Raw genomic sequence first — 60,948 nt, forward strand, 5'->3', positions numbered from 1 at the left:
GATAAATACATGGGCGCGGTAGCCCGGTCGATAAGATACTCGCCTAAAGTACCAAAGGATGTTTAGAGGTGTCGCGAGTTCGATACCCAGTTCGTCCTTGTCAGAAAAACTTTCCTGACACAGGGGTACAACAAAAAACGGCGACTTGACCGCAGCAAAAATTGCTACCGCAGGGAGTCCCCCATCGAGGGGTTAGCGCACCAACCTCTCGATGAGTATGAAAAACAAGCCTGCCGTTCGGAATCGGCAATAAATTGTAGGTCCCGGTCTAATTAGCCCTCGTGTGCAGAAAATGACCGTGGTGCGACAAAAATGATCAAAAAATGATAAATACATTTTTTTCCTTCAAAGCAATGAAAATCGCATAGGCTGATTATATGTGGGAAAATACAATACATGTGATATAAATTATTTGCTAATAATAATGTATATAATTTATCTAATCTGATAATTAGCAATTCTGTAGCGAAAGGGGCCGTTCAAGTATTATGTCATCATCTATGGGGGAAGGGGGTTGGATAATGCTTACGTCATCAACCACCCTTTGTGAAAATATGAGTTAGGATTCAGGGGGGGGAGGCAGAGCTGATGACGAAATTTTGCTGACAAGGGGGAGGGTGATCAAAAATGGCTAAAAATTTGCTTACGTAATACTTGAACGCCCCAAATGAAAAACCATCATTATAGATATATCGGGAGTATAGGAAAGAAAAACATAGCCTGAATGAAATAGAATTTCCATTAAAAAGGAGAGGATGGTAACCATATTATTCTGCTTATCGAAAATTGTTGAAAAACGTAAACACAAGAATCCTAACGTTGAGTTTTCTATTTCATTAGAAGATTAATAACCCTACGTCATCCTTCATCCAATCAGCATCGGATCTACACTCGCCAAGCTAATATACGCCAACTGAACAGAGTTTCACTTGATAATGTTTATAGAATACTGAAACGGGTTTCAACTGATCCTCGTTTCAGCACGCTGAAAGGTGAATACGGCCATTAAACCTTTATTATCCAGGCATGTAAATTGACTACTGAAAAAGCTTTGGTTTCATGTTCCTTCCCTATCCAATTTTTTTTTTTTTCTGATTGGCTGTGTAAGATTTTGTGAAGGTGATAATGAAAACAGTTTCTTTAGAACTGCTGGATTTCTTCGACCTTTTACAGAACTCCTCCCCTTATTCTCAGAAGTGAAGTCCCATGTCAAGGTGTTGAAACAGCAGCCCCCATACACACCTATAAGGGATCATTCAAGTATTACCTCAGCATGGATGGAGGGTAATTTTGGGTTTGCTGACTTTTGATGGGGAGGTCATTTGATTGATACACATACATTTTGTTGATTTTTTCTGCAAAATTGATTCTGGGAAGCTTTTTAGGGTTACTACTGTCGATATCGACTGTCAGATGAAGCATGCTGAATGATATAACTTTTTTTTCCTTTATAAATTTTCATTATGACACCACTGTATTCCAGTAGTGATGTTTCATGCAACTGTAGTTTCACATTTATTACGTCAGGTAGTTCGCTTTGATTTTGTCTCACCGTTCTCCTACTAAGCTCGTATTTTTTTTTTTGGCTTTTAGCATTTCAGCCAGCTTCAGTGTAGTGAAAAAAGTTGCCAGTAGTGAAATTTCCGTCCTTGTTCTCAAATGGCTTGATCAGTTGCATCACTACTTGCTCTGAAACAAAAAGTTTCGTTGGACGCTGATCCTTCGCTAGGTTTGGAAATCAAAATGTATTTGGTGTCCATCTCAACTGCAAGCCAGAATTCTATTCCCCACTAGGCAAGGCCATCTGATTGAAATGAAAATAAATTAATTGAAGATAAAGTAAATAATTTAATAATAGATAAACTAAATTAATCTACAATCATTAAATAGGCTACTGTATTTAGGTTTTGACAGCATCTGTATAAAATTCCAACCTAAGTTGTTTTTCTTCAAAAATAATGACATTCATGTTCTTTTCAACTTCCCCAAAAATTTTCAATTAGAGTGTCAATATCTGTCATGTCAGGTTCAGTTTGTACATTATCGTCTATGCTTATGTAATCTGCAGCATCTGGACCGTAACTAAGAATTTTATGAGGGAAAGAGGAACCTGGTTTTGCTGCCCCTATACTAATATAAAATTCAATGTTATTTTGTTTGTTGCAATTTTAGAAAGCAACTGATTTGCAACATTTGGCTTAACTGCAGCAGCATCAAGTACAGAAACAGTTTTTGCTAATCTAAAGAAAGATGATGTAGAACTCACATTTGCAAGCATAGACTACATAAAAAATTTCAATGGAATACTTTCATATTTTGTATGATCCTTTGGCAGGGCCGTCATTCCAACTTTTTCCAGGGGGGGGGGGGGGCAAAGAACATGTACTCAATGTATTTATAATTACACATATATTTATATACATATACCATTTGCAGTGTATTTTCAAAAAGCTGGGGGGGGGGGGACGCCGGCCCCCTTCCCTAACCCCCCCCCCCCCCAAATGATGGGCCTGTCCTTTGGTTGCCAAACACTAACAAAATTTTGCAAAGGATTTTTTTTAAATGCATTATATGCTATTTTGTCTCCCATCATTTTCTTTTATTGTTACTTTTCTTTCTCTCCAGTTCTTTTCCTTCTCCTGGATTACTTATTCAACAGAAAACAAAAAAGGGGAGCTAGAGAATGAAAGTAAAATTTTAGGTATATTCGATGACACCTTTGGTAATTTAACCCCAAGGGGGGTTCAAATGTTATGGGGGGATCATCGTGAGCAATTTTTAGATTACCAAATCTACGAGAATGAAGCAGCAGGTAACGCAGCTAGTTTACTATAGCCTACAAGCACACTATTATTCAGAGGTGAGGGAACACCAGGCAGTGTTGAGTACACGGCTAGCTTGCAACAAGTCTGTTCCAGACCATTTCATTGATAGCAAAAAACAATTCACAACTGTTATGGCTCAAAGTAGTTCTCTTGTAATATGCCCTAAAATACTTTTGCAAATAAATAGGTGCCAATGAAGTTATGTATTAATCCAAGAGCAAATAGATGCCAAGAGATTATCAAAAAGCAATAGTATAGGTGCCAATATAAGTATGTGACAAATATAATGGTGTAACATATATATACATATTTATTGGGACAGGCCATGGTTTGTTATGCTAGGCAATTTCTTCCAACGGAAGGTGGAATATCTGCTGAGGTCTCTTGTAAACAGTTTGAGCCAAAGTTCTTACTGAAGGAGCCTCACACACATACACACTGTAATCATACTACTTCTGATATGTTGGTACTCAGAATTTTTCATTTGTTCAAATTGATTTTGGTTTATTTCTTTAATATAATGAAATATGTAAGGAACTAGCTGATACCCGGTGACATTGCCCGCCCCATAAAAAATTTATATACTTATAGCTTATTATTTCTTAATCAAAAAAAATTTTGCATCAAGTAAGAAAAAATTACTTTTTATTTTTAAATATTTTAATTAAAAACTTGAGGCAATCACTTGTGGATACACAATATTTTTGGGATTACCAACACGCGAACAGGCAACGAAAAGCTATCCGTGAGAAATACAGGGCTCAAGTAGTTTGATACCTGCCACTGCTAACGACTGGCCTTGTGCTTTGTTGATTGTCATGGTAAAAGCTAAACAAATCGGGAACTGTAATCTCTTTAAAGTGAATGGCATTTCTTCAGTGATAATTGGGATACGTGGAATGAAGACGTCTTCTTTGGCACATCCAGTTAGAATCGGTGCTTCGATGATGCAATTTCTTCACGCAGAGTCTCGGTATCTCCAAATTTCTTAAAAGCATTATAGGTGCTCCGACTTTGAGGGTCAAGTTGTATGGTGACATACCCGGAATATCAAGAGAGTTCAGAAATTCTGCAGGATACAGAACTGTCTGCGCTGAGTCTGTGGCAACTGATTTTAAGATGTGGAGTCTCCTGGAATAATTTTTAGGATTTTTTTTGTTGATCTTGTTCACACAGTCATTTTTCGGTGCCAGAATCGCTCTCTCACAAAGCCACTCATGGTTTCGGTGATTTTGTTGAATGTTTGGGAAGACTTTGCCTGCATGTTCTTGAACTGAATTCAACAACTGGCAAAATCCATTTGGGAACGTAATCAGTCCAGTGCTTGGGTCTACGGGAATTCTTCCATTGCCAAGTTTGATCAACTGATGTGAAAATGATAGCAGTGCCGAGTCATTTTGCAGTTGAACTCGCATGTTGGTGGATAATGATTATTTTTTAACTTCATGCCAGAGTTTTGATGATTTGAGGCAAAAGCATTGAGTTCATCAGCTGGCGTTGAACATTTTTATTCCCAGTTTTGTCATCGTAGTTGTTGTTCTCTGTTGTTAGTGACGTCATATGTCCAGCTTGTGCAACGAATATTATTCAAACGCCTTTTAAGCATTTTTTAAATTGAAACTATACCTCTACGATGGGGGGTTGATGATATAAAGGCCGGATTAGAAAACCTTCAAGAATTTTGTTTTGTCCTGTTTGCAATATTTTTTGTTTGTCTTACATGCAAGTACCCAGGCAGGAGAAGCTATAGCAATGTGGGGCGAAGAATTGATTTGTATAAAAGAATTTTATTTGTAATGGAAAGTTTGGCCTGTGAGAATGTAATTTTATTCAATGCTTCCATAATGCTATTGGTTTTATCCTATGTGTATCCAATGTGTGGTAAAAAGGGCATTGTGTGTCTTGTTTAAAATACAACCAAGATTCTTAAATTTCAGAACTTAACTAATCTTGAATTAACTTTCAGAAGGTCTGTTGCTCTGTGGCAACACTATTTTTAAGGGGGAGATTGGCTCACATTTACGTCGCGAAGTTGGGAACCACAGAAAACTAACTTCAGCCACAACCTTGGTTGGTACTAATTGTATATAATATACAATTAATAACTTCTCTTATCTCAAATGATGGTGTCACTATTTTGACTAATAAAACTGATCACAACAATAATTTTCCCCCACTAAAACAGAACTGAAAAAAAACAAACAGAAAAATCCTGGGAATTTCAATGGCTATTGGTCAATGGAAAAAACCACAAAAACACTCCTATTGATAAAAAGAGGCAAAGATATGTTTCAAAATGGGAAAAAAAAATTCCAGAAACCTGAAAAAGGAGGACAAAAGGGGTAATTTTCTGAAATGTAAGAGGAAGCTTGAAATGATCAATGAAATGACTTAATGAAATCATCAAAAATTTAAAATTAGCTGATTTAGAATAGTGAAGACAGTGTGATATAATTTTTAAAACATTGCAATTTATTTTTGGCTACAGAATTTCAACTTTTGAGAAAATCAGATTTTTTGATATTTTTTATTTTTTTTTAATAGTCGTGTATGCCAGTTTTATTTTGCCGCTGGGGAAGTTTCTAGATATGTCCTGATCTTTGACACTCTTCAAACAATCTTTTTCTCTCTGAGTCGCTGCCTTGTCATGCAAGAATATATTCAATGCGGTTTTAGCCGCTTTCCCTCTGCGTCCTGTCCCAGGCATCATCTTTACTTTATATTTATAATTTGTCATTACGCTGTATGGTGCACAGACTGGGACTGCATACAGCAACGTATCATCACAAAATGGTGAGCCCGTTAGAGTGTTCAAAATATTTGCTTCTTCCGAGATGCGAGCTTCATCAAGGTCTCCTTCATCTTCAGAATCTGAAACATTGGGGACGATTTGTGATGCATCATTATCAGCATGTTTTGTTTCCTCACTTTCAACTTTTGGGATTTCAGGCTCTTGATGAGACTGGATTAACGTCTTGTTTGGTATTGGTTTGATTGGACCACGTTCTTGGGAAATTTGTTTAGATTGCTTTTTATTTTTCTTCTTCTCCGTTTTGGATACTCCGGCTGAACCCAAAATTCTCATACGAAGTTCTCTCTCCTCTTCGTCTTGGTCTTTATACTTCTTTATCTTCTTTAGTTTTCCTTTGCGTCCTCGCTTTTGCTGGGACTGGTCATTCTTATTTGCGGAGTTTTCCGCCATCTCAGTCAAATTTTCTCCTGTCTCTCTGACATTAGGACGGGGATGCTTTGGCAATTTTGTGGGTGCAATTATCAGTGTAGTGGTATTTTCATCATCGTTATTATCATCAGCCCTAAATTCTAATTCTTTTTCTTTTATAACATCAAGTTTGACTTTAGTGTCAGGAAACATTGCCTCATTTGAACTGGCTTCGTCTTCATCTTCATTGCTAGATGCTTCGTCTTCATCGATTAGCAACTTTTCTGAATCTTTATTCTCTCCCTCACTGTCCTTATCATCTTCATCATTCACTTCGACGGTATCTTCCGATTCTACTGTAGCAATTGAGTCCTCTGTGTCACATCTAACTCTTCTCTCATCCTTGTGCTTTTCTATCGACTCCTCGCCAAGCTTGAAGAGAAATCCGAACCCAAGTATAAGGTGAGACGGCAACAGATAGTTTTTCTTACCACGTATCATGAAACTACCAGCAGTCAAGTATTCACCAGTTGGAGCTGTTTTAGACACCTGATGATGATATACCCACCATGCACTAGTCAGTACTTTTGCTTCCCACGCAGTGCTATAGCAAACCGAAAGAGTTCCTGCTTCATTCAATGTCTTTGGCGGAACTTCTGATTTAGAATAATTTTTAATCACCACACTACTGGCTCCATGGATGTCAGCGTGAACATATAAATCACCAGGCTTCATATATCTTTTAACTATTAATTCGTTCTGTTGAATGTCACGACCAGCGATAACTAGGTAATTCTCAGAACTGATGAACCATATGAATTTTTCGAACCACATCGGCTTCCTCGCTTTTGTTATCATGCTGATGACAGATGCTTCTTTGAGAGTTGCTTTTGTCTTTTTCTCAGCACTTTTGAAAGCTTTTCCTGATGCCTCTATCGTCTTTTGCTCTTTTTTAGCATGCTGCCTTTTACGGTCATAGTACTTCCTCGCGTTAGCGTAAGCAGATAAGTCTAAATCAACATCAACCAGCTGGGGCTTATTATTTCTATCACCTTCATCCATACCAGAAGAAAATGGATTACTCAGCAAAAGGGTTATGTGATTAACTTCGAGTTTCAACTTTTTGATACATTTGGCAACAGGGTCACCTTCAGCCTGTGCTTCCTGGATCAAATCGTTTATATCCGACCAACTTATCTGATTGGCAATAGCGCTTCGAATAATCAAGATGGCCTTGTCAACCAACTCCACGTTCATCTCTAACAAACTGGCTTTGAAAACGTCTTCTTCCTGTTCTTTGAGTAAGTTACTCAGCCTCTTCTCGTGATCCTTTTTCACGTTCTCCAATTTCTTTAACGCTTCTTTTTCCTTTTGCAAAACTTTAGAGTCAATCTTTTGAGATTCCAAAGTCGAAAAGAAATTATCGATGGCTTGATCAAATGAAGGATACTCTGTGAACGCAACAGATTCGTGCTGGCGAAATAAGTAAGGATGAAACTCCACGTTACTGCGTATAGTTTCTTTGTTGATCGGACTGACTTTCTCTTCATGTATTATGTATCCCTTACTGGTGCCAGATGCTAGTTCGCTGACTATTCTTTGAGCCTCTTCGATGCACTCAACGAGACGAATTTCATCGCTAGCCAAATCGAATCCTTTCCCAATACACACGTTCATGCTCAAATTCTGTCCTAGTAGCACGTGGTTCAACAGAGCCGGGCCATAGGGTGCGTGCGCAAGAACTATCTTCCTCAAATTGTCCCCGGGTTTGGACGCAGCGATAGCTCCTCGGATAACAGCAAGGATTTGTTGCTCCTCTTCGATTTGCCTGGCTGTTTCAACGGGGTATTTCTCCCTAACAACAAACTTGACATCGTCGTTATCAGTTCTCGGCCGCAGTATGTTCAAAATCATGTAATCGCAATCGGTGAGAACTAGGTTACCTCGGTCGTACAGCTCTAGGATGACGTGGTAAGCCGCCTCGTTGATACCGAATTGCAAGTCGATGATACGGTCGATGCCGAGCTGAGCGAGTCTCTCCAACCTCTTGTTTTTGACGTGCTTGCGGAGCTTCATCGCGAATCCCGACGGGAAAGAGCTTTTCGGCCATTCGAATTCCGTGGTGTGGATCCTAATGCCGGATTCCAACAGCAGAGTGAATTTTTGATCCTGGGGGGCGTTTAATTTGAACAAATATGTCTTGCTGTCAACGTCGTAGATTTGGTTGACTCGCATCCCAACGCATTTCTGCAGCTCGTTGACTATAGCTGCGATGTCGACGGAACTGAATCGAGTTTTCATCGCGGCGCAATATTAATTACAACACTTCTGGACATGCAAACGTAAACATCAACAATCTGTCACTTGTTGCCACCTCTCGAAGATAAATTTTATCATTTAAATTCCAGATGCGTCTCTCGACAGTAAACCATTCGTGAATGCGCATGCCCGTGGCTATCAAAAAAAGAATAAAGGTTGCTACTTTTAATTTGCAATATTTCTTTGGCGCCATTTGTTATACAATGAGCGGGATGTGTGAAAATTGGTGCGGTATATATAACACAGTAGCCACCGCTTATAAGTATCACCAGTGTCGTCTTAAGACATGGGCCCACCCGGGCCTCAAGCGAAGAGGGTCCTCACAAAAATGAGATCTGGTTGAAATTTTCGAGAATTTGTTTTGTAGGACCTCAGAAAAATCAATTGGCCCGGGGGCTCATGATACTCTTAAGACGGCCCTGAGTATCACTGGTTATAAGAATCAACCACTTATAAGAATCAAATCGGTACAACGAAAACGAAACGTTAATATTTTAAACGAAGGAAAATCATCGGTATAATAGAATCAGATTTCCTTATAAGAATCAAAGTTTTTTTCTTCAAATCTGTCACCGCGTTTCTCATCAGTAGTGAGGACTTGTTTAATACTTTTGTTATTCACAAGATTATTTTTGAGGACCCCCTTATTGTCATTTTTACCTATGTAATAGTCATCCTATATATTGACTGCCCCTCCCCCCAGGGCCACACGCGAAATGTGAGCCTATCTCCCCGTCAACCTTTTCAGCGGCAATCCCGAGATATCTCGTAAAACTTGATCTGCTTTACTTCATCCACCTGGAAATATCTTGTCTTCTCAAAACACGCGTTGAAGTTGTTTTTACTGTAAAACACGTTTTTCATCTCCCCACAATCAATTGCCAGCGGACGGCCAGTCAGCTTCTGTTCAAGGTTAGATAAGAGGAGCGAGAAAGAAATATACGCATCAGCAGGGCCGTAACTAGATGCTTGGTCAGCCGGGGTAAGCATTCCTTTTGGCGGCCCCGAACGAAATTTTCGCTCCTTCCCGGTAAAGCATCTGGGGCACCAAGATCCGCCTGCTCCCCCCCCCCCAGTTGCGACCCTGCTCATCAGTATAAATAATACACAGATTTTTTTTTTCCCCAAAAAAAGTATTTCTCTTTCCAGAAATAAGCCACACACGTCACGGAAGGTGTATTTGCATCCAAGTAAGGGAAATAAAAGCTATATGGACAGAGTACATTTTTTTGTTGGGGGGGGGGGGGAAGCACCAGTTATCAACTCGCAACCGGACAAAAAAAAAATTCATCTTGAAAATAGGAGATAATTTGTGAAGATTTCACAATTATTTCAAATGTGGCAGTTATAGTGCCGACCAGGAAAATTTAAAAACCGCCTAAAGGGTGGATTCACATCCACAACAAACATTCTTTAACCTAAAATCAATGAACGTATCTGTGTATGTGTGTGCACAGGGTATGACAGACGTTTTTATGTTAAAGAACGTTTTCCATGTGTTAGATATGAATTCACTCTAGAAAAGTCTCGCCACAGAGAGCAACAGGCCTGCATTTATTCAATCATGCTCTTCACTCATAGTTAGAAAAACTGGTAGTTAGAAAAAAAGTAGATGGCAGCGGCTATGGTCCGGTTAGAAGGAAGCCTCAGTAATTGGCGTAATAGGTATAGTGCCACAAGGGTCACTGAATCGAACGCGGCTTAGAATTTTCGCTCTTTTTTTCTGACGGAATTTGATTTTTTTCTTGTCATCGTTTTTTTTAAGTCGATGTACAAGTTAAACAGAGGTCATTGGCATTTAACGAAGTTTAGCTTCACTTGCACTCAAAGTTGATGCTGAGCGTCTCGACATGTCCAGAGGGTCCCCTCGGGTCACCCGCAGGACTGCGCCCGTAGCTATAGCAAAGGACAGCCGGGTTTGTATCTCTTGGCCCGAGCTTCAAGGGGTCCCCATAGGTAAAGATGCTTGGTTGTTCACCCGAGGGACAGATTCCAAGATCCTGGAATAATGTGTGTGATGTGTGAGTTGGTGGATCAGCGGGCGAAGCGAGCCCACCGGCACACTATGATAAATTCATTATGAAGGGACAGTGCTATCTTAAAACACGTGGGCCCAACCGGATACGGCAAGTGGGCCTTGAGTGCAGAGGGTCTTCATGAAAATTGGATCTGGTTAAAATTTGTGAAATTAAACATGTCTCTTCAGGAAGGGGGGAGGCACAGAAAAATCATTTTGCCTGTGGAGCCGCTGCAAAAATCTTAAGCATTGGATAAATGAAGGAAGATTGAAAGAAACGTTGTATATATCCAAGGTGTTGTAATCCCGCTGTTGGCCTGAAAAGATAATTTATCTAATTTGTGCTGTTTGTTATATAAACAGCACATGTGCCAACCATGAAGAAATATAAGTTCCTCCTATATTTCTCCTCTAAGGTGCCAACCAAAGCGTATTAAAGACGCTTAATTATTGACTTATTAAATATATAAATAAAGACGCCAAAATTATTGATACGCTTTGGTGCCAACTCTAAATATGAATTCTTGGCTTAGAATTTCGAGGAAAAAACCCCAACCAACGGAGCGTTTGGCGATAACACGCCGTTTCATGTAGAGAATTTGCTTCTCCTGTGTAGCGCATGCCATGGAGGAAAGAATAACAGGAGGTGACATCAGGAACGAAAATTGAAGCCGTTGTGGCAACCCTATGGTCTGACGAGTAAGCCCAAACAAACCGCTCTTTTCCCTATACTTAACATGTGTTTTGCCGGATCGAATTCTTTTAAAATATTAATAACTAAATAAATTTAAGCACCATGACCATTTAATGCGTCTTCAGGTAATCTACATGATCCGATAAAGGGGAAAGATAAAAGTTTATCCTTGTATAAGGGGTTTTTATATTTTTAATTTATTTTTGAAAGGGGAAGATCATTTTTCACTCTCAACTCGTCATAAGTTTTTAGTTCAGTGCCTTCAATTTATTTTAAAAATTTGATGCATCACATTAATGTCTATGGGAATATGATTAATTAAAATAATATGAAGCTGCAATAAAATGCAATTTCATAATTTTTTTCTTTTAACTGTTTATCTTGCCTTTTTGTTTCGTTCATCATTATGATAGATCCAGGACATTTTGAAAGTGTTTGAGGCCCGTGGGCGCTCGTGTTAAGCTTTACATGAGAAATTTTGATTTCTGAATCAATCCTGAGGTGCTCGAGCACCTTCTGACAGGGCCGTAGCTAGGATTTTTGGCACCCGGGGCAAACAGCATTTTGCCGCCCGCGTGCCTCAAACATGGGCGGAAATACGGTGGGGGGGGGGCAAAGACGGAGTCAACTGATCTAATGTATATATGAGCTGACATCATCATCATCGTGCCCCCCCAGCAATAATGACCTTGCCCCCCCCAGACTTCCAAGTCAATCTCCGCCTATGACCATGGCCCCCACAAGGGGTGGGCTGACAAGGCTCCAACCCTGGGGCCCGGGAGGATTTTAATAATTTTTTTGTTTTTTCACACTATAAATTCATCATAAAGGGGACCCCCCGTGAAAATCTGGTCGGGGGCCCATAAAAGATCCCAGCCTAGGGGCCCTGCTTCAGGATGTGCGGGCCATGCCTATGGCCTCAAAGTACTGGAAGTGCTCGAGCGTCCTCCGCCACTGTGTATTTATGGTTTTGCTGCCTGTAGGCTGTACAAATTTCGCCACCCTTCTTCCGTTCCACTTTCATACTCTTAAATACGTATTACTGGAAATATATGCCACCCATCCGAACTTTCCGCTATGTAGATGTATTGAGAAAAAAATATTAAAAAATAAAAAACTTTTTTTTACGAGCCGCGATAAGTCATCTCTCTGGCCTATAGTATTTAGAAAAATTATCTGGGCTGTTTTTTTTTTTTCTCTTCATTTTGTACCAATTACTTTGCTTTTAAACTGGTATGTGTACGAAAATCTGACAAAAAAGTTTCTAATTGAATTCTAAATTGAAATCTAAAATTGTGTCTGTGTTCGTCGAGTTTTTGCCTGGAATGGAGAAATATTTCTACAATATTTTAATATAAACAGCTGAAAAGCGTTATATATGCTAATGTTTTGCATGTATAATGTTTTTCGCAAAAAAAGGCAGATTTTTTTTCAAACACCGCTTGTTCAAGTGTCTTTAAACATTGTATTTCTCTCAGCACTGAGGTATTACATGTTTTGGCATAATATTTTTAAAATTAAAATGCCGAGAAGAAATTTTGTGGCACAAGATATGGGTAAATTTTGGTTATTTTTGCAAAAGGTTCCATGTTGTAGAAGTTGATATTCGAAAACAAATAACAACTAAAATTGTAAAAGCTCTCGTTCAATTGTATAAATATATCCAAAGAATTTGAGAAAAAAAAATCGAGTTCCTAAAGTGAATAGTAAATTTTTAAATGATTTTTAAAAACGGGGATATTTCTCATAGGAAAGCATGGGAAGCCACGGTTTGTTTGGGCTTACTTGGTCCCTTTAATAGAGCGATCACTGGCTTCATCTGGCAACCCAGATTCCCCATGCTTTCTCAATGGAGGCGCTGGTCGCGTCACCTCCTGTTATTCTTTCCTCCATGAGCGCATGCGGACAAATGAGTTGCTGTGGCGAGACTCGTCAAATTTTGTGCTCCGAAACTTGAATAAAAGATAATTTTCTTATTATTAAAAAAAATTGAGAACTATTTTATTCACAAAATATGCAAATAATTTTTATAAAATCTAATTTTTCGTGTAATTTGTTGAACAATTAATTTTATTTACATACAAATTAGAGTTCAAGGTCAACCGTCTTTTCCCTTTGGCACAAAAACTTGTTTTGTTTACGTTTTTTTTCACCGTTTCCTCATGGGTGCTGCTGCTGGATTGCTGGTGCGTACGCGCGGTGACTTAAATAATTCAATTAATTAATCGTTAATTAATTGATGAAGAAGAGTAAATTTTATTTTATTCGTCATGATGGTGACAAGTTCATTCCAGCTGATATGTTTAAAATTTTGTGTAATTTTGTGCATTAAATTCGTAACTTCCCATTGCATTGAAGATTGTGGTTTGACCACTTCAGTTTCGGTAAGTTGCAAGTTTTCCATGAGCTATTTGCAGGTTTAAATGATGCTTAAAATTCATGTTGGAGATGAATTTAAATTTAACTGGTCCTACAGTGGTGGGAAATTGGGTTTATACCCCCCCCCCGGGTTCAGGGCACCCCCCATGGGTAAGTTGCTTTGGTGTTGCCCTGGGGCAGATTACTGACCCTGGAATGCAGTGTAACTATTAAAAGGAATCATTATTGAAGAGCCCTGTAGAAGTAGGGCAGTAACTGCGCTAGGGCAAATGAGTCTTTATGTGCCCTTAGGATGCAATAAATTACGTTGTTATTGCAGGGAAGGTGAAACAATTTCTCGGATATGATACTGTGATCTTATGAATGCATTGTTTTTTTATTGATAATACAGTCGACTCTTGTTTTGATGACCTCGCATTATAGTGACCTGTAAGATAAGTCCCAACTGCTTTCATATAAGAAATATCCAATATTTACCGTTAAATATAACTACCATTCTATGTAACATCCATTTTAAACAGAACAATAGGGGTCGTTATAACGAGAGTCGACTGCATATGTTAAATAATATCCATTATTTATATTACGTCTACATGAAACAAGCACAATTCTGACATATCTTAGAGCCGCGCATATAGGTCTACATACAGTACATTCCTACATATGTATTTATTTGTTATAAATTCCACAAAGGGATGGGTATGATGGGCATGTAGGGTCATAGTCACTGTAACCTAGGGGTTGAGGCTGTTTGAGATCTCCTAGTAATTAATAAATACATAATACAACACACCTCTTTCCCGTTCATGCATTAGGGCTTTAGTCCTGTATATATGGAACAATTGGTAACTTTCGGTCCCCATCAATGTTATTTTCATTTTGATGCCTCTGTGCTCAGTTAAGTGGTAGTTATTATACCTTGATGTGCAGTGTGGTCATAAAATGACTTTGTCAATATACGAACCCCCTGGCAGCCACAAAATTCAACGAATGCTAATGAAATTTGAGATATAGGTCTTTCAGAGAAGTCTTTCTTTTGTGTTTAAGAATGAAAAGAGAAACGATACCCTAGCTCTTGTAGTTAAGATCACGGTAACAAACTTAAAAAATTTAGATGGCATCACTCACTTTATTGAGTGGATTTATCTGACTGCATTTGAAAGTATTCAGCGCTGTAAAAAAACATTAATTTTTTGGAATGGCATGATTAAAACTGCAATGGAGATGGACAAAGAAATATGAAAGAACAACAGATGCAGATCACATTATTACTGCACGAAGTTCCTCCATTGAGGGGTTAGTGCATTAGCCTATCCCCTTGACAAGATATTCCCGTTTGCCTTCGTCCCACACTGGTGTTTAAGGTGCTATAGGTGTAGTTCCAATGCTATTCATTGTTTTTTACTGACCAACGACTTAGTAATACATAACAGTGTATGTTGTTGTTTGAATTTTTAGAAATTTTATTGCGGTCGTGTGGGCATCATGCTGGACTGTTGTCCTGAGGATCCAGGTTCGAACCCATTGACAGCACAGTGGTGGTTGGCTGAAGTTGATTTTTGCAGGTTGGTTTTCCAGGTTTGAGGCGTGAAAGTGAACCTGTCTCCCATTTCAAAAAGTCTCTGCAGAGAGCAGGCAGGCCTACAACATGATACTGACAAAACATGAAAATTCCAGCATTTCCATCTTTACTTCAGAAAATGGAAGCCAGATGGCAGCATGAACATGAAACAAGCGCAACTCAACAACATAAATATGTTAGGGCCAAGCATATACTCAGAACACACATTTTATCTCTCTCCGGCATGTGCCGATTCGTTAGAAATTTCATAGAGGAATGTGTGCATGAGGTACATGTTTGGTTAAGTAGCAGCCATAACTGTGAGAGCTAAGGCTTGGTTTTTCTGCTCATTTCCTAAGCACTTGCTATGAAACTAGTATGTCTCAAATTTAATTTACATTCATTTTTTGCATCTCTTAGGGTCTGGTATAGAGTAGTGTAAGTCATGTTTTCAAAAATTCTAATTTAAGTCTAGAAATACAATCTAGAAGGAAGTGCTAAACTATTGAAAGAAAAAAATGAACTAAGTCTCAGCTTTAATTGATTGTTACTATATTGCGAAAACACAAAAAATTTTAGCGTGGGACTCAATGGAAACAATTCCAGTAAAACCTTGTTTGTTTTTCTCAAAATGAGGATTAATTTGCATAGGCCTATACTGATTCTGACTTTAACCCCCTCATTTATAATCATTTATATACAGAGCTTGGCCCTGTATGTCACAGGGTGACTAAAAAATAGATGGTGCCTAGAAATTTCTGTGCGATTACTAGCTCTGACAAAAGAAATACATTTGGCTCCTAAATATTTCGTTGGTGCCTAGATTTTTTCTTAATGTCGAGCCTTGTTAATATAGTTGATATACTAAATGAATGGGTCATTCAATTTTCTTTTTCTAGGATGATAGGCCTTGGAAAATTATGTCATGCCATCACACAGAAGAATCGTGTAATTCAGTCATTAGTAAGTATAATTTTCTTCTCTTGTAGCTAATGTGCTATAAATTTATTTTCTCATTGAAACTCATTCATATGCATTAAAAATAGGGCAACCAACTCTACAGCGTTCGCTCGAAATTTTCATATTTTGGATAATTTTTTTTTTCAGATTGCTTTTACCTTTTCAATGTAGGATTGCAACTCTTCAGACACAATTAAATACTGATATTAAATCATTGATTATGCAAATAAATCCTTACCGAGAGACTTTTTCTATTACTCAAAGTCAGCCTAGACTAGGTATTAAAATAAAGGCAGAAGCATAAAAGCTTCAGAACCAGCATCATGATAAGGAGATAATTCCAGGCTAAGAAACCGTATGTATAGAAAAATAAAAATAGTTCATTGAAAAATCTGGCTTTCCAGACATTTCATTAACATCTTCAGTGATGGCTATCAAGATTCTCAAACATATTCAATTCAATTTCAACAGAAAAGAAGAAACACTTTCTGTGTATCAAATAGTGTATCAACTGAGCTAACTCATAATCAAAATTTAGTTGATTAATAGTGAAAAAAAATTATCGTATTTTTACTTGCTCCTTCGGTACATGTAATACATTTTTTTTAACAAGTAGGGATATCCTCTATATTATATCTGCTGATTGCTTGAAATCAGCTTCTTTAACAAGATTTTTATCTTTTTTTATGTATGCAGATCTGAGCTGGTCTTAGGGTTCAATGGGTTCGAATGGCGAGTGAAATTCTACTGTACATAAAAGGGAAAACAATTTAATCTGAAAATTTAAAACAAAAATCATAATACAAAAAAAATCAAATTTTTAAAATTAGAGGTGATGAAAAATTTATGTGATTTATGTATAAGTTAAAAATAATTTATATATATATATCAAAATACATAGGATAGCTATCCAATGTCATTACTGTTGATTACAAAAATCTTGTTAAAGCTGAATCCAAGTAATCTGATTTTTATTACAAATCTGAACTAGTCCTGGTTCAATTACCGTATATACTCGTGTATAAGCCGAGTTTTTTTGTGGAAAAATTCGTTCCTCAAGTGGGGGGGTCGGCTTATACTCGGGTCAGTTTTTGATGAGAAAACATCGACCCCCACAATCAGTAGTCATTTTTGCAGCAGTGTTCGAGAAACGGGCCCTGTTCAAACCCCACATGGAACGGATTATGTCAAAGCCGAGGCAAAGAAATCGAAAACATCATTGGCTTCGATACTAGGTGGGATAACGTCGATTGTGTACAGCTTTTAGATGTGAGCATCGACAAGACTCAGACTATTTAAGGAATTTGTGGATGGAATGGATGAGTTCCGGTGATGAAGAAACTACAAAAAGTGGTGCCTTGAAGAAACCTGACATTGGCCTAGTGTGCTAATGGGTACATGAGACGTGGAATTCTGTTTCCGCCGATCCTTCAAAAAGTGTTGCATCAGCAATGCGATGGACGGAACTGAAGATGATATCCTCCTCTTTGAAAGTGACAATGGCGATGACAACCCAGATGAGGATAAAAATGAAGATGCCGCGCCCCCCTATGATAATCTGATGGATTACGGCGAGCTTGGAGACTTAGAAGAAACAGATTAAAAAGTTTGAATCATTTTCTGTTGTAAATTTCCGTAAGCTGTTGATTTTGCATAAAGATATAAGAATTTTTTTTCTCAGAAATGAACAGATTTTTTGGGGGTCGGCTTATACACGGGTTTTCAATTTATTGCGGTTTTGGTGGTCCTGAAGTGGGGGGGGGGGTCGGCTTATACACGAGTATATATGGTAGTTCTGATTAAGGAATATAACTTGCATAAAAAATGAGATGTTGAAAAGTGCTGATATTAATCTTCATTCAAGCATCATTCAGCAGCTAAATAAAGTACAGTAGACTCTCGCTAATCCGGCATATATCATACCAGAGTGTACCATATTACTGGAAGTGAAAAAAATTATATATACTTTTGAAATATACTTGAAAAATCCCATTAAAATAATATAGAATTCTGCGCACATACATGCAATAAAATGTTTTTTCCTTCTATGCTCAAAGAAAATCCTCTAAAAATACCAAATTACTGGGCGGACCAGACTAGCACACTGCCAGATTATTGAGAGTCTAGTGTATTTTTATTATTTTGTATTAATTAATATGATTATTTCTTTCCCAGCTGTAATCCAAAATGCTTGTCATATTGGTGACCAAGTCCCTGAGGTCATATCATTGAGCATTGTTTCCATTGAAACTTGGTCAACTAACGTGGATACATTTCTGAATATAACGTGGTCTTCATCAGGTCCTGGCTCAAAAAATCCAAGTGAGACAAACAAATTTTGTACCAAACCAATTATTTTTTTCTTGTGGAATAATTGGTTTAAAAAAACTGAATGTGGATTTGTTAAAAGCTAACAGTATATAAATGGCGCTTATTAGACTGAAAATCGAATTTTGCAGAAAATGAAATCCTTTATTTTTCAATAGCTTGAGGGAAATTTTTTTGATTTTCCTGTAGTGTCATGTAGTCATTATCTATCAGGTATTCTGTGAAAATTCTCACTGAGAGACCAAATGGACTAAACCAACTTCCAAACAGACCAACTTCCTGGTTTGACTGAGACAGTCCTGGTGTCAAGGCATAGGTCTATAATCTAATATCGTCCTGGCAGAATTCAAGATGTTATTAATATTACATATCGTTCCCCCCCCCTTGCCAGAAGCATAAGTGTGCTATGTATTTAGAAAAAAAAGAAGTGGGAAATAACATTTAGATGTTTAATTTACCCATGTACTCTATGGAAAACATTTTCCTTAAATGTTTTGTAAAGTGTCTCAATAGGAATACACATTTGTATTTCAGGCAAAACTTAGCAAAATGTGGTATCTAACCAGCTGATAAAAGAAAAGAAAATTTTCACATTCGTACTTTTGGTATGAGGGGATGGTGTTTCCAATGTTGATGTGCATAATAATTAGAAGAAAGAGATAATCGAAAAATAAGTTCCTCAAAGCAATGAGGTTGAGTTAAGCTAAGCTCTGGTATAAGTTATGTTATAGTTTTTTATGTTTTTAGTTAAAAAATTGCAATGTTTGACAATATTTAGCAAAAACAGACACTGTTTGACTAGAGATATTAAAGTTTGATCTCACTGAAATCTGGTCACCCCTCATATTTAAATAACTCTAAACTCAGCATGTTAAATGGTTGAAGTCAGTAGTTCCAACACTGAGGTTTGGGGGTCAGCTACTGGGGGAGCTGCGAAGACATGTCCATCATTAGTGGAAGAGATTTACCAATTCAATTAGGATTACGAATAGCTTGTAAAATGTAATTTCTTACATCATGCACAAATTGTTTGTGAATTTGAATTATTATTTTTGACTTGACCATTCCAGTCACACTGTATTAAGTAAGCCTATGATCTATCTGACTTGGGGCGCCATGGAAAACATTTTCATGCGCAAAAGGCACTGTGAACCAAAAAAGTTGTATAAGTTGTAAATTGGAAGCATTTCAATTTAAAGAATTGATTTGGCATGAATTTTTTTTTTTTCAGCATGGATAGCTTCTCGATTAGCTTTGCAGTGTATAGTCCAGAACAGTGTTTCTCAACTTTTCTAAACCCAAGGACCAGTAAAATATTGTAAACAATTCCATGGACCACTTGAACCACAGTGTCCCGTTACGGGAAATTCCAGTATTTTCAGTTGTCCCAAATTGTTTTATAAAACAACTGGACAAATGTATTTATACATTTGTCCAGTTTTTTCAACAATGCTTATTTAACACTAGAACAGCTGCACTTTCGGTATACCTAGAACCACGGACTGGGTCAAATTGACCCACTGCAATGTAGGCTTGCATTTCAGGTTCTTTAACATTTTTACCCCAGTAACCATTGAATGGATGACAACAATGAAAGAAACAAGATTTTGATTAAACTTTAAGCATTTATTTAATTATATATTAACTATTAATATAACGTTTTAACAACAATTATCACAGTTAAACCTTTCTCTCAATATTATAACAGAAAATAAAACTGAACGGTCTCACCGCCATGTCCAGGTTTTCATGTATTAGTGCACATCGTCCGATAGACACTCCCAGGTGTCTACCTCACAGCAGAAGACTCCCCGACACCAGCTTCAGACGGGTTTGGTGTCTCCAAACACACATTGAGGTCACAGCTCAGCCACTGCATAGGGAACTGGAGATGAACGTCCACGGGTAGCCGGTCTGGCCACTAACCAATCCACAGGCGACGGGATCATGACGACGTTGGGTTTTTGCATGAAGTCCAGCGATGAGACGGGTGAGGTGCCAAGGGCACACCTCTACAATTTCAACTCATTGTTTCAGAGATACGATCTAGCTCACACCTCAACAGGGCGTGACGCCTTAGTGATTAAGACGACGTTAGTCGGAAGTAGTAGAATCGGAGCATAAGTCGTAGTGAAGCACAACTCTATCTGGTTTTTATATTGGAGCATTCCCATAATGCTTTACGATAGAACCAATCACAAGATCGAAGGTGCGGTATTGAGCTTGCATCTAATTTACATAATTTTATGAGAGAAAATTAAATATTGTAAAAATTATAATATTGAATATGGCAACCAAACATAACAGCAGCCGATCAGTGGACACGATCCTGCCGATTGATCCTGGAGACAAAAAGGTAAAACAAACTAAAATATATTAAAATGACTAGGATAAGGACGATTTCCGCACACCACACTTTGAAAAAACTATGTTTCATAGCAAAAACAGGAATTTATTTTTGGTTCCTGGGGGGTTTTTCCCTACTCTTATACAATGATGTTTAATTGCGTATTCATAATGGAAAATTATATGTGTTTATGAATATAAAAATGAGCTTCGAAATTAGCTAAAAATGATGCAATTCAGTAAAAATAAGATTTAGTATACATTATTTATTCTATTCAATCCAAAAACATTTTTCAGTTAACCCATAATATGACAAAGATGTAAAATAAGCACGTCAAATTAAGTATGAGAAAGTCTACAATATGATAATGTCAAATAAGTATTGATTTCTTACTGATAAGTGGAATTTATGATGAGCAGTTGAGCAAATTTTTTTTTTTCACTATTCTTGCACATTAATCGCATGTTGAAGTTGCACAGCACATGCAAAAATTAAATTTTGTTTCCAAATTTTTATGTTACCTGACATCAGACTCGTTTATTTTTATTTATTACTCTTATTATTATTTTGATAGCTCACAAACAGTTGCATGATCAAGAGCGCACGAACGTTTCCTTTTGCGCAAGGGCAATGCGTATGATGAACGCAGCTCTTCAATAAGATTTTAGAGGAACTGCTTTCGAAAAATAGTTCTGGCCTTCTGTACTGCTCTATACAAACTACAGGAATTTTTTTATAGTGAGATCCAGGATGTTGTAGAAAACGTCTGTGGTGCCACCTTTACCAAATCTGGGCATTTGATCATTACAACAACGATCGTTACACTTTTGAATTGCAGTGTGAAATAGTTTCTGTGTGTGTGGAAGCTTTTTGGGACTACTATTGCCAATATCGACTGCCAGATGAAGCGTGTTGAATAATGAAAAGCGTATATCGTTCTTTCCTTGATAAATTGTCATTGTGGCATCATTGTTCCATACAACTGTTGTTTCACTAACTTTATTGCGTCAGATAATATTGCTCTTCGATTTCGTCTCACTGTCTCTACTAAGCTCGTATTTTTTGGCTTTTAGCATTTGAGCCAGCTTCAGTGTAGTGAAAAAAGTGTCGGTTGAGGCATTTCTGCCCTTGCTCTCAAATGGCTTGATCAGTTGCATCACTATGTGCTCTGAAAGAGAAAGATTCGGTAGACTCTGATACTTCCCAAGATTTCGAAATCCATTCAAAACTTGTTTGGTGCAAGCCAGAATTGTATTATTTTTCTGTAACATCGTTTGCGTACAGAAATTTCAACGACACATTTTTTCTAGAGTTAAATGTTTACACTCCCAAAATCTTTATTGAGCCCTGTCAGAATTCCGGGTATTCAAGTTTACAAAGGAAAAAAATATATTTAGCTCTACTTGCCATTCCTCCATTGAAAAAAAAAAAAATCTGCTCTGACAATGAATTGGCCTTGACCTTGAAAGACCTTTATTCTTCACTATCTTCATTTAGAAATACTTTTTAGAAAGGGTAACCATTTCCAAGAACATTCTACGCCTGTTTTTTCCCATAGAATAGTATGTTGGGTCAAAATGACCCAAACCACGGTTCTAGGTATAAGTGCTTATAGCTCTGAAACACGAAATGTGAAGATAATAAAATTTTCGTGAATTAATATTCATATCATGAAAAGTCACGAAATTTGTTTAACATCTGCGTATAATTTTCGAGATAAATGAAAACGAAGTTTTTGATTTGGTTCAAATTGACCCACTCCGCTGTTCTAGTGTTAAATTTGTAATGCTCACTAAAATCATGAATAAACAGCATTTTCATAATTATTATAGTAATTATGGTATATATACAAATATTCATCTTACTTATTTGTCAGGTTCAAAGTTTTTTCCTGCATTTTTAAACAACTTTAACTACAATTAAGGATTTTGCAGACTTATGGCAACATTTTTTATGACAGTTGGGGACATCCTGTACTTTACAGTATTTAAAAGATCCCAGTTCCCCTCATTTTTCTCTGTGAAATATGGTCATCTAGGGATTTGAATATTCTTTTCATCAAATATATTTTTGTTTAATACGATTTGTGTAGCAGCCTTTTTTTCCCCGCCCTTCATCTATTTTTGCAGTAATTAGCAAATTTGTTATATATTACATCTTTTGGCTACAATCAATAATATCCCATATTTAGGATCACAATTTCTCGCATTTTTCTTGAGGTATGGTGAGCCTTAGTATGAAGGTTAAATTTTTATTTGAACCTGTATGAATATTAGTAATATAAATTGCAACAATCGAGTAATTTTTCATTCAGTTAAAATCAAAGTATCAAGTCTGCCTGTGGACCACCTATGTCATTGTCACGAACCATAGGTTGGGAAACGCGGGTCTAGAACAATGGTTTTTAATCACACACAGGAGTTCATTAACCAAATTCAATTGTATTAGGGATGTGGTCTGGTGAAGAGGTTAAGAACCACTGGTCTAGAATGTGATAGACTTTTGTGATAAAAAAGAAAGACTTTTCTTTTTATTCAAAAACGCAGTTTAAAAAATATATCTGACTACAAAATACACTACTGACTGCACTACAAAATATAGTTCCAGATCATTTCTCTCAAGTTTTACAAGTCCTTGAAATGAGCAGAGGAAGAAACAAAATGTAGGATGTCACAAATTTATTGCACAGAACAGCTATTACTCTTGTATTTACAAGCAGCAATTTGATGAAATGCAACCTACAAATAGTGAGAGCAATCTATAGATAACACCTTGTTTTCTGACTAAAATTTCACAACTCTCCAGTTCCACAAAAGCAGCACCACTTTATAAGCACAGAAGGAGTTTTGAGATTATTCTGCCATCTTCTCAGAGCATCTTTACATTTATCTTTTGGCGTCATGACGTTGCCGAATCAGAGTTGTTGCCAAACATGCCAAGTTTGGCAAGATCTGCATAGATATGTCCTTGACAACTTCGATTCGGCAATGTCATGATGCCAAACATACAAAGTTTATCGTTAATTTAGCGAGATTTACAGAGATATGTCATGCCAATTATTTGCAGGTGAAAGAAGACAATAAATGATAGATAGTGATTATTTACATAAGTTTCATAACACTGTATGGTCATAAAACAAAAAAAAAATCTTTGTGAATGAATTCTTTTGAGATTTCTATAAGCCAATGTAATAAGAATGTTGCTTAGAATCTTGTATTTGTCTTTTTAATATTTTGTTAAGGAGACCCTCAACCTACTTTGGTAATAAAGTTATTGATTTCATCTATGGATTCCAAAAGAATTGGTTGTTATGTTTTTGCTATTGATTACTACATTCTGAAGAGCTTGAATGTGAGTTTATATAAAGTTTTGATTATTTTTTTGTTTTTTAATACTCTCTCATATAAAAAATATCTTCATGGTAACCTTCCCTCTAATTTTGCATGCACATACTCATTGTGTCTGTGCACATTATGGCAATATGCCCCAAGTTATATGCCAGTGGTATATTTAGTGATTTTTTTCCTTCTATATCATGTTATCTCATATTTCAGGTATATGAGCCATGATAAATAATCATCTCTACATAACTTAGTAAAGATTACGTATTAGTACTTAGAACTATGAGTACCTCATCTCATGAGCAATTCTAGTTACGAGCGAAAAAATGTTTGCTAAAAATATTCCAACTGCAGTGTTCAACTAATGAGCATGAAACACATATGAGAAAATATTCATTTAACAAAATTTTGAGCGCTTTGAAAAAGTTGGAGCCAACAGCTTCTTCTGCCTGTGCCATTTATTGCATTTGTTTTGGAAGCAAACTATTTTTATTCTTCGTAGAATTAATTCATTGTATTGTGCCATGCTAATTAATTTTTTAGGAGTAGGGTAGACTGAATTATAAAAGACACTTGGTTTAAAGAGACAACCTCAGATGATTGAGGAGGTCAAGTTTATCTGGAAAAAGTACTCAGCAAATATAATTGAATTTATTTTTTGTATTTGAATTTTTTTTTTCTACTTATGCCAGTAATATTTTTATAGTTATTATATTTTTGAAAAAATTAGTATATATTTTTTTGTCTTCTTCATTATAATAATATTTTGACATTTGTTCACTTAAAAATGCAACTAATAATATGTCCTTCCAAATATCTATCATACCCCTAGTCCTGTGAAGGTTGAGTAATTGGGAATCTGTAAATTATTAATATTTTTTTGGTGGGATTTAGAACAAACAAGATTTAAATTATTTTGGGAAGCAAATTTTGAGTAAAAATCTCAGATTATCTACCAAAATCACATTTTTAGTAGAAAAAAAAAATGTTTAATGTATATTATTTTTTCTGAATGCTCTTAAACATTTTTGTTTACTTTTTGTTAGAACCAGTTTTCCATTCCCTGCATCAATATTAGTTCCTTAGAATCACCATTAAAGATATCGTCAACAAATTTTGTTCTTGTGGAAGAGGCTTCATCGTACTATAAGCCTATTTTTAATGAAGAAATCAAGATTTCCTTTATTGGTATGTAGCTCAATATTTAAGTATTAATATGCATATTATATACAAATACAAATACAACGCCACAACAGGCAAACTGCCCGACGAGGTGGCTGACTTAAGAACATCATGGATCCCCGAGCCATTTTTTGGAGGCCCTACCTACTACTGCTACACCACACATGCACCCCCCCCCCCGTGGAACCCCCAACAAATCGGTACATGCGGGAATGTGCGTGTACGTGTAGTGAAACCTGACATGAAGTTTTTTGTTTCTCTGTAATGCTTGTTATGTGTAATGCTGCCATCTGCCACCAGTTTTTCTAACTATGAGTGAAGTGTTATGATTGAATGATTTATATTAAGTATGTATTTAAATATATAATATATTAATCAAATTGGCATTTATCATATTTATATTGGAGTATAGTCGGGAAGAAGAGATAGTAAACACATACAAATATATCATAGGTTTACTGGATGAGAAAAGCATCAAGGCTACAGTATTTATTTAATTATGTATTGCTGAGTATTATTCTTTTTGGAGGGGAGAGAATTATTTTCTGGTTGTAGTTTTTTTGAACATGTTTACGATAAAGTTTTCTTGTGTTTTGTATAAAAAGTATATATCTATATAATCTGGGATTTATTGAAATTTAGGAATAGAATTGAACCGTAATATAACATGCTCAATTTAGAACTAACTCCACTTAGCACCAGAAATTTTCAGTTAGCAAATATTCTCCATATAGAGACTGTTTCACCCTTATTCAATATAATGCCAAAAACTCATTAGGTTGCCAGAATTCTATGAAATAAATTTGGTATTATATTAGGGGTTCTACTGTGTTTGATCAGTGCTGGAAAACATTTATTTACCAACTTGCTATGAAGGACTGTTTGAATGCATTTTATAGGTTAAAGCTTTTTAAAATTGCTTGCCCAACTTTCATTATTATTGATTGTAATAATAATGAGAGGAAAACAAACATAAAAAAAAATTGCTGCAAAATTTTTTTCATCTATTTATAGCATGATTCTGTTTTCTTGTTGCAGATAAAAATGTTTCACAAACATTCCAAAAAAACAGTCTAAGGTACTTGGTTGATGATGATGTAGCAGTACAGATTGAATTCGACCCACCACCAAAACCTTCAATCTACACAGTCACTCTTTTTGAAATGTCTTTATATGGAACATATGGCATCCCTGAAAATAGTATGCTACAGAGAATTCAAGGGAACTCTTCTCTGGTGAGTTTTGAACTTCTCTCTCTGAGTTTTTTTAAACTGTTTTTTTATGGCTATGTTTGAAAACATATGTATTAAGTTTGTTAGATTATTTTATTTTCAAAATCACCTAAATTCATGCTTGTTTCAAGTTTTTTTCAATTCAATTCAATTTTCAATTCAAATTTATTTTAAAATTTGTGTGAATACATGTTATATTATATTATTGGCAACCAAGGAGACAGATGTCCCATACTGGTTGTTACAATGAATAGTTTTAAAAAATATAGTACAGTGATATTATTAAAAAAGGTAATAGTTACATATAAAAATAGTATAATTAACAAAAAATGAATATGTTTAAAATTGCAATGTAAACAATAAAGAATATTCTCATGCAACGGTGGAGGTGCTATAAAAATTACATATGAATAATATCAACATGAGTTCTTAATATAGACTTAATATTTACCCAAAATACACAAAAGAAAAAAATATATATGTGAATATCATGTTAACGATATACATAATAAATATGGAGCCAACACATGATTTGTACAGGATTATGGGAGGTGATTTAAACACATGATTTAATTAAGCATAACGTTAGAGGATGTAATCAGAAATGGGACTCAATGTTAATGAGTTCAAGTAGGTAAAGTTTGAGGCGTTTTTTAAAGGAAGTAAATGCAGTAGTGTCAGTGATTTCTCTATGTAGATTATTATAGAATTTTGGAATCAGAAAGCAAAAGTGTTTTTTAAGAATATTTTTATGAACTAATGGCAGTGAGTAGATGGCACTTAGACGAGCAGGAGTACGGGATACGTTAAGAGGTAAGGAGTATTGGTGTTTTTTTATTATTAATAAGGATTTATAAAAGTAGAGGTAACGCACTGGGAGAATTCTTAATCGATGAAATTGATCAATTAGAGGGGTAACATAATCATTAGTGATGCATCTGATAGCTTTATTTTGGAGAGAAATAATAGGCTTAATAATAATAAAAGTATAATACATTTGATCTTCTGTATCTCAAAACTGACAAAAGCGAAAAAATGTCAAGATAGAGAGTTTTGAAGAAATAAATTTTTTTATGGAAAGATATATATAGGTTGCCTTGAAGTGGCAACAAACTCAGAGGGGTGATATTAGGCGTCGAGAGGAACAAAAATTGCCATAGAACATGATATCACAAACCACATTTAATCTTTGAAAATCTCAAAAATACTTATGAAGCATGTGACATCGAGTGGGACAAAAAGGCCAATAATGTGTTTGTATTTTTTAACATTAGTATCTTGTATGTCCTTTGGATATTTTAATTTTTTTTTTTTTTTGAAATTCAGACTTTTTTTTGCTGTCAGCTCATTCAAGTTTTTTATAATTTACTTCGAGCAATTTAGAAGAAAAATGAATGTCAGTATAATTTTTATACAGTACTATGTCAGCATAAAAAATTTGTTAAAATTGTCAAATTTGAAACTGATTCATTTTGATGTGTAAGAGAGCAAGATGTATAATTTCAGGGGGTGGGGGTCCATCCAAAATTTGAGTCCATTTTCCGGACCCTTCATAAAATAAAAATGAATGAAACCATAAATTTGGCATTTCATTTCTTTTGGGATAGATTAACTAGATTATTTTGCTTCCCACAAAATTACTTATTTTCTTAAAGTTAATGACCATTTTCACAAAAGTAAGGAACATTTTTTACAAAAACAGGGCCCTACAAAAAAGTCTGAACAGACCCCTGAATTTGGATACACTTCAATTTTTTGAATATACAAAAAAATATATGCGTTAAGGTATTAATATTATACTATTATGACAAGTGTAACATTTTGTTTCAGCCTTCTACAAATGTAAGGCTTTCTACTGTGGGTCTGGATCCTTGTCGTTTTTATTGTGCTCAGGTATGTGTATAGTCATACAAAGTAATGAAAGTGATATTATTAATAGTTTATGGTAGCATAAAAATATGCTTATTTATTCATCAGTCTTATGTAAGATTGAAAATTTTGTGACTTATTTAAGTTTCAAAATTGTTCTATGCATGTGTTTCTAACTTGAAAATTTGGAACCGGTTTTTCATATTTGGTTCCCCCACTGAAAAATATATATAGTGTGATTTATTATGTGAATTAACTATTTACAATTGCGCAGGTTTTTAGTTAACATCATTACCATCATTTCATGACCACTTTTGGTCACTTCATTATATACTTATTGATCATTATGATGCATCTCACATTTTAAAATTTATTGCAGCCATAGGTTTTGTATTAAATTATAGAATTTTTTTTATACTTCACACCATTGTTTTCCATGTTGTGCGCATTTTTATTTTCATAATATACTTTTTTAATGGTTTAGTCATTTTGTTTTTAACATGTATTGTGCCATACTTTTATTTTTATGATTTTTTTGGTGTTGTACAATAGCCTCTTTGTGCCCTTACACATTAAAAAATTTAAATAAAAAAGTTGATAATGAATTTGAGTTAAATTTCCCCTAAAATATGCAACAGCAAGTGTGGTGTGTGAAGTATTTATAAAAGTCATCATGTTTAGAATGCATTCATCATTAACAGCTAGATGTTTTACTCATAGTGCCAGTGATTTTCTTATTCTAAATTATATACCAGAGATAATCTTTTTAATTTTATTTTTCTTGCTGTGCAGGTTGTTTTGTCTGAAATCAGCGAGAAAGATCGTGACTGCAGTGTTATGGCTGAATGTGCATCTAAGGTTTCTGAAACAATTTTTCTTCCAAGTAATCTTTCTTTTTTTTGTATGTTAACCATTCTTTTACTGATGAAAAATATTTGTCCTATTTTTATAAAAAGTTTAGTTTACCCCAAAAATAAAATTACACTCAGGATTCAAGTGTTTGATTTTAAAAAATAATTCATCAAATTATTTTTTTGCTTCTATCACAATGAATAGTATTTTTCATTTTATATATATATATGTGACCTGTTTCTCTATAACTTTTTAGTTATTAAAATGACATTTACCATTTCCCCAACATCAGCTGGCAAATAGCAATAAAGACCAACATGCCAGGAACACCCATGTTTTCCAGCATGCTGGGAAATTATGGTGTCAAGTCATAGATTCTGGATAATTTTTCAATATCCGGACTCTAAAAATCAATTGAATTGGTTGATCTGAATTGTGTTTGCTCGCTGAATTCAGTATACTCAGGTAGTTCTAGCTTTATGTTTACTTTTGCTATACCACATCTTAATTTATTAAAAAAGTTTATTTTATACTTAACATATTTTTCTCCCGTAGATTAGATGAATTAAATTGAAATTTTATGTTTCAATTTTTAATTCAATCAGTCTATTTATAAGTAGACTGTGAAGTATCTTTTGTATATCTTGATCAAGTGTGTTAAGTTAGAATAAGCAAAAATAATGACACTGTAACATGATGTGAGTGACTGTTTCTTCTATCTCTGAACCTGCAGAATGCAGTATCTGTATTTTGTATTAGGATAATAAATAAGTAATAATTACTTTTTACAATTGCATTTTTAATTGGGTTGCTGTATTTCTGAAATACATGACATCCATATTTGTTATGGGCATCTTTTTCTCAGCCACCTCGTTAGGCATTTTGTGTGTTGTGGCCTTGTATTTGTATTCGTATATACGTAATGCTTAAAATATCATCCTGAGCACTTGATAATTTATTATTTGCTACAGAAAAAACTGTTATTTTGTTCTTATTCACTTATTTATTCAGTGCTTAATATAAATTAATATTGGTCTTTCTGACATATTCTGTGAAGTGAGAACTTGCTTTTCCTGGAATGTCAAGAATTGACCAGACTCCAACATTCAAAATGCTGGTTTGCAGCCAATTTTTCCAGCATGCCGGCTAATGCTGGTAAATATGGCAGAATAATCATATATATACACTAGGTTAAATGAAATAATGTGACATGCTAGGGTCCTCTTGTAAGTAATAAATTGCTGAAACATTACAAAATTAGGTGAACATACACAGGGGATATGGGGTTTCTTGATTTTTAAAGAAAACTGAAATGATTAAAAAAGTTTCTGACAGGAATTTTGTGTGTTGAATCTATGTGCTAATTTGAATATTTGCATTGGAAAGTGATCCAATGGCCTGTTTCACTAATTCTGTTGAGTATAATGATATGCTGTAGAACTTTGTGGTTTAGCAAAGATGTATTCTAGATTTGATTATGTTCATCCATGGTAGTGCAACCCCCCCCCCCCCACCCACCCAACATTAAACTTTAAAGTAAGTTTGCAACAATATTTTTGTGACAGTATAATCATTACTTATGCATTTCCCATAGCTTCACAGAGCTCACCTAATCTCAATCCTAGTGATTTTTTTCACTGTGGGGATTTCTTAAAAGTACTGTGTATTAGAGAGCATTAAAGATATCCCCCCAAATATCACGACTTTGAAAAATTGACTTACATTACAGGTGAGACGAATCAATTCCAATATGTTGCAGATCACCTACAAAAATGTTTTACAGTGAATATAGTTCTTGAAACATTAGCACAATTGTCATATTAAGCCTCATTTGCTATTAGCAGTAAACATTATAATAACATTAATTTTGTTAGGAAAATTTATGTGTGTTGTTATTCAGCTATTATTCATTCATTAATCACACATATTGCACTTTTAGAGTGACAAAATTTCTCGGAGTGTCCACTTGTAATACCAATATATATTTTTTTGGATATTGAAATTGCATATGCTACTGTGTACATCCACCACATTTTGTTATATTTCATTCAATTCATTATTCACTAGAGAGTTCGAATCGCCTCACAATATTTTATGTCCATCCACTGCATAATTTGCAAAAAGCAGCGTGTAAAGTATTTATGTATATAGTTATTATTATATTATATATATATATATATATATTTTTTTTTTTTGCTTTAAGAAATGAGTTAATCCAAAGAATTAATAATGTTTCATGAAGTAGTTTTGTACCGTTTAGTAGTACCGTTTTGAAATAAAAAGAAAAAAAGTTGACTTTCCTTAGCACCAAATCTTCAGTAATGACAGAAGATCGCCCACTTTGTTCCTCATCATGAACATTTGTGTGGCTATCTTTGAAAGCTCTAACCCATTTCCATACCATTCCATCGCTCATAATGTTTCCTCCACACACTTCACTGATCTCACGATGAATTTCAGCCGCTTTCACGCCTTTAGCACTAAGAAAATGAATCACAGTGCATATTTCACATTCAGAGGCATTTTAAATACAAACAAACTTAAACATGGTCAAATGTTTCCGTAATGACATCTGTGGTTTGCCAACAGATGTAGGTACACAGCGTGCATGCTGACCGCAGCGCTGCAGCAGCAGAATTTCAAAACAGTACTTAAAACACACACAAAATTATAAATTTTCTAAATCAATTAAATTTTTTTTCGAGAAATCAGTTCGGTTTTCTTGAAAATAAGAATACCGAGATGGCAATTTTGAAATTTTCAGAAAAGTATATGAAAGTATTAATGACAGCAAAAGAACCCTTGCTATGTTTTTAGATTTAAAAAAAGCCTTTGATAGTGTCGATCATCCAATTCTTATGCATAAGTTATATTGTTCAGGTCTGAGAGGCAACACTTATCACTGGTTTAAAACTTATCTGTCAAATAGAATGCAAGCAGTTAAAATAAATGATACAATGGGTACATACAGGATTATTAAAACTGGCGTCCCACAGGGTTTTGTTCTTGGACCAATTTTATTTCTAATCTTTGTTAATGATATCAATAACCTGGATCTACATGGTGATTTGATTAGCTATGCTGATGACACAGCTATTGTTTTGTCAGAACAAACGTATACCATGCTGAAATCTGATACTGAAGAAGATTCAACAAAAATTAACTCTTAGTTGAGGCATAGTAAGTTAACCTTGAATCTCAACAAAACTAAATTCATAAATTTTCAATTATATAATAGAAATATTGAAACACTTATAATTCGATGCCATGAGTTGGGATGTTCTGATGACCAATGTTTTTGTCCGATTGTCTCGGAAACTGAAGAGTATAAATATTTAAGAGTCACTATAAACAAAAATTTGAAATGGAACTGTCATGCAACTGCACTTATAAACGAACATTCATGTATTTTATTTTGTTACTATTGGTTAAAAAATATATCTCCTCAATTTATTCATACACTTTATTTTGCTTGGTTCTACTCACTTATTCAGTATGCTATATGTGTTTGGGGAGGTGATTATGAGTCCAATTTAAATGTTTTAATAAGTGCTCTGAAAAAAACTATAAATATTATTTCCTCTCGTAACCCTACACCATCTGCCTATAATTATAAATCAGACTATAGATTTGATATTGAAAAATTGTATATATACTGAAGTCTAATGTTTATTTATAAAAATCCTACTTGGTTTGAAATCAAGAAATGCCCAACAAACACACGTCTCCATCAAGGTTTCCAATATAATATTATACAACCTAAAAAAACATTAACCCAAAAGCAATTCATATATTTGGCTCCATTATATTTTAATAACCTGCCAAGTGAAATAAAATATGAAAATGAATTAAGAGCTTTCAAAAAACTAATTATTAATTATATTAATATTTTACTACAATAGGAAGGTACTTCTCGGCCCCCAGTATACAGTGTTGTGTCACCTAGGCCTTTGAAATATTCTCTATCTGTATACTTGTATTTTGTTTAGTACTTGTTAGTATATGAAAGTGTTTGCCACCACAGAAAAATTTATGTTTGTATACTCTGGACGGATCAAGCGATCCCTTGAGTAGGATACTGTATTTATATATTTTATGGTTTTTTTCTCCTTTTTTTTTCCTTAATAAACTATTTTCAATCTGAAAGAAAAAAAAAGAGCATGTCTCATATATATATATTCAAAAAAGTGAAGAAGGGAAGATAAAAATATAGATGTTTGCCTAAATACAGCAACCCACGTTAAGAATTCAAATGTGTGGAATTTTCCTTCCACATAACTTTGAATTGTTTCTTACTAAGCAATACTGGTGTGCCCTGGTGTCAAAGCATTTGATTGACAATGTAACATTTATTTAATGGTCCATTATATCCATCTTCTGTAAAAATCTCACACACACACAATAAACTATTTTTTTTTATTAGGTGTTCCCACAGAATGCAATATGTGGAATACAAGAATGGCTGTTGATCATTCTACATCATTGTAAGTCTTTTCTACCATGACAATTTATGAGAAAAAAATAAAAAGAATTTTAAGACACAGTGAAACCTGTATAAAACAGAACTTGAAGAGACTGAAACTATTTTCCTTTCCAGACAGATTTTCATTTTATAAAGATGCACATAAAAATATATGCTGTGATTTATTTCTTTAGTTTTGCAAAACTCAGATTTTGAGAACATCACCCTAACTATTATACTGTAAACCAACGAGTATTAAACAGTGACATGCATATTATTATTTTGTATTTTTTCATATTTGTTTCAAATTACTATACATTTGAAATTTTATATTTAATGCGCTAAAGTTAAACTTCAATATGAAATGTTCCCCTGAATAGCAATGGAATGATCACTTTTGTCAAAAGTGGAAAATTTTTAATATTTAAAATAAAAAATATTGAGAAATTTTGTGTACCTACTTAAAAATAGTGACAATGAAATCAACAACCAATAACGTTTGGGAAAGAAAGTTCTTCATCTCTGCATCAATTAAATTTTTCTTCTGATATGTCTCTATGATATCCATTTTTGTGTTAAAATCCAATACTGGATGTGTTTCTTGCGGCTGGTCACCCCATCGCTACACTGAATGAAATGCTAAGACTTGGTATCGCTAAATTTTGAACAATAATTCAGTCTTCCTTGCCAATATTCTTCTCCCAAACCTGTTTAATCCGATATCAAATTTTCTTTATCAAATAATAAATAATTTGACAGGTAAATTTAAATGGAAACACTAACTCGATTTGGTTATGTAGATAGTTAACATCGAGTGTAGATTTTATTTATTTTAATTTTTATTTTTGTCTAGCTTTTTCTCTCCCTTCTATATTATTAAAAATTTGTCATTGAATTAAAGTGAAAAAAAATCGTAGCATGAAATTCTCTTATATCAGCTTTAGGTTGCCATAATTCACTTTTTAATTTAATTAATAAATATATTTACACCTATTGGGCCGATATACTTCGTTCTTTTTATCTTTCAGGTCAAAAGAAATAAAATTTCTGTGTATCACAAGTAGAGATGTCATAGGGTCGACAGCATTTTACTAGCTTTTAGCTACTGCTCTCTTCTCTGTCCCAGCTATTTTCGTAACCGATGATCGAAAAAATATTAATTGTTCACAAGACTATTTTTCTTTTCCGTTCAAGACAGGTTTTTTTTTGTCTCATACAGTGTTTGTCTTAGACAAGTTTATCTGTATTAAAAAAATTAAAATTAAACAGATTTTCTTTTAATGAAAGAGGTCTGTATGTGTCAAGACATTGGAATAAATTAATTTGATGTTCATGATTTTGTGCTTTTCATTAAAATGAGCTTATATGTTTTTATGAAATGTATATTTCCTCTGCTATTGTTTTATTTTTTAATCATATTTTTTTTTATTTTCAGACATGAAATTTCTGTGTATTTTAAACCATGCTGTAAAACAGAACATTGTTTTCATGAATTTGAGATGTTTCTCATAAAGTTACAAGATGATCACTGCAATGGAGTAGGAGTATATGTGGAAGATATATCTTTCAAAGTGGTATGTTAGAAGTTTGACACTACTTGCATTGTATTGTCATATCACTCAGAAAGAAAAATTTCGTATTTATGAAAGATTCACTCTGCTTACAAATCAATTCGATTGTTTTAAGTGGAGACACATTTGAATTGATTGGATGAATAACTGTCTATGTTGTTTTTTGGCCTGAGAGTAACATACACTGTTTTTCCATCTGGGAAAGTAACTGAGATGCAATGACAACATAGACCATTGTTCCAATGATAGCACTCATGATTGCAGCTGTTTAAAATGACATCAATGAAGTATGTGGGTTTTTACAGGAACAAACTTAAGGAACCTGTAACAGAAGCTATGTGGAACGTTATTCATTCAAAAAAAACCAATTTTGCAAAAATGTAACAGACCATTATTCCTCCAAACCCTTCATTTCTGTTTACTGTTTTCCCTCAATATGGTGAATCATATTTATAGTATAATATTTTTTCAGATCATCAGATTACATATGTATATAAAAAGAGGGTTAATAATTAATATAAGCAATATTTTTTTCCCTATCATAATGAGAATAGTTTTGCATGAAGATATTCACAAGGGGGGGGGGAACTAAAATGGCACAAGACCATGCCAAGATTTGTGAATAGCTTAGAATATTTTCTCAAATTAAGGTTCTTGTTATCCCTTGTAGGTAATATTGTCCTGTGACGGCACTGAAACAAACTAAATAGGTGATAGAAGCTACAAATACAATATAGGATCTATAGTTTGGCTGAGGGAAGGGCTGACAGAAAATTTCTGTCAAAGGAGGTGTGCTAGGACCAATAACTTTGGAAGACTAATTTAAAAGATGGCTGCATGCCAGTGAAAGTAAAACTGTTATTTTTAATATAAGTCATTGTATGCACAGAAGGACAAAACCACTAACAAATTCAAAAATCATCATTTAACTTGCACTTTCGCATAATCTGTAGAATATGTAAAATTTTCTCAAGGTAAAAAAAGTTATCGTTAAGTAACAAAAATTACAAAATGTGTTATCACTTATTAAATTTTCATCATTGCTGTCATATAATTTTTTGTGATCTGAAAATGTGCCACGGGCCACTTAAATACTCTGGGTCATGTAAGCAATCTATAAATGTGCCTTTAGTTCATTTTTAGAAAATTGGGTTTGAGGGGGCATCAGATAACCTTCAGGGCCACATTTGGTCCGCAGGCCAAGGGCCTTTATGCGATTTATCATTATATGGCTTAGAGGGTGGGTCGCAATGAATTTATTAAAGATAAATTTTGAGTTCATAGCCTTCAAATAGCATTGAAATTAACAGAAATCTGTTATAATAACATATAAAGGTATTTCAAAATTTTAATTTTTTTAAAAATGTTTTTACATTAAAATTTTTTTTTTTTTTTCGTCTGGCACATATGGCCCCTGTATATGTTTCTGACCCCACCAATATGCGTTATGAGGTGGGGCAGTGCTGACAAAATTTTGCTGATGGAGGGAGCGGGTGAAAAATTGCTAAAAATTTGCTGACGTAATATTTGCACGGCCCCTAAATTCAAATACAATTACCTTTACTTTAAATTAAACACCTTTCTACGACGATATTCAATATAACGATAAATCCCTCTACAATGATATTTTTTCAAATGTTTGGAAATATCTGTATTGTAATGTTAAACTGCTGCCACTCAATATAACAATATAATCCCTCTACAATTATATTTTTCTTGGTCCGCAGAGTATCGTTATATCAAAAGGCTTCACTGTACCTATATTCAGTTAGTTACTGGAGGGTTTTTGTAAACATGTTTTTTGTACATGTTTAAAAAGAAATATGATAAACATGTTGGGGTTAATCGAGAAGCTATCCATACTTAGAATGTGACAACCATAAATACATTTTATGGGCATTTTATAATATTTTATCATGTATATATATTGTTTATAGTTTTTGTAATTGCATTTTTTTAATTGGGTTGCTCTATTTTAGAAATATATGACATTCATATTTGTTATGGGCATCTTGTTCTCAGCCACCTCGTTCGGCATTTTGCCTGTTGTGGCGTTGTATTTGTATTTACCAATTATGATTAATATATTTTCATTAATTGTTGTATTTCTGAATGCACCATACTTGCAGTTAAAGTGAGAAGATAATGTACTGGCCAAATGTTTCACTTTTAAATGTAAATAATCCCTGGATTATATGCTAAAAATTATGGTAGTAGACTGAAGTGTTCTTCACCAATCCAGCTTTTGTTTTGGGCCCTCTACATGGATATAAAGCTAACAGAGACAGTCCACTTTAGTAGTACCTCAGGAATATCACATTCAGACTGAAGTTTTTTTAAAATTTAATTTCTGTGATCATCCTGAAAGTTTCCCATACATAGCTCATTCTTTTTGAAAAAGATGTATTGGAGTTCAACTTTTTTCTTAGTTTATTTCATCTATTAAAATAAATTGTCACAAAGCAAATTATAAAAATCCATGTTCTGCTCTTATGAGGACATTAAGTGAATTATTAAAATTCATATTCTAAGCTTCAGAGGAGAAAAGTCACCCTTACAATATCTCATTTACATACTCTGTGCTTAAACAATTTTTTTCTACTTTATTTTTAGCTATATGTTTCCTTTATATAATAAAGAAATTTCTCAAATCTAAACATAGTATAACAAACATCACTCATGACTGAAAGTTCAGTTTAAAAAATTGTAATAGTAATACTTATTCGTATCTGAAGAATTTTACGTTTCCAAGCAAGTGATTAAACATAGGTCATTGTGCTGTTTTTCATAAACATGGATGTTCTGCATGACTCATACCACTCACCATCCTGAAAAATTAAGATCAATGTAGTGCATACATATGCATGTTTTTCAAACTTAACCTATTTTGAAGGCTGTTTTGTATGAGATATAATAAACACTTTTTATTGCTAACTTATGTACTTTCATTGCTGTGCACCTTGTTCCATTACAACACCCCCACCCCTATTTGTTATAAACTAGACTTTTATTAAAACTGTTAACCTTTAGCCCTTATTAGTCTGTTATAATGAGATGTGTATTACTAATTCTTCATTATCATATGTATTTTACATTCTGGAGTTATATGTCATTGAACTGTGTTCAATTTTGCTGAAAGTTTTATATATTCATTTGGGAAAATACTGATTTTTTTTCCTCCCTCTTACCTAGGAGGAAAATTTTAATGTGACTTCAGTGTTCTCTGATGTTTTGCCTGGAAATTACTGTGTGAAAGTAAGTTTTCAAAAGTGTGAATAGCCTTTACCTTTAGCTATTTTTGATATCTGAGAACACAGCATTTTCAGTTGATTTTTTTAATAATAGAAAAGTATATACAGTAGAATCCGGACTAATGGGTAGAAGGGTGGGCTGGATGTATAACAGAAAAGCCGGATAGGCTGGAATTCTATAAATCCTCATTTCCTACCCTTCCCCCCCCCTTACTATCAAAAACACCATTTTAATACCAAAAACTGCTCCTTTTTCATATTTTTGTACCTCTTGGTACAGGTCAGTGTTTTATGCATAAACATAACATAATGTAAATATTTGTTATGTGCTGTACTGTATGTTTTAAAAATTTCGTACAGGAAAAGGATATCCAAGAATATAAATATTGTTATGAAAATTGAGTAAATAGTCATTATCTATATAAAATTGATTTTCTCTGTGTGTATATGTTCTGTATACAGATTTACAATTTTAGGCCAATCGTTGCCAAATTTTGCATATATATGAAATGGGACCCAGATTGAACAATAGGCTACTTTAAAAGTTTGTCAGAGCAAGGAAAATATGCTTAAAATGGGCGGAGAACCATCAACTATGGTTTTTGGGCCACAACAATGACTTTTTGGATGTTTACTTTGGTTCCCTAACAATGCATCTCAGACATGTATGTGCCCTTACACTTCTTCGTTTGTCACTTCTCTAATGCTGCTGGTATATGTATAATAGTTTATTCCTTTTATAATGGTTTGTAATTTTTTTTTTCAATCCTCCCAGTAATTGAAGAATACCTGGGCAGTGCCGGGTATTGTAGAGCTAGTCTTATATAAAAATGAAAATTAATACATTCCTCTGTGATTATCACCAAATTGGCAACAAACTTGGTGGCAGCTCCGATGATTAATCATAAGCGGGATAGTCAAGATTCTACTGTATGTGACTCTGTGAATTAAAATTAAGCGAGATCAAAATTTTGAAAAGTGAAAAACTATCTTTCAAAATGTCAAAGGAGCATACGCTCGTTTTTTTAGCATATCAAATATATATTTTCTTTTTAGGTACGTCCTATACATCCACTCTGTAAGATCTCAACATGTGTGACTCGAATGTCTGATATTGTCACTGTCATTGGTAAATTTATGAACTTTTTCTTTTCTTTAGTGCAATTTAAATTTTTCATTTTAAACAAGACTTGGTAGAATATGAAAATCTTTGATGTCTTATTCTACTTTAGCACACCTTGTTTTGTAAATAACATATTCTGCCAAAAATTTGATAAATTCATCTCCAATCTTATTTTTTGAAATACCGGTAGAGATGAGAATATCTTTAGTTCATATTTAGTTGGCATATGCATTAGCCCACAAATGATTTTTAAGTAAGAATTATGGTTTCCATTGACATTGCTTTCTAGTAGTTAAATTAGATTTTTTGTATATCAAACATTTTTGTGACTTCTTTCAACTTTGTTAAAAGTGAGTATAACAAAGTTTGCAATATTATAACAAATGATTTTATTTTTAAGCAAATGTGTTTGTTGATGTTATTCAGCTAAAATGTCTGATATTTTGCAAACTTCTTTTGAATGAAAACTTTTTAAAATTTTTCAAAACCTTTTTTAAAAATTAATTTCTTTTGCAGAAAGTGCTAAATTGATGGAAGTAAAACCAGATTATCGTTCTGTAAGGCCTTATTATACATTGGCTTCTGTTGCTTTCATTGCAACACTTGCTCTTCTAATAAGTGTTTCTGTGTTTTGTTTCTGCAGGAAGAAAATTAGTAAGTTAATTTTTTTTATGTGATGAAGATTCAATTATGATATTGTTTGCTTGCTTGTTGCTGTATATTTCTTCTCTTATATTAAAATTATGTGAGTGTATTCTGTGATGATTTTAAATGGAATGTATAATTTTTACCAATAAGAATGAGACAAAAACTAAACCTCTCATTACTAGTAATGCTTAGATATACGTGACTTACTCTTTTCTCCCTTTTACATGTGATTCCTAAGTAATATCTAGTTTGAACTTTGATGAATAATAATTAATATTCTGCATTACCATATTTTTTTCTATTTTTTAATTCACATTATTCATTTGCAGAGATGTTTCGTATGATTATGACAGCGTTTCAAGATTATGGTAAGAAATTTTAATTATTTTGGGGTTGTCCATTTTTGATTTTGTAGTTCTAATTATTTTGAAAATTTTCAATCCCATTTATTTAATTGTTTGAGTTTTGGATCAAATAATTCTGATGTTCACAATGTTTTGTTACTGTTAATACCATGAAAGAAATAAAACATTCTGTCATCTAGCCAGGCTAATCTAAAAATGGGGGGAAAAATTATCAATTTTTTTTTGCACATCCATATAGCAAAGAGAGACAGACAAATGTTTTAATTAACACTCCTAATTCATCAGACTTGTAGCCTTATGGCATATACTCTAAAGCAGTGTTCCGCAAAGTGGATGTTATCACCCCCTGGTGGGCAACGAAATGGTCCATGAGAAGGATAGAAGCTATGGGCATAACATAGGATCCTATGGGGTTGCTCGAATCGGGGTGATGAGAGAAAAAAAAATCTGAAGAAAGGGGCGATGGAACAAAAAGTTTGGGGACTATGCTCTAAAATCTGTGCACCCAAAAATGTATAAATACAGTATAACTCCTCTTAACGGTGACCCATCAGATTTGATTGGTCTTTTTTATTACGGCTAAATCATAATTTCCCTTGTATAATAAAAATTTGCATTGCGAACCCTCCGAATTCACCTCTTTTTTAGACAAATTTTTTGTTCTGCCAGTGTCTACAAAAAAGGGGATTTTACCATGCTTTGCTGAGGGGGTACTATACATATTTATTTGTTTATTATTCATCATATAAACATGCATTCCGAAACAGATACTGAAAATTATATTATTCATACTATATATATAGCCTTGTGAGAAAATTCCATGCCACTCTCATAAAGTTTGAAATCAATTTTTTTTTTTCGTTTTGTAAAAAATGAAAATACACTGCTCAAAACAATTAGGAGAGCACATGGTTTTAACAAAATTACGCAAAGATGTATACCGATAAGTAACATAAAATGAATCATCCATAATTTAAAGCCTAGCAGGAAACGGAAGTAAACTTCATATGCAAATAAAAGTTCATGACGTCAAAAACCAGAAAAAGGAGATAAGGGCAGAAATCGAGATGTTGCAGAAACGTCTGTTTTACTGCCGTAACTGTGAAATTCGATTGGGCAGTATTTTTTTTTGAGACAAGGTGATTTGAGGATGTCTCAACAACGTGATTTACCGGAATCCATGGCATGGCGTGTTATAGGCAGACTGGAATCTGTGCAAACACAACGTAGTGTCGCGGATGCTGTTGGAGTCGCCAGAAGTGTTGTTGCAAGGCTGTGGAATCGATTGCAAGAAACAGGAAATGTTAGACGTCGACCAGGGCAAGGTCGGCCACGCGCCACTACAGCAACTGATGACCGGTATATACGGTTAACAGCTCGTCCAAACAGAACAGAGAATGCTGAGCAGCTGCAAAGACGGTTGCTCTTGGCAACAGGACGAAGGGTGTCCAGCCAAACAGTACATAATCGGCTTCATGAGGGAGGGCTCTATGCACGTAGGCCAATGGTCTGCATTCCGTTGACCCCACGCCACTGTGCGGCCCGAAGAAGATGGGCTGCTGAACATCGAGATTGGGAGCAACATGATTGGAGCCAAGTGCTGTTTACAGACGAGTCCGATTCAGTCTGGAGTGTGACACCCGACGTGTTCTGGTATGGAGGGACAGGGGCACTCGAAATAACCCTGCATTCGTTCGTGAGAGGTCACAATACAGATGAACTGGTTGGATGGTATGGGGTGGAATCAGCATAGGCGGATGTATGGACTTGCATATCATTCGGAATGGCATTTTGACGCCCCAAGGTATGCAGATGAGATACTGCGACCTCATGTCATCCCTTACGCTGGAGCCATTGGAGATTCCTTTGTTTTCCAGGATGATAATGCCCGACCGCATAGAGCTCGTCTGGTGGAGAACATGCTTGAAGCTGAAACAATACAGCGTATGGAATGGCCAGCGTGCTCTCCTGACCTGAATCCAATCGAGCACGTCACAAACAATCCAATCGAGCATGTTTGTGACATGCTCGGACGACGCATTGCTGCGCGACCAAGGCCGCCTGTTACTGTCCGAGACTTGCAGATTGCACTTCTTGAGGAGTGGAACAGTATTCCCCAAAGTCTGAGCGATAACCTCATCGTATCCATGGCAAACAGGTGTGCAGCAGTCTTAGCTGTTCGAGGAGACCACACGCCCTATTAAAACTCATGCATCATGTCTAAACAGTACTTTTTTTTATCGTTTACATGTAACCAAATTGTTGCCCTAAATCATCTTTTCATGTTTTTTCCATATTTTCAAAGAATTAAAGCTTAATTCCAAATTTTCTTACGTCTTTTTTCTGTATTGCGCATTGATATGCGTGTACTATCCATTGTATGCCAATATGTGGCTGTCTCGCACGGTTTTCTTCACTTTTTTGCTTGCTCCCCTAATTGTTTTGAGCAGTGTATGATGTTTCATATTTCTTGTTGTACATTAGGAAGCTTAGTATTCATACAAATTTATTTCAATACAATCAGTTTCCTTCATTTCAGTATTTTGAAATTTTATTGTTTCCAGAAAAAGATCCTGCACAAAATAGAAGAAACAAGATGGAAAATAACAGTGAGTGCACAACCATGATAACATACAAGCATGCAGGAGTTCATACAGATTCAGGTGAATATAAGGAATGTGAATGCAATCTTTGTTTCTGGTAACATCTGATAATTGCATAGTTGCCAAGTCTCCCAAATTTTCCATTCAATTGCATTTGAATTTTTTGTGAAAATCACAAAAAATCCCTTATTGTCCTTAAAAATCTCCTCCATTTAAAAAAATCCCTACTTCTGAAAACAATCCCTAAGGAATTCCTTGTGGGGCAAAAGTGTTTTGCCTTCCCCCCCCCCCTTTGAAATGATGTCACACGTCGTAAATGGGGGAATAGTGGGAAATTCTTTTTTCAAGGAAGTTTTCCTTGAAAAAAAGCGAATCCAAAAGAGAGAAGAAATCCTCTGATGGTAACAAGAAAAGTTGTTTGTCTTATCATGCCGGGAAATAGCTTAGCAGCCAATAGTCCTGGATAATAATTGAAGATTATAGTGATGCGCATGTGGTCAAAACTTCCTCTTTTGTTGAAGCTACATACTGCGATAATAAAACATGAATACTGATAAGCAAAAAAATATTTAATCAATTTTAAAAATACTTATTCTGATGATTTTCCTTTCATCACACATTCCAGAAAAAAGCCAACTTTTTCTTTTTGTACAAGTTGTGTTAAAGACACAAACATCTGTCATAGTGGAAAGACTGACATAACCCATCTGAAATAAAAAAAACATCAAGCAAGTGTCACAAAAAATCCAATGTTCTTCAAAAATTGACGTTTTTTTTCTTCATCTTCCAATAATTTTGGGGTCATTCGCACACATTGTTTGTTCACATCGTTTCTGATTGAACACAATATTTTTTTTAGATCACCATTGAAGTTTTGGCCTCCAATTTCACTTGTTTTTTTTTTTTAATAACGTTATCTTCATGTTTTTTTTGCTTAGGTATTTTATTCCCAAGGGTTTAACTTCCATGGGTGTAAAATCCCTATTTTATTTGACTTCAATTTTTGAGCAGGGATTTTATTCCCTATTGCTTTAACTTTTATGTGTGGAAAATCCCTATTTTATTTGGGAAAATCCCTTTTGTATTTATTAGGTAGTGGTTTTAGTATAAAATACTGATCCAAGCGAAAATCTCCCTAATTTTCATTTTCAAAAGTGGGCAGCTATGTAATTGTAATACAAGTTTAGATTAAATGAAACCTGTTTGAATTGATTTATTAAATCTTGGGACACATATGAGAAAAAAATACAAATTCTGTTGCTTGGAGTCGGCATTGAACTATTTATGACATGAATGTCGCTCTCCACTTGTTAATACAAGATATACAGAAGACTGGATGTTGTGAAGATATTTATTATTTGAGATGTTGATTTTTTAAGGAAGGAAAAAACTCATCTCTGCCTCTACCGGGAGTCGAACCCGGGTCCCTCGATTGCCGGACGAGTGCTCTGACCACTAAGCTATAGAGGAGATAGAGATTTTCCTTCTCTAGAGCGTATATATGCCGAACGGAACCGTGCAATGGACGGTGAAACCGATCAGCTAATAGCTCATGGACGACGAGCCACCAGAGGGCTATATATATGACATGAATGTCGCTCTCCACTTGTTAATACAAGATATACAGAAGACTGGATGTTGTGAAGATATTTATTATTTGAGATGTTGATTTTTTAAGGAAGGAAAAAACTCATCTCTGCCTCTACCGGGAGTCGAACCCGGGTCCCTCTCAAATAATAAATATCTTCACAACATCCAGTCTTCTGTATATCTTGTATTAACAAGTGGAGAGCGACATTCATGTCATATATATAGCCCTCTGGTGGCTCGTCGTCCATGAGCTATTAGCTGATCGGTTTCACCGTCCATTGCACGGTTCCGTTCGGCATATATACGCTCTAGCGAAGGAAAATCTCTATCTCCTCTATAGCTTAGTGGTCAGAGCACTCGTCCGGCAATCGAGGGACCCGGGTTCGACTCCCGGTAGAGGCAGAGATGAGTTTTTTCCTTCCTTAAAAAATCAACATCTCAAATAATAAATATCTTCACAACATCCAGTCTTCTGTATATCTTGTATTAACAAGTGGAGAGCGACATTCATGTCATATATATAGCCCTCTGGTGGCTCGTCGTCCATGAGCTATTAGCTGATCGGTTTCACCGTCCATTGCACGGTTCCGTTCGGCATATATACGCTCTAGCGAAGGAAAATCTCTATCTCCTCTATAGCTTAGTGGTCAGAGCACTCGTCCGGCAATCGAGGGACCCGGGTTCGACTCCCGGTAGAGGCAGAGATGAGTTTTTTCCTTCCTTAAAAAAAAAAAAAAAAAAAAAAAAATCAACATCTCAAATAATAAATATCTTCACAACATCCAGTCTTCTGTATATCTTGTATTGAACTATTTGTCTGGTCTAGTTAGCCCTCATGTGCAGAAAACGATCGCTGTATGAGAAAATTGTCAAATGATCAGTGATCTGTTAGGACGAACAGAAATATATAGAAAATGATGTGACAGCATTAACATCCCATTAGGCACAAAAAAATTTTTATCATCACCTGGAAAAAGTAATCTTTCACATTAATATAAAAAATCTTCCCTGTATGGGAGAAAATGAACTGATGACAGTGTGTTTGTTAAAAGTCATGCACAAGACATGCATCCTCCTGCTTAAAGAAAGATACTGTCTGTTAATAGGTAATCCAACATGCTTTTGCTTGCCCCCTTTATGCATAGATTAGTTTTAATCTGAAACTTGTAATGACAAGATAAAACACATTAAAAACTTTATTTAGATATATTGAGAAAGAAGTATAGCAATAAGGAAGACATGAATTATATTGTAATCTTGTAATATTTGTTGGGAGTGTGATATCTGCATGCAGATATTTTTTCAAAACATCACTTTACATTTTATCCTCAGCCAATGTATGCATTTCGTGCAAAAGCAGGGATAGGCATTTGTCGCCTAGTTGAAGTTCCTGGAGTAATATTCACAATTTGGAAGATTCTGATTGTTCAAATTGCTCGAGCACATGAATTTTGAGTCTCGTGCTGTTGAGGAGGATTGTGACGATATTAGAAACATAGTTCAAAACTTAACAATCAAGAGCTCCTAGAATGGAATGAGATTTAGTTTCATCAGTGGTTTTTCAGTGATTGTTAATCATGCGTGGTGGTGTTTTGAATTGTGACTCAATTTGAAGAAATCAAATCTCTGGATTTGCTTCCTAGAACGAAGTAGCTCGAAAGGCAACATGTGAAACTTCAGCTGATGCAGTAGGTTGAGCTATGACAAATTCCAAGTATGTAGACCAGAAAAATAAAGAAGTGGCAAATCGAAAGTGGAAAGTTTATTTCTTACCTTGAATTTCCAGGAACGTATCTAATGTATATTAGGTGGCAGCGTGTAGTCTTGGGAAAAAAATATCCAAAGGACTAGGAGATTAAGAAATATTCATCTTTGAAGAACGTACGTATGGAAAGCACAAAAATAAAACGTAAACAGTTGAAAAAATCAATTTCAATGTACAAAATCAGATGCATCCTACAGGTCACCAAAATCAGAAGCTTGTAGTGACAAGATAAAATACACTATATATTGAGAAAGTAATGTAACAATAAAGAAGACATGTTTACACAAATTGGTGGTGCAAGTGAAACTGAATGTATACAAGCAAAATATATGCAAGAAGCGTGAGGAAGGTGCGCCATTTATACGGACTATAATGTACTTCAGTTTGATTTCACTGTACCATAAAATTTAATTTTTTTTATTGTCTTGATGGATCCACCAAACAGGTTTCATTTTTTGAACTCTAATTTAGTATACCTATAAATGTATTCTCAACAGGTTAATCAAGATATACCGTAATCATGGGGTAAATCAAAAAGCTATCCATAATTAGAATGAGACAACCATAAATACATTTTATGGGCATTGCATAATATTTTATCATGTATATATACTGTTTCTAGTTTTTGTAATTGCTCTTTTATTAGAGTTGCTGTAATTTTGAAGTATATGACATCATATTTGTTATGGGCAACTTTTTCTCAGCCACCTCGTTGAGCATTTTGTGGTGTTGTGTTTGTATTTATTTAATTTTTAAAAATTGTATTTCCAGATGAAGATATACGGGAGGGAGAAGAGATGACGAACAGCAACCAATGCACAGTATATTTATTTCTTCACACTTTTGACTCTGTAACAAAGTATTCTGTCAGAAATTTGATCTGTGTACTGCGAACAATTGCTGAGAAGCTAAATCTTCCTACAGTTTTTGAATCGGTTGAAGAACAGCAACTTGAAATTTCTAAAAATAAGTTTTTGTGGATTCAGTCTCATGTGAGAACAAGTGACAGTGAAATGTCAGGGAATGTGAAGCGCAGAGTCATTGCAGTCGAGAGCAAAAGAGCTGTTTTGCATCAAAAAATACTTAAAGCTAGAGTAAGTAGCTAATGGTGAAACTTGAGAATTCAATTTAAAATATAAAAATTGGTGTTATTTAAAAAAAAAGTGCTGTATCAATTACTTTTGTGATGTTAACTGTGGTGAAACTTCTGTAAGACACAGTCACTTGTCATTCCCTAAAGAAGTGGGCTCCAGAATAAAAGTTACATGATGGCAGATAGAAATAAAACATTTATGCGGGGGGTGTCATAACAGTTTTTAACGTCACAAAAAGTGTAGTAAGTATTGTAAACGTTCTTTCCTTGCAATCTTTCACTCTTGATCTGTATTTATACATGCTAAAAAGTGAAGGAAGTTTTCACAATGCCAAAAATTTCACATCTTCTACCTATTCACTAAATATCATAGGTTACGTGTCTTGTTTACCCCCCTTCGGGACAAATTTTACATTCTTATCCACTAGGGTCAACTGTATAGCATTAGCTTTTGTCATCCTATTTACAAATGTTTCCAACCTGATAATGCCACATGAACAGAAAATTTGATTGATCGGAAGAGGTATTTATCCTTATATATAAAGAGAACTATCAGGTCATAATGCATTGAGAAAAAGAACTGCCCATGGTCAGGTTGGCCGCCAACCACATGCAAAGGTGGCTGTGAAATTGGGGGGGGTTTTTTGTTTTATGTCTATGGACCTTATTACCTATTCCGAGAAAAATTGGCAGTGGAATAGAGGTGGCCGCTTATGGAAGTTTTACTGTATGCTGTATAGGCAAAGACCTTTCGGTTAGAGCCTCCGCACATGGAGCGATTCCTCGGCGAGGAATGAGTAAGTAAATGAGTTGGAGGCCACCAGCATGATTGCTTAGCGATTTACACTCATCACGATTGCCGAGCGAGTGAGTGAGTGCTGTTTCGAGCAACGTGACAAGAAGTATGATCCTAATCAAATCACCCAAATCGTCAGGGAAAAATGGAGACCAATCTGAAATTTAAAAATGTATTTTTTACTTTAATGATTTAATGAATCAGGAAGACCTAATAATTCCCTCGTTACATTTTCCGAAAATATTTTTAGAAATCCTAGCCCTTTTTATTATATTAATATGTTTAAAAATAAATGCAGTAGAACTTCGATAAGTGACTACCCTGATAAATCGACATTGTGATGACATTCTCATAGTTGACATAATATTAAAATTGGGAGGGGGGAAAGAAACCTCTCTATATATACTCAACACAAGATGTCAACCTTGTTTAAGTCAACTAAAATTTGTGATGTTATCACCATTAATTTTTCAAATTACCTGTGCATTGGCCAAGTCTAAAGAGTTTCAAAACATTTCTCCTTCATATTTCAACATTTTTTTTTTCATTGTTTTTACATGCAGTGGTGTTGGAGCTGAGAGTGCTGTGGGCGCACGAGCACCCACAGTATTATGTGGCAAGAGTCTGAGCACCGACAGAATTTATTCAATAAAAATTTGCTATGTAAAGTTATATTTATCGAGCACCCAAAGGTTTGAAACACTTCTGAATATGTGAAAAAATAATTATTTTATGTAGCGCATGGAATAACAATGAAGAAAAATACAGTATTAGGCAGGGAACAGATGGAAGTGGTGGTGGAAAATAGGAATAGCATGGGTACAAAGGTGAAAATTGGCAAGTTCGCTGTCAAAAAAATCAGTCCATTAGCAGATGCCAATTGTATAACCGTCCATATCGTTGGAATTTTGCAACTATTGCTCTTGCCTGAGCGCTTTACTCGCTCACAAAGAAATCGCTTCATGTGCAGAGGCTCTTAGAGATTTTTTTAAAAGTTTGTTTAACATGATGAAATAGCACATAATGTGAGAAACATTCATCAAGAGATCCCATGGATCTGTACTGATAAACACAAAGTATCCATGGATAATTACAATGTAATTTCAAGGATAGAACAAACAAATAAACAAAAAAGAAAAAAAAATATGTCGAAATTAATTCTGCATCTACAAACTATTATAAAATCAGAATACAGTTCAGCATTTTAAATATAAAGTGTACTTTCATATACATTATGAATGAAGAATATGAAATGCTAGAATGATGCGAGAATTGTTTAGTGACTTTGACAATTGGAGGCAAACAGTAGGAAGTGTACTTAGAGATTGATAAAATTTGAATTGGATTTAGCACTGTCTGATAGAGCTGTTTTTTTGTTTGTTTCTTCTTTTTTTTTTTCAAAAATGATCGTTGATGTTAGCTCTTGATTCCTTGGAATATTGACTGGGTCATTGTTTGGTTAGGATGTATGTTAACATATATTTTGAAAATCGTTCTTAATAGATTCAGATTTCTTCTGGATATATTGCCAGTGTGGTCTGACAAACTTTTTTTTCCAACCAGATGTAAAAAATATTTTCAAATGTAGTTTGATAAAATTAATAAACTGAAATTTTAGTAGAAAAATTAAATCAAGTATAACCTCATAGAAAAAAAAATTCTGTGTGTACCATATTTTTATATTGAATATTTTGTTTATTAAAATATGATACATTCTTATCCTTTTGAATAATTCTAAAAAATCTTTAACTCAATTTAAATTTGATGATTCATAAATTATGGTAATGAAGTTTTGGCTAACTTTGTAAACTTTTATTCTCTGGTGCTGTTGTCAATTAAGCTTGAAGTATGCTCTGATAGAGAGGTGTTGAGAGGCAAAAACAAGGTTTGGGAAAAATCATAATGGTAAAAACTGCACAGTTTTCTCTATTTCAACCACTGTTTTGCTTTTTTCTCCCTTGCAACTACAACAGGCATGCAAGGATTCCAATTTTCTCCTAAAGAGATCTAATCAAAAATACATAATATTTCTTTTAACCCCTTTTCTTTTTCTTTCTTTTTTTTGCCTGATAACATGATAGAGATTAATTTTAAGTATAATGATATTTGAGTACATATTAAAGATATCAATTTAATCAAATATGATATCAAAATTAAATGTTACCAAAACATGAAAGTTCCAGCATTCGGAAATGACAGGTAACAAGCACCATGAACTTGGATTCAAACATATTATGCTAAACTAGATTTCATTTCTGAATGAAAGCTTTTGATGTTGATGTGTTCTTAAAATAGCTGTTACAATTCAACAGTCATTGATTTGGTTATTCTATTTTCAGGTTCTAGGAGATACAAATTTAGAAGAGGCACTTGAAGATCAATTGCACTTGGCGGGAACTCCTGAAGAGGTTTACTATTTTTTGTTTGGGTTTTTTAGTGCACCATATTGTTTGAATGATGTGAAAGACTAATGGCAATAATGTTGTAGGGGTGAAAGTAACAGGTTATTATTAATTGGAGTCGTAACCCACTGGCATAATCATTGATTTACCTGAGGGAAATATTTTGAAACTTCTTTTAGCTTTCATTGATAATCTTGATCGGTTGATTAGCATTGATCGAGTGGTCATAGTGATGGAATTGCATCGTGAAGGCCCGGGATCAAACTGTGCCATTGCTACAGTGGTGGTTGGCTGAAGTTTGTTTTCTGCGGTTCCCATCAGCAACATAGTAATATTCATTGAGTGGCCGAAAAAATTATTGTACTGCAAGCCTCAGAAAAAGTGTTATGGTCTGAGTTGTTATATAATCTATTTGGCTATACCAGAATCAGTAATACCATTAGGTGCCGCTGTGGTGGTCAAGTGGTCATAGTGATGGACTCGCATCGCGGGGACCTGGGTTCGAGCCCCACCGTCACCACAGTGGTGGTCGTCTGAAGTTGGTTTTCTGTGGTTCCCAAATTCGAGGCGCAAATGCGAGCCGATCTCCCCGTTAAAAAGTCTCGCCACAGAGAGCAACAGTCCTACAAACAGTACAAATATTCAGTCACTACACCTCACTCACTTCACTTCTGAGATATAGATGGCAGCACTGAAAAATCATACACAACACTAGATACGCACTGAGACTATTAGTTACACGCACTTACACTTCCGGCACAACTCACTAAGTAGTAAATTGCCTATGGCAATAGACCTGAGTTGTGCTCGGTTTGGAAAAAAAAAACTATTAGGTGCCCGAGCTGCATGGTGGTTAGATGCTTGTCTACTACCTTGAACGTTGCCATCAGGTCCCAAGTTTGATCTGGGAGGAAGAATTTAGATAAGATTATTTCCCTAACAAACTTGATGTGACCATAGATAGATGGCTCTTTCATTTCCAACCTAACTCTGTAACGACTGTCAATTGCAGTATAGTAATATGGCCGGAGTTGGTGTGTGAAGGGATAATAGTACTGTTAGTCAACAAAATTAAGTTAGCAGAGTCTTTCAGCATACTTAATGACCATATTTTTCCAACAATGGACATTTTTTTTATAAAGGTGATGTGTCCAAGGATGACAATGCTAAGATACATTGATCTCAAATTTTGAGTATTGATTAAGAAAGGGAATCAATCATTTGAACGTACTTGCAGAGGGGATTTGGATCCCTGAACTGAAACTGAAGAATACCTGTTTGAATTAACCTTAAACTGTAGATTCCAGTCTAGTTACCCTCACCCTTCTTATTTCCATAAAAAAAATTTTGAGGTAGGGACAAAAAATCTCAAGGGATCTCAAATTCATTCCATAGTGTATAAATAGTAAAAGATGTACAGTGTGTGTGCATATAAAATGTTAGTAATATAATTTGATGCTAGAAGCAAATTCTGTCACCCAATAAAGTTATGTAATAAAAATTAAATTAATGAAATGCATACTTTCATGTCTATTTTAAAATAATAAAGAGCTTCCTGTCAGTGAAATGGTTGGCATACCAATATCAAGTTTGGTAGATCTGTGTTCAAAACCTTGTAAGAGATGTTAAAGTATAACTATTGATAATTTGCTTAAAATTACAGGCCTACTGACTTTTTGTGTGTAAAATGATTATGATATAAAAATCAATGAATATTAAGTATACAAAATCAAATAGAAGAGGATATTTAGGTTAAACCATGAATAATCTAACAAAGAATGTAATCACAAATATCATGCTCTTAAAGCTGACTTAATTATTGCTTTCAAAGCTAGGATCTTCAAAGCATAATATCAAAATCTATATTGAGCTGAGAATGAAATTTTTTTTTAAAGATTATAAAATGTAACTCATTTGTTTTGTTTTTCATCTAATTTCAGGCAATTCAAGAATGTGATAGACCATATGATAAAGTATTTGAAGAGGGGCTTTTACAGCTAATTTCTCTCGATTCAGATAAAATGACTGGTTATGAACATTGGCTTGTGCATTTCCTAGACTCTACTCCCGTTGATGAGAAGCTCCTTCACGTTGTTCCTGTGGAAAGGTTCTACATTCCATCTTGTTTGTTTCTATTTGTAAAGAGAGTCTTCAATATTGTTACAGATGATCCTCATTTCGTGGAAAAGCTACAGTGCGAATTACAGTTGGCCATGTCTCAGAATGAATATTTCAAGAAATTTCTACACAAGTGAAACGTTTATAGCTTTCATTTTTCATACTGGATTATACAGAAACATTATTTTTGAATTCCCACTTCTATTATGGTGCCTTTCCTGATATAGGTATACATAGCATACCAAATTTATTATTACTTTAAAACACAATTTTATCTTTTTCTATTTTCTTCTCATTTAAAAAAAAATTATTTAGGTTAAACGATGAATAATGTAACAGAATGTAATCACAAATATCATGCTCTTAAAGCTGACTTAATTATTGTTTTCAAAGCTAGGATCTTCGCTTCATCACATCTATTTGTTTTTCAAATATACATGAATGACTGTGGTTTTCATACTTTGCGATTAGAGAATTCTCTAAAATTGGGGGTGGGGGGGGGGGGTTGGTGGTTTAAAACTTTTTGCTGTAGCTATTCGCGAGAACCATGGTTGGCTGAAGTTGGTTTTCGGTGGTTTCAAGTTTGAGACGCGAATGCAAGCCAATCTCCCCGTTGAAAAAGTCTCACCGCAGAGAGCAACAGGTGTACAATGATTCAATCATTACACTTCGCTCGCAATTTGAAATACAGATGCACTGAAAAATCAGACGCAACACTAAATACATACTCGGACTGTTAGGTACACACACGACTTTGTTCCAGACTCTGCCATGAAGCTGGGCTGGAAGAGATCTTGACAATGGGATAAATCTGGTGGCAGAATCCTGGCATTCATTTATTCATGTTCACCAGAGCCTTAGAAATTTACATATAGTTACCATGTTTTATTTAAACAAGTTAGCACTTGTGAAAAGCTTATCACTGAATAGCTTGCTTTTCTATGAAACTTTGGTGGCTCCCAAAGAAGACTCCTGAATGTATGAAATTCTGTCTTTGTATCAATCATTCCATGCGACTAAACTTAGTGAAAATATATTATTTGGGGGCAAAGACATTTATATATATATAGGAAGTTGATTTGATTATTAGTATTTTGTTATACACTTGTTTGTGATTTGTTCATTGGTTGTTTTGTAGCATGCTAAATTGGCCCTCACATGCACAGGCTTATTTGTATTAAATTCAATGAGACACAAAGGGGGGGGGGATATGAATTTTAAAAAGTCGAAAAAGACAGTGTCAAAGAAATTACTGATACGTTCTGGACTGTTTTGGCTGTGGCCATCTTGTATTTTTTTACCTAGCAATCCACCGTCTGTTATAACAGGCATTTTTAGAACTGTTGACTTTATTGCATCATATTGCTGAGCAGATGATGATGCTGAGCAGAGACTATATAAATGAGATGCTTAAAAAAACAAAAGTTTGTGGTTTGGGTTATTGCAAATTTTCCATATTCATAGTCACCTTTGGAACATTACCCCCACAAATACTGAGGGATGACAGTGATATATTTAGTTCACATCGCAAGGTCACAGATTTGAACTTCAGTTTTCATCTTCACTGCTATGGTGGTCGAATGGTCATAGTGACGGACTTGCATCGCGAGGACCCAGGCTCGACCTCCACTGTTGCCACAGTGGGGGTCAGCTGAAGTTAGTTCTCTGTGGTTCCCAACTTCGAGGCGCAAATACGAACCGATCTCCCTGATAAAAAGACTCACTACAGAGAACAACAGGCCTATAATGGTACAAATATTCAGTCATTACACTTCGCTTTTGAAATATAGAAGGCAGCACTCTCTGAAAAATTAAACGCAACACTATATATTCACTCAGACTGTTAGGTACACACACACTCGCACTTCCAGCACAACTCACTCAGTAGTAAATTGCCCATGGTGATAGACTGGAGTTGTGCTTGGTTTGAAAGTTTCAACTTTGGTGTTTGGCTGAGCTGAAGGTAGTAAATTGCCTTTGTGGCGATAGGAACAGGGCTGTGTATCAGTAAGTATATTTTTACTTTATTATATTTATTTACTATATATTATCTGGAAATTTAAATTTCCTGATGTAGGCTTGTCCCAATTATGTTGGACAATCAAGATGCTGCTGTATACTTTCATACTCATTGCCAAAATTGTTTTGTTTCCAACACTTTTGTGTGGGAGCGAACTATTTAAAAATTAATGTTCAAAACCATACAAACCATTGCTTATGTTTGAGAAATTACAGCAATGTCAAGTCCAATTTACTGCCTTAACAGCTTAACAAACAGCCAGTGAAAGTGTGGCTTTCTAATTTTTATGTGGCTTTTTATTTTTCAAATCAATCTGGTGTTTATCTTTTAATATTGAGTTTGTGTTAAATATACACAATGAATCAAATCTGGTCTGTGTGTCACAAGTATAAAGTTCATATTAGTCCTTTAAAATTGATACAAATCTTGTTATAGTTTATATGTTACTCTTGTAAATTGCCCACATCACTAATAGATGATAAGCTTAATAGCCTGCGCTGAATAACCCATTGATGATTTTTTATATGAAGTAGGGGTAAACACGTACAGAAAGATATATTTCCTACTATTTACACAGTTTAGTGCTTTAGTAATATTACACAGTTTAAGGCAGTGGTTCTCAAATTATGCACCGCTGCTCCTAGTAGTGCTGCAAACATTTGTCAGAGGCATTGGTGATATCGGTGTGTGCCTGTTCAGTCTTTGAATCGATTCTTCGTTAGACTATTTCTGGGGAGCTACTGATAAATTGTTGACTGAGGCAAGGGAGCTACGGGTGTCAAAAGTTTGAGAACCACTGGTTTACAGGTTAATAGGGATATAAAGTGGCTGAAACCAAATTTTAAACAATTAATGTGCCTTAAATCATGTTTTTTATACTCTTTTGCAAAAAACAAAGCACCATGGAGAAAGTGACTGTTTTTATTGAAATAAATAGATTTTAAAGCCCATACACAGACAGTGTAATGATTAAAAATTCAAGTCTGTTGGACCCATCAGTGGCTAACAATTACACGAGGAATGTTCAAATCAGCTATTGGTGTAACCTCCTGTTGCCGTGATGCATTCTCACATACGTCTGTGTAAAAAGTGATGAATGCTCATGATTTCATTCTGTGATGCATTCTGCCAAGCATTCTTCAATTGTTGCTTTAGATCTACGACATTTGAGGGTGCCTGAATCTGGTGGCCTACCATGTCATTTGGCAAAAAAGTCATGCCATACATGTTCATTTGGCAAAACGTCTGGTGACCTTGCTGGCCGAGGAAGAATATCAACCGCACAGAGGCAGTTCAGAGATATGGGAATTATAATGGGCGGGGATTATCGTGTTGTAAAATGGCCCCAGATTGACGTGCCACGAAGAGTAGTGCAAATGCCGCAGGATATTATCATAGTATTGAGTTATTGAATTTGTATGCAGGAAGACTTACTGTGACCTCAGGACTGCAACTAGATGCCTGATCAGCTGGGACAAGCAAGAATTTTGGCGTCCCCTCTGGTACAGAGGCCGGGGCACTAGACCAGCTTGTTCCCCCCAGTTGTGGCCCTGGGTGACCTGTTTAGACATAATACCCCACAACATCAAGTCAACGGTAATGGCTGCACCTATCTGTAAAACAAAAGCTGTTTGATACGACTGGACCCAACACCTTCACAGAAAAATCTGTTAGTAATGTGCTCGAAGAAAAGCAGGATTCATCACTGAACACTATACAATTCCAGTTTGATTTCAGCCATGATGATGAGCTGCAGCAATACTCCAGATGACTATCAATGGTGTTGCATTCAAGGCAGATGTTTTAAAGGCTACTGTGTGTGTTAGGATAACCCCACCTCATCCATGTACCATGAGGTGGTGGTAGGAAAGAGGCTGTAGCAGCTCATTGGAGGGTGAACAATGGTGCAATTGAGGCTGTTCGCGTCTATCATACCATCATCCAGTCTTGCCTCATGTTTGTGTACAGTGGCCTTCCAGGGCCTTCATTTTGCTTTGCATCAACCTATGCTGCCAACTTCTTTACAGTGTAGGTGTTTGCATATTGCTTTGTAAGACCAACCAGCTTTACATGTCACGTCTATGTGACCATATTCAAAGGCATCCAATTGGCAATAAAGGCTTTGACAACATCATAATGGTATTATCGCCATGTCTTCAGGGAAGTGCAATGCCAAAAACGCAAAAAAGATAAACCATCCGTAGTTATTACCTGTTTCATGTGTGATTCTAATTGTGAAATAGAAACCAAAATAGAATGACCAAAGTTAACAATCATTAGTTATGAAAGTGTATAATCAATTGAAAGGTCAGGGGGAAGATCACTTTTAGTCCATAAAACAATTTTTCAGGAGACAAAAAAACAAAGTTTTTTTTTAGAAATCTGGTCTTGCTATCTGTGCTTGTCCAAATTACTTCTACTGCCCATGTGATAGACTCTGAGCATTTTTTTGTCTGCGCGCTGTGACTAAGATCATTGTCCCCCCCCCCCCCCTATGTCATATCTTTCTCCCTCTATTACAGTGAACTCAAAGCATTTTTGCCTCTGGTGTTTTACGTGGTCAAAAGAGACAGTTCTGAGCTATACACAAAACTGTAGAAATATTAATTTTGATTTTGTTGGACTGAAAGCGTTTTTCCCCCCGAACCTTCCATTGCATCCTTGATATAAAGCAGCGGTTCTCAACCGGTGCTCCGTGTGCACCTCCCAGGGGCTCCGCAGCGATTCGAGGAAAATAAAATGAATCAGTAAATTTTATAGATAAGTAAATAAGAGAGGCCTACAAGGTTTTGCCATAAAAATTATGTACAAAAAAAGGGCTCCTCGAGTCAAACAGGGCTCACCATAGAAATTATACACTGAAAAGGGCTCTGCGAGTCAAAAAAGGTTGAGAACCACTGATATAAAGGAATCAACATGCAAAATTGCAAGATGATCTGATTATTTGTGAGGGGTGCTTTGTTTGTTTTTTTTGCACAGGAGTATATATGAACATTTTTTGTATTGTGTGTGTGTGTAGGGCATAAATGCTCTACAAAAGATCTTAAGCAGTGATGAATTTTTTATTATATGTATATATTTTATAGTTTTCATGATAGATATCCATATATTTGTGTATATTCATAAATGTCAGTGGGCATATATATATATTTTACTGTGATATGTTGTTTTTGTAGTCATTTTATATGATAGTTGTTTTTTTTCATATGGGGATTGCATATTGTCTTTTTTATATTAGTATATCAAATTTATATTGTGAATACCATTATCGTTGAACAATCATCATTGTACAAATGCTCAAATACATTTTTTATAGTGTCCATAGTCAGTTTTCTTAATGTTTATACAGTGAAATCCCATTTATACAACTTTCTCATTTGCATGATTATGTGTTTGGTCTATTCTTATCTATACATTTTAAGGTTAAAATATTCTATTTTTCTGTCAAGCAAATTCACTTACATCACCATTTCATTTTGACTCAAATCATTCAAATGGAGTCCCTAATTTCAGGAAAAGTAGTATTTATTATCATTAGAATCCTAATTCATTTGTGTAGGTGTCATAAATGTGTGTTTGAAACCTCATCGTTCATAGAAATTGCTGCTGCAAAGGTAAAAAATTTGAGGGTTATTGTTTATGGACCAGAAAACACAAGATTTCAGTATACTGATGAACACTTTAAAGTGGGCATCAAAGTTTATTGTATATTTCTGAGAAATGATTTGTCCTAAACGTAATATGAAATGTAAGATTTTTTTTTTTCATATTGAAAACCAGCTAGGTTAGGAGTCTATTTTGAATTTTTTTTCCCCCTACGTCTGTTCTTTGTTTACAGTGTTACTCCTAAGGTGATGGAAAACTCATTCAAATTTTTTGTAGGCACAGGTCTGCTAATTGAGAAAACATGCATAATATTAGTTCTTTTTTTTTTTCATCCCTGTTTGTTTGAAGTGCTCTGCCAGCTGGTTGTGGAATTCACTGTTCGTAATTTGACAAAAATCAAAAGCTCTCTATGATTAAAGTGTAAAATTGAAATTTCTGAAAAATTCTGAATCAAAGATAAAAATTAATGGCAGAGAAGAAAAATAAATATTCCAAGTTAAATTGGAATTATCACAAAAATTTGAACTTTGCCTGGTTTTAATTTATATCAAAAATTGACACGCTTTTAAGACAAATAAAAATTTTATTTTGTGTGTCAATTTTTTGTATAAGTTAAATTGGAATATTTAATAAATATTCCATTTATTAAATATTTAATACAATATTCCAATATAAATATAAAACTATAAATCTGTAAATAAAAACATATTTCTTCGGATAACCATAAGAAAATTAGAAATAACTCTCATCTTAAAAAGAATATTGAGATAATATTAAAAGAATGTTTTTCCTCCTGGCAGTCCAGTGGTTAGGGAGCTAGCCTCTAACTGTGCAGGTCTGGGTTCGAATCTCGATTCAGGCATAGGTGTCTATTAACACTAACAAATTCCCTGGACGGATCATGCTAATGCCTTGGGAAATACGTGAGAATCATGTATTTATTATTTAAAAAAAAATTCATCAGCATTCTCGAGATTCATGTAAAGACCACGTTTTTTTAGTTTTTTTTTCAAAGGTTAATTCAATTCTATAATTTTTTTTCTTGTATTTTCTTTCCATTCCAAAAGTCTACTGTGAAAAAGATGTAAAAAAATTGAATCTTTTGGGGATTTGCCGTGTTTACTGTAATTTATATAATGATATTTTTTATATATATATAAAACTGAGCTTTTCGCATGTATTCAATATTTTGAAGTGCCCTCTTCTGAAAGTCGTATACATGGGGTTTCACTGTACCACAAATATTTTTATCAGTCATCATTGTTATCAATTGTACACATCTTCAGATTGTTATATTTTGTTAAAGAAAAATATTTTCCCTGAACATTTGAGGTTTATATGAGCAATCGTGTTATTTGTTTCAATATTATAAAATATAGAATTCATATATAGTGTCATTCATTGTTTTTTGTTGCGTTATAGTAGAATGCTGTTTATTATTTAAGTAGCCTACTCTAAACTAATTTATTTATCCATACTGTGGAATCTCATAGGTCTGCAGATGCTGAAAACAGTCTGTGAGAAATAAGTTTTATTTTCTTTTTTCAACTTCAGTCAAATAGACAAGTTACAGCAATTTGTTATTTTCAATATCCTGTGTTGTCACTTTGTTACCTACATAATTTTCTGAGAAAAAACAGCATTAGTATCATTGTGAAACATTCTTCATAGTTTTTCAAATGTTTTCAATATGTGAAACATATTTTCCATCAGAGTTTATGTATTCAACTGTTTAGATAATTATATTTTATTATATTTGTTAAAAGAGGTAATGTAAAATAAATGTTTACAACACATAAGATATATAGATAACAGGGAATTTGATTTGTCAAATGGGCTTTTTTGCTAATTATTTTCTACTTTCTGACTATGAAGTAGGTATACATCAGTTAGGATGTATAAATGCAGTAGAACAGGGGTTGTCGGATGCCAGACTATCATATGTTTCTTAAAATTTCCTTTGTGTTTTTAAAATTTCTGTTAAGATTTTTCTTTTCCCCCTAAAATTTACTTCGTTTTGCTTTTCCAAGACTTAGTTCATCCTGGCCTAGAGTACGCCGTACAGTTTTGGAGACCCTATCTTCAGAAGGATATGGACTTAGTTGAAGGTGTGCAAAGAAGAGCCACTAGAGTACTGGTCGGTATGCAAGGTTTCAGCTTTGAAGAGAGACTGGATTCGTTGAATGTTTTCTTTCGTCATGGAGAAATGATTGAAGTATTTAAGATTTCTATGGGATCGACATGATGGACCATGAAATATTGTTACGCTGTCTTTCACATTCTTTGAATCAGGAACGCCAGTTTCGATTACTTAGGGATAATTCTAGGTTGTTGCATCCCAGGGAGTTTTCCTCCAACAGGGTTGTAAGTGTATGGAATAGCTTATCTTCTGATGTGATTCCCCCCCTCGCGATATAGACACCTTTAAGAGGAAATGTGATGGGTGGGAGTAATCGAGAAGCTGTCCGT

At 34.8% G+C, this 60,948-nt stretch overlaps 2 protein-coding genes and 3 non-coding genes across 5 annotated transcripts; 3 read left to right on the forward strand and 2 right to left on the reverse strand.

Annotated features, from left to right (window-relative positions):
* Window positions 1–5,276: 5,276 nt before the first annotated feature.
* On the reverse strand, window positions 5,277–8,342 carry Clbn (Nuclear export mediator factor NEMF homolog Clbn). Its single transcript, XM_089242960.1, has one exon. The coding sequence runs from the start codon at window positions 8,284–8,286 to the stop codon at window positions 5,353–5,355; it is 2,934 nt and encodes a 977-aa protein (XP_089099086.1). The 5' UTR covers window positions 8,287–8,342; the 3' UTR covers window positions 5,277–5,352.
* A 4,833-nt stretch (window positions 8,343–13,175) lies between these two features.
* Window positions 13,176–60,278, forward strand: LOC149075541 (uncharacterized). The gene is made up of 18 exons (XM_089243010.1): window positions 13,176–13,399; window positions 15,855–15,918; window positions 18,091–18,237; window positions 23,832–23,941; window positions 24,978–25,119; window positions 26,152–26,348; window positions 28,176–28,238; window positions 29,007–29,097; window positions 33,490–33,550; window positions 34,964–35,102; window positions 38,292–38,354; window positions 39,407–39,479; window positions 39,990–40,127; window positions 40,451–40,489; window positions 43,051–43,149; window positions 47,216–47,538; window positions 50,673–50,741; window positions 52,676–60,278. Exons 1-18 carry the CDS (start codon window positions 13,286–13,288, stop codon window positions 52,988–52,990), a joined length of 2,247 nt encoding a protein of 748 aa, XP_089099136.1. The 5' UTR covers window positions 13,176–13,285; the 3' UTR covers window positions 52,991–60,278.
* On the reverse strand, window positions 44,488–44,559 carry TRNAA-GGC (transfer RNA alanine (anticodon GGC)). The gene has a single exon. It is a non-coding gene; the product is annotated as a tRNA-Ala (tRNA).
* On the forward strand, window positions 45,010–45,081 carry TRNAA-GGC (transfer RNA alanine (anticodon GGC)). The gene has a single exon. It is a non-coding gene; the product is annotated as a tRNA-Ala (tRNA).
* Window positions 45,309–45,380, forward strand: TRNAA-GGC (transfer RNA alanine (anticodon GGC)). The gene has a single exon. It is a non-coding gene; the product is annotated as a tRNA-Ala (tRNA).
* Window positions 60,279–60,948: the final 670 nt, after the last annotated feature.

This window comes from Pholcus phalangioides, unplaced genomic scaffold (assembly GCF_987345545.1).
Source record: "Pholcus phalangioides strain wild (caught in Gottingen) unplaced genomic scaffold, Ppha-v1.0 ptg000015l_1, whole genome shotgun sequence".
Taxonomy (NCBI): Eukaryota; Metazoa; Arthropoda; class Arachnida; order Araneae; family Pholcidae; genus Pholcus; species Pholcus phalangioides.

Coding starts and splice junctions, on each gene's coding strand:
- Clbn (XM_089242960.1), bottom strand. CDS start 8,286: ATGAAAACTCGATTCAGTTCCGTCGACATCGCAGCTATAGTCAACGAG.
- LOC149075541 (XM_089243010.1), top strand. CDS start 13,286: ATGATGGTGACAAGTTCATTCCAGCTGATATGTTTAAAATTTTGTGTA. Junction 15,919..18,090: donor ATCGTGTAATTCAGTCATTA/GTAAGTATAATT, acceptor TTTCTTTCCCAG/CTGTAATCCAAAATGCTTGT. Junction 35,103..38,291: donor AAGATATATCTTTCAAAGTG/GTATGTTAGAAG, acceptor CCTCTTACCTAG/GAGGAAAATTTTAATGTGAC.